The following is a 62,599-nucleotide window of genomic DNA, read 5'->3' on the forward strand; positions in this document are numbered from 1 at the left end:
GGAACCACACGGAGCCCCACGGAGCCCCACGGAACCACACGGAGCCAGCCTCGGCACTGTGTTGAGCCTCAGGCTATCACCCTGCAGCGTCCGTGGGGCACCTCTTCTGTGCTTCTTGGTGTTTGCCACTGGTCCACCCCACCTGGCCCCAAGAACGGCATCTCCCCTGACACTGGGCTGGGAGTAGGGGTGGCCAGTGTGCAGGACGGGGTGGGCAGCCATTCCTGGCTGTTGCTGAGTCTGAGCCCCTGGGGTTCAGCTGGGAATGCCATGGTGGAGGGGCTCCTGGAACACTTGGAGGGAATGTGGCCGGAGGCCTGCCCAGACCTGGCGCTCGCACGTAACTGCCACACAGCAGTGAGCCACCTGTCTCACAATGACCGGGTATTTGGCCTGAGAGCCTCGGTGGGGACCCTGGCCTCAGGCCGAGGCATTAACGCTACCAGCTCGCTGGAACAGAGTAAGCTCAGTCCTCCCATCCTTCCCAAGATGCCTCCCTGGTGACCATGGCTGGGTCCAAGTTTAGAAATCCTGGCTTCTCCGAGACCCCCTTCTCTGCCCACCTGGCCCTGTAATGCTGGCCTTTCAGGGTCCTTGTGCACATTCATGGACCCTCCTAAACAGCCATTTGCCACCCAGGGAGGGTCCTGCCCTGGGGCACACCCAGCGCATTTTCGGAGCTGAGCTCAGCTGGAGGCCACTGGCCACCCCTGGGACCAGAAGGCTCCATGGGCCCTTTCCTGACAAAGGCCCATCAGGTGCCGACACACAGCCTTTTACCTGCACCCCCACTTGCTGCCCAAGCAGTGGCCAGCCGCTGACTGTGGCCACACACAGGTCTCTGCCTGGGAGCCCCCCCCCAGCCCTGTGCACCCTTTGGTGCTGGGGTGGCTGCCCTCTGCTTCTTGGCCAGGGCAGCCGCATGGTCCCAAGTCGTGGACCCTGTCTCCGTCCTCACCAGCTGGTCTTGGGCGGAATGCATATCTCCCACAAATAGGGACAGTGCTGGGCAGGGCCCCCAGGTGAGCAGTGAGCTGGGGGCCGAGGCTTCCCCTTCCTTCCCCATGCCCCTCCCCAGCCTGCAGGGCCTGGTGCATCTGCCTCCAGACCAGACCCCAGGGAGTCCGGGCCCGCTGGGCTGGCCGGGGCAAAGCCTACGACCTAGGAACCCAGCCACAGCCTTAACTTGCGTTCTCAATCTGCTCCTGCTCATCTGCTCAGGCACCTGCCACCTCTCACCTGGGCAGGCCCAGCAGCTGCTCCCAGGCCTCCCACCTCCCTACCTGGCGGTCAGAACCCTCCGAATGCGTCCCACCTGCTGCAGCCAGAATAGATCCCAGCCACAGCCCGCCTCCCAGCTGTCCCCCCATGGGCTGTCCCCTGTCCTGGGGTGGCCGAGTGCCCACCTCTCCGGCCTGGGCACTGGCTGGTCCCCTCTCAGGGCTCTGTCTCCGAGCCTTTGAACTGGCTCCATGCGGCCCCCCAGGCGTTCTCAAACAGCCTGCGTCCTGCCCCTCCCCGGCAGAGCAGGGGGGCCCTCGGCCTGCCAACGGCACAGGATGGATGGGGCCAGCGAGGCCGGGGACGCTCTTCCCCATGCAGGGGTGTGGTGGCTCGGTGCCCTCGCAGGCCTGAAGGAGGTCAGGCTGCTCCCCAGCACGAGGCTTCCCGGGGCGCCAGTGGGGGTTTCCTCCCAGCTACCCAACTTCCTGTTTTCTCAAGAAAACTTAGCAGCAGAGGCTCTGAAAAGCTCATTAAAATGCCTCCCAGGCGTCCCGGACGTCCTGGGGTCTTTACAACACTTGTCGGCTTGAGCACAGACAAAGAGAGGCAGCCGACAAGGTTCCTGTCCTCCCAGAGCTCGCTGAAGGAAAAGGCCCTGCGGCGCACTTCCCCCCACGCAGGGCAGGGGGCCCGGGGGTCTGCACGGACGGCACCCACCCGAGGCCTGGCGGTGGGGGTCCAGGCCCTCCTCCCCGCTCCCACTCTGCTGCACACCTACCCTCGCGTGCACAGACGCGCACTAGGTGCAAATCTCCTGACTCGGCCCCGTGGGCTCAGGTCCCAGGGGCCTGGCCGGAGACGACCCCTCCCCAGCACTGTGGAGGTGAGGCCCGGTGTCCAGCGGGCAGCTGGGCTTGGGGAGGTGCTCCTGATGGAGCTTTGTCGTGCCTGCAGCTCCAAAATACCCTGGGAGTAGCCAGCACTCCGCACCAGGAGCCACGGGAGCACGCTAGGACAGGCCCCAAGGCCCTCCGCGCCCGCTGTACCCCGCCGAGGCCCCGACATGGAGCAGCCACGCCCCAGCCTGCACCACCTCCCCCTCAGCCAGACGGCACTCAGGGCCCCCAGGCGCCCCCTCCCTGGCCCAGTCAGCAGACGGTACCCAGGTCCCAGACCCCTCTCCGATCTTAACCCTGGATGCAGCTGCCCTGACCCGGCCATTTCTTCACCCAGACCTTTCCAGACGTCAGGATGGACCCAGTGGCCATCTGTGGTTGTGGACATTGCCCTCCGAAAATGGGACACCCCCGCCCCCAGCCAGGTGCAACCTCCGTGGGCTCCTTTTCCTTCATCTAGAAGCCCTGTGAGAGGCCAGCCCTGGACACGGGAGGAAGCGCCTGGGTCGAACAGGCGTCCCACGTGAGCCGCTCCCGTGGCCAGGCCAATGCCAGCACTCTGCCACCTCCTGGCCCCGTGGGGGTGGGAGGAAGAGGAGCAAACGCTGAGGGTGGGGCAGTGGCGGTTGCTGTTTGCAAGGGCACAAGCCCCAAAGCACGTGGCCTCTGCTGTTCTGCCGCCAGCCAGAGACATGCTGGGTCTTGCCTGCCACGGAAGTGTCTCCCTGACAGCTGGGGGGCTCACACACCGGCCCACGGCAGGCCTGGGGCACGGGTGACCCACCTGGCAGCGGCTGAAGATGCCTGCGTGGGCGCCATGTACGTGAAAGGCTTGAGCGCGGCCTCGGCCTGCTGCAGCCTTGAGGGAGCGGTCTGCCTAGAGGCAGCGCCCAGCCCCGACCTGGGCCCGGAGCTGCACGGAAGTGTGGTCCCCGAGCGGCAGGCACAGAACCCAGAACCTCTCCAGGCCCGGCTCCCCTCCCCCAGCCCAGGGGCCAAGAGTCTCCTCTCAGCCCACCCAGGCTGGGACAGCAGTGTCGGGTCAGCCCCCACTCCCATCAGCCCCACGGTGAGACCCCAAGAGGGGGTGGCCCAAGGGCCAGGCTGCGGCTCCCTTGGAAAGATGAGGCTCAGAGGTGAGCCGTCTTCGGGGCCCTCCCCTGTGGTACGGCAGCCCTGATGGCAAGATGATCCTTCCCTCCTGCCTGGCAACCTGTGCGACAGGTGAGGGGCACACTGGCGCCGGTGACTAGGGCTGTTCCTGTCCCCCCACCTGCCCCCATCTCCCCCAGGCCCCGCCCTGTCCCCCAGAGCTGCCTCTGTCTGGGACCTGAGCAGCCAGCAAGTCCTGCAGCCTGAGTCCCAGGGCATTGCCTTGTTGTATAGATTTGGTCTTAGAATCCTACAAACATTTTACATAATTGCCAACAAAATTAAAATTTAAAAAGCAATCTCTAAAAATCCAAAGAAGATGAGACAAATGAACTGCATGGAAAGAAGTATTCCAAGTGACACGAAAGCCAGTACATTGACCGTGCATCTCCAGGGTGCTCCACAACGGACCGAAAATGAAAAAACCCTGCAGCAATCCTATTGTTGGCGATAAGACTGGCATCGTTACTCGGAAACGTTCATGTGTGACCTGTGACAAAAACAGATGCATTATGCTGGTGTTGGGTCAGGTTCAGTTGGGAGAGGGGAGGTGTGAATTAAAACTAAGGAAATTGCACCACGGCTTCAGGCCTGAATAGAAAGCTTCACTATGGATTTCTTATACATATATATTGAAAACTATTTCATCCCTCCGGCTACCATAAAGGCCTAGAAAGAAGAACCAACCCTACAGCCAGGATCATCCTGTGCCCAGACTGGTTTCCACACAGGTGGAAAGGGGGTCAGCACCTTTCTTGAGAAATAGCTGATTCCAGGTCTGAAGCAGAAAACGCACACAACGAAGCTGGAATGTCTCGTCGTGTCAGAAAACAAAGAAGTTATCAAAATTCACAAGTGTTCTAGCAAAAGGACTCAGGATGCAACGAAAGCTCTCCCATGCTGCAGGGGGCAAAGTACCTACGGATGAGGCGCCCGCTCCAGGACGCAGAAATGCCAAACATGGCTCTATCGATGTGTTCGGCACATTTCTAAACAATCACTAGTTATCTCTGGAGAATGTGACAAACCACTCAAAAATGTAAGAGTTAAAACTATAAAAATCTTAAAAGAAAACATGGTCACGGCATTGGATCTGGCAATGATTTCTTGGATATGACACCCAAAGCACAGACAACAAAATAAAAAATAGAAAAATTGGGCTTCCTGAGAACTAAAAACTCTTGTACATCAGAGGGCGCCATCAAGAGAGTGAGAAGACTGAGAATATTTGCAAATCGTGTGTCTGCTCAGGGATTAATATCCAGAACATATAAAGAACTCCTACAACTCAACAACAAAAAAGCAAATAACCCAATTAAACATCGGCAAGGGGCTTAAATAGACATTTCTCCAAAGAAGACATACAGATGGCCAACAAGCACACGAAAAGGTGCTCAACATCACTCAACATTAGAGAAATGCAAATCAAAACCACAATGAGATACAAATTCACACCCATTAGGATGGCTTTTTTGTTTGTTTGTTTTTAAGGAAAATAAGTGTTGGTAAGGATGTAGAGAAATTGGAGCCCTCAGGCATTGCTGGTTGTAATAAAATGGTATATTTACTGTGGAAAACAGTATGGTAGTTTCTCAAAAAGCTAAACATAGAATTACCATATGATCTGGCAATTCCACTTCTAGGTATATATCTGAAAGAACTGAAAGCAGAAAATCGAACAGATACCTGTATACCAAGGTGCATAGTGGCATTATTCACAATAGCCAAAATGTGGAAAGAACCCAAGTGTTCCAAGTGTTCATCAACAGATGACTGGGTAAACACCTCCCCCAAATACACACACACACACACACACACACACACACTAGAATTTATTCAGCTTTAAAAAGGAAGGAAATTCTGACACATGCTACAACTCAGATGAACTCTGAAGACATCATGCTGAGTGCAACAATCTAGACACAAAAAGACAAATAGTATGTGATTCGTGTATATGAGGTATCTAGAGAAATCAAATTCATAGAGACAGAAAGTAGAATGGCGGGTGCCATGGGCTGCGGGGAAGGGGATGGAGAATGATGGTTTAATGGGGACAAAGCCTTTGTTTGCGATGATGAAAAATTTTTGGAACTGGATAGTGGGTACACAACACTGTGAGTGCCCTTAATGTTACTAAATTGCACACTTAAATATGGTTAAAATGATCTATGTTTTGTATATTTTACTACAAAAAGTAAGAAAAAAGCAATAAAGCAAGTGGTTACTTTGTAGTGATAACAAATATACATCTATGTGATGAATAAAAAATAAAATAAACAAACACAACTGAAGTAAATGTGAGGAAAGAACCAAATGAATGGGCAGTCAAGAGAAAATACAGACTAGTTACACAGAAATGACACAGGCCTGATGGCAAACGTCTCAACAGCAACGATGGACGCCAAAAAAATCAATGCGTTATTTTCAAAGCTTTGTCAAACTACAATTATAAACCCAGCTACATCCTCTTTCAGAAGAGAAAAGACATAGAGATTTTTCAGAGAAAAATAGACCTAATGAAAGAATGTAGCAAAAGACGTTCTTTAGCGAGAAAGAGATTGCTTTTTCTTGGAGCAAGGTCTGTTGTGCATATGCACATCCACACATCATAAACTCTAAAAACCATCAAATACATAAAACAAATATGATAATGTCTAATTTGTAGATTTAAGAAAAACACATTGTGTTAAATACTGGAAAATACTAGTAGGTAAGTTGGGAAAGGAATAAGAAAGCTGACTTGTTCTAAGATCCCCATATTAACTTTAACTTCAGACAATGTTAACTCAAATATAAATGTTAAAATTTCTAGGGTGATCTCTAAAAGAATGGAAACAGAACTTATAACTTTCAAGTTAATAGAGAGAAAAACAGAAAAAGGATAAAAAAACTAAAAGAATGTTAAGGAAAAAAGGGAAAAAATAACAGAAAAAGTAGGACCAACAGAAAGCACAAGTCAGGGTAATACAACTGAACCCAAAGTATGTCAGCAGTTACATCAAGTGTAAACAGACTAAACTAATAATTTGAAAAGCAAAGATTGTCAGACTAGACTTTTTTTTACATTCAGCTAGAAGCAATTTATAAGAGTAAAGGAAGGTTCAAAGTAAAAAGGAGAGAAATGATATACAAATACTACCCAAAGAATGCTGGAGAATGATATCAATATTAGTTAAAATAGACTTTATGGCAAAGACCATTATTAGAGTCAAAGAGGTTTACCTCATAATTGTAAAATATTTCACTCAACAGGAAGATACAAGAATTCTAAAAAATATATGCATATGCACCTAATAACACAATTTAAAAACATAGAAAGCAAATTCTGACACAACTACAAGATGAACCCACCATCCTAGGAAACTTCAGTACAGAGAATTAAGCAGAAAAATAATCAAACAAGATACAAATGATTTGAGCAACACATTAATTAAGCTTGATCTATTGAGAGTGTGTGTGTGTGAGTGAGAGAGAGAGAGAGATGGAAATGAGCATAATTGGAGGAGAATATGTATCCTTTTAAAACCCACGTGGGACATTCATAAAAAGATCCTCTACTTGGCTACAAAGCAAGTCTTCACAAATATCTAAATTGGCAGTGCATAGACTATGCTCCTTGACTACTATATAGTTAGGTTAGAAACCCATTTTTTTTTTTAAGATTTTATTAATTTATTTGACAGAGAGAGACACAGCGAGAGAAGGAACACAAGCAGGGGAAGTGGGAGAGGGAGAAGCAGGCTTCCCGCCGAGCAGGGAGCCCGATGTGGGGCTCGATCCCAGGACCCTGGGATCACGACCTGAGCCGAAGGCAGACGCTTAATGACTGAGCCACCCAGGCGCCCTAGAAACCCATTTTTAAAAAGGTAACTAAAAAGCTCCAAAACTCCAAGCTTTCTGAAAGTGAAAAACAGCCTTCTAAGGAACTCTTAAGTCAAATAAGTAATTATAATGCATACTCAAAAATTATTAGAACTATAAAATAATAAAAGTACTACATGTCAAAACTGAGGGAATGCAGTGAAAACAGTACTTCAAGGAAAAATTTATGATCTTGAATGTTTACATCATAAAATTTAAAAGGCTAAAAATTAAGGAGCTAAGCACTCCACTTGGAAATAACCCTAAGAAAGCAAAAGGAAGGAAACGATAAAGATAAGAATAGAAATTAATGAGATAGAAAACAAAAATGCAATAGGATCAACAAACCAAATACTAGTAATTTGAAAAGACTTATTAAATTGACAAATCTCAGCAAGATCAAGAAAAAAGAAGGAGCACAAGTATGCACCAGTGAGACTGGAAGTGTGAAAAAAGCTACAGACATGGCGGGACTTACACAAGGAGTACCGACAACTGTATGTATCTGGAATGTTGGGCGGGATGGACCAGAAAAAGACAGAAATTACCAAAAGTGACTCAGGAAGATGCGGACAACTAAATAATCCTATAATTATTAAAGGAAAAAGAATCATCACTAGACATTCCCTCCCCTAAAACATCAGGCCAGGAAGCCTTGCAGAAAGTCAGCCAACATTTGAGGAGAAGATAGTTCAACTATTACTCAAAGTTGCAGAAAGAGGAAAAGCTCCTCAACTTGTTTATGTTGAAGCCAGAAAAGGAGGTGATGAGAAAGAACAGTCTGACGTCAGACATGCTCCTCAAGAGCCATCCAAACATCCCAAATAAGAACTTCAAACCAAAGTCAGCAATGTTGGAAAAGGGTTACATGCTCGGCCAAGACGGGTTCAACCCAGAAGTGCAAGGTTGGTCCCAAATGAAAAATGCCCACCGCCACGTTGACACATTAAAGGGAACAAGCCTCCATGGTTATCTCAGTAGCTGCGGAGATTGGTGGTGGGAGGGCTTCCTCGGCCGGCCTGGCTCTGCAGCGGCCGCCCTGCTTCAGCCCAAGGCAACGAGGCGAGGACAGCACCCCCACCGCTCCTGGGCAACACCGTCTTGGAGGTCTGAGTGAACGCGACAGGAAGAGGGGAAAACCAGAAACTGGGAGGTTTGGAAAGGAAGGAAGAAAAGTGTCGCTGTTGGTGGGTGGTGCGTCCCCAAGGAGAGCCCCAAGGAGCTGACAGCCGTTGGGCAGAACTGAGGACACTTATGTCAGGTTTCTGGGTGTGAGGCCAACTCTTAGGCCAAGTTCCTGGGTGAGCTCTGACCAACGAGGCACAGGGGCCTGAAGCACACAGGAGAAGAGGCAGACAAACAGTCACGGGCAGAAGACTGGATAGTATACACAGGCCGCCTCCTCCCACCCGATTCACGGTCAGCGCAGCTCCGAGCGAAGCCCCACTGACCGGCTGCTTCTACAGGACTGGCCGAAGCCTCGTCCCTCTGGATGCCAAGATGAAGAATAAAGCCAGAGGCACTAAGAGAGGGGAGACGTGTGTTGAGGGTCCCCAAACCATCCCCAGTTTCACTGACTCCCCAGAAGGACTCCGCATAGAGTCATGCTCACGGCAAAGGTTCATCACGGGGAAAGGATACGGAACAAAATCAGTGCGTGGAAAAGGCATGTGGACAAGAGGCGGGGGCACGAGGGGCCCCCACGGGAGCTGTGCTGCTGTCCTGCTCCGCCCTCTGCAAGCACACGCGGCAGGGAGCGCCATCTCTCCGGGAAAGCCACGGGCACCGGGCACCGGGGGTCCACACTGGGGCTGGGCACACAGGTACCCCCCGGCACGCACCGGGACTGCCGACTCCCAGACAGAAACCCTGCGTGCACGGTTTAGGCGTGTGAGCCACCGTCAGCAGCCAGGGACTGGCCTCGCAGGCAGGCCTGGCTAAGGACCGCTTCCGGCTTGCTCAGGAACTTCCTCACAGAGCGAGGCACAGAACTGAAGGCACTGGCAGCTAGTGAACACAGGAGAAGATGCTCGACTTTGGTTAAAATACATGGCGTATGATTTCACACCGGCAGGCCCAGCGAGACGGACAGCTCGGCACCAGTGGTGAACGTGACCTGGCTGTCTTTCAGACACCCACGGCAGGAGAGCCTGGGTCTCGCTCTGTGGCTGCTCTTGGGGCAGATACAGAAGCTCTCCAGTCCCTTATGTGACTGTGAGCGGGAAATGTGGCGCCCACACCCATTCCTTCCTTCGCCACTTTGCCCAGCACCGTGAAAGCAGCCAGCTGACCCCACATCCTTGTTACTCAGACCAAAATGTCCGGAGGTAGCAGACGCACGTTCACCCAGAATCTCTCCTCCTACAGGTTCTCGACCACGGGCATCCCAGGGCAGGCCACAGACTACTGGTGACCCCTCTCCCACATGAGACAGTGCTTTTCTATCTCATCGGATTAGAGGTCCCAGACCCCATTCAGAGAGCTCATCCTGAAGACTGTCCTTGGGAACCACTCTGGCCCCAACGTTTTCAGCTAGGGTCGCCCGGGAGGCCTCACCCATCGGAGGTGTAAGTGAGGAACTGGCTAGGCGCATCTGAAGTCCGCTGGGCAGCCCGTCGGGGGCAGACCCTGAGCCGTGGGATGGCTACGGGCATGGACTTTCTCCGCGAATTCTGGCTGCTGCCGAGGGACTGAGGGCTCGGGCTTGGTGGAGACTGGCAAGGCCCTCACTAGCTTTTGTAAACTCATACTCTGCCCTCTGTGTAGCCACAGCCAGCCTCCTCCAGGCCATGCTTTTGAAATCAAACACTTGGTTTTAGCATCTTGCACCGTCCCACCACACTGAGAATTCCCTCCTCGCCTGACGAGGCCTCTCCCCTAAGCCGACCCCGGTCCTCTCCTACTTGAGGCCCCGGGATGTGCCTCTAGCACAGAGTGAGGAGGCCTCCTTCGTCCCAGGCAGCCTGCCCGGCAAGCGATGGACACAGCACCACTGTGCTCTCTGAGCACCCGCCTCCCTGCGGGGAACACACCCCTGGCGTCCCTGGCCCTCAGCAGCAGAGCGTCCTTTCTTTTCAAGAACACGTCTGTCAGTGTATTAACATGCACGAGATGAAAGCTATAGAAGGCGGAACCTTCTTCTGTAAAACCTGCTTTTTTTTGGAGGCAGAGCTGTGCACACGTGGCGGGGGCAGGGCAGAGGGAGAGAGAATCCTAAGCAGGTTCCACGCTCAGTGCCAAGCCAGACATGGGGCTGGACCTTCCAACCCTGAGATCATGACCTGAGGCAAAATCAAGTTAGACACATAACCGACCTGCTTTTGTACAAAACACACAATTCATCGACTCAGGAGTCTCGATGGGGAAACACATGATTTGGAAAGGTCCGTAGAGGAGGACACCAAACAGCCAAAGGGTCGCAGGAGCTCCCACTGCTGGACGTGCTCTCTCTGGAAGGTGCCCGAGGACCCTGCCCCGAGAGGACACGCCTGCTCCACCATCCAGAGTGTCTACACCAGCAAACGAGTGAAGCGGTGTGAAGCCTCCCACTCTGGAGACATGTACCAAAAACACAGAATTCCTTAAAAGCTTGGATCAAAAGGCCTACTAGAACCAAGTTAAAGGGACTCTGGAAACTATGGCTGACATCGGTCCATGACATGGGTCCATGAAACCAGAGGGAGGGTCCGGTCTGGCTCACCCCTCCACCGGTGTGCAGCACGGAGAATAAGCACCCACAAATGCTGCTTCCTGAGCCCCCAGGAACTGTGAGGTTCGTGTGTTTTTAGTCCCGTGTGGTTCGGCTTCACTTTCCAGACCCTGCTTCTGTCTCGTACCTTCAAGGCCTTCCACTCGCAGCCCTCCAAGGCCGGGCAGGCTTCTCTCGGGATGCCCCCAACCCCCCCGAGCCTTCTGCGTCTGCAGCCATCGGCTACGAGCCTAAACACAGCTCTGCGGTGGGCTGGTCCCGCTGGCTCCATGCGCTCCCTGCTCAGGGCTCACGCCAAAATCTGGGTGCGGGCAGCTTCGCTCTGGGGACGGCCAGGCTCACGAGGTGCTGGCAGGATCCAGCCCCCTGCTCGACGTGGGGTCTCAGGCAGCACCCACACACCGCTCCTTCCTGTGCTCTGGATCTGTTTCTGCTCGACAGGCTCATGTGGAGACACTGGGCCCACCTGAGAGTCACTTAAAATAATCTCTGTATTTTAAGGTCACTTGATTAGTAAATTACATCTTTAAATCCCATTTGCCCTGCAATGTAACAAGTCACAGGTGCAACATAGGGGGGTAAGGAGCAGGGGAGCCAGACCCTGCCTCTCGTTTGCTGGGGACCCCATGCACTCCCCAGTGGGAAGGCACCTCCTCCCTGGCTCCTGAATCCCCTGACCCAAGAGGCCTGGTCTGGAGGCCCCGAGAAGCCAGGCTGGCCACCTTGGTCTCAGCCCCCACAGGCTAAAAACAGCCTTGGTTGGGAAGCAGGTGTTTTGTACAGGGACAGTGGCCAGGGCCAACCTTGGCACAACCACCTCCTCCCCGGACGCCAGGACCCGGCCTCCGGGAGAGGCGGCCCGCGAGGGGCCAGAGATGGGGGAGAGAGCCAACATCCTGTCATGGATGCCAGGGGCCGGCACAGGAGGCCCTTCCCTCCCAGCTCCGGCCCTCCCTCCTGCAGCCTCAGCACCCGGGGAGACAGGGGCGGGGGGGGGGGGGACAGCACAGGGCAGGTCCCCGCGATTCTTCTGGCTTCAGCTTCCTCCGTGGTGGGGGTGGCATGAAGAATACCACCCACGTGTGCTGGAGGGTCGGGGAGCCTGGGCCAGACAAACCCCACTGCCCCGCGGTCTCGGGCCGAGGCCAGCCATCTGGTGAGCCAGGGGACCCTTTCTCAGAAGAATGTCTGCAAATGCATAAAAGAAACCACATATTAACAACAAAAATGACATGGCAGCCAGTCTGTCCCACTCACAGCAGTGTCCCTGGAAGCCGCCCAGGTGACCGTCCTTCGCGGTGGGGGGCGGGGGGACACTGCTCTGGTCCACCTGCAAACAGAACGCTATCGGGTCTTAAAAAGGAGTGGAGCACGAACACAGACTCCAACGACCGTGAACCCAGAAAACGGCGCTGAGTGAAGGAGGCCAGCCATCCAGAACAGAGCCCCCACAATGGCCGGGGGCCGGGCGGGGGGGCAACAGCGATGGAAGCGTCACACGACGTGGGAGCGCACGAGAAGCCCGTGAATGGTGCGCCTGGATGGGTGAGCTGTGTGTGGTTCCGCCTGCACACGCCTGTGGAGGAGCTTTCCATCCACGTTCAAACCCCTGCATTCTGAGACCCCCCCTCTCAGATTCTCTCCGTGGCCCCCGGCGGCTGGTGTCCCCACAGGCAGGGCCCTGCCGTGGCCGTGAGCGGGGCCTCCTTCCATGCAGTGTCTCCACAGGACAAGGGGGTGAGGGTGGGGGCAGGCCCACCCCCAAAGGAGCCGAGAGGGTTCCCGCCCACAGACCCCGGGGCAGGGCAGCCATAAACATCTCTGTCCTTGGACCCAGGGAGACAGAAGGGCCCCGAGCCCCGGGAGGGTGGGCACAAAGCCCCGCCACGCTCTCCTCAACGGCCCTGCGGTGTCCTCGCCGGCGCCCAGCCCTTGCAGCCTGTGGTCGCACAGCACGCGGAAGGCCCTGGCCGGGACCTCGGGGGGTGTCCTCCTTCTCCACCACAGGCACCTGCAACCCGGCTTGGCTCAGCAGCCCGCAGCCCCCTCGCCCCCACCCTGGTCTTGATGGGGAGTGAGAGCCCTGAGGGCCGAACTTTAAAGAGAATCAGGAGCAGTATGTGGTCAGTGTAGAAAACAACAGAAAAACAGACCAACAAGATGATACCCCATGGCTCACACTGGGCCCCAGCAGGGCCTCCACATGTCTCCTTGGGGTGGGGGTGGGGGTGGGCTCAGGCTCATGGTTCATGCCAGGCACTGCCCTGGACCTCGGTGGGAGCACGTCAGGCCTGCTGGCAGGAGAGGGCTGGGGACTTCTCCTCCTCAGGACCCTAACCTGTGGCCCTGCTTCCTTCTCTCCAGGGGGAGGGACCCGGGCCCTCTTGGAAGCTGCTGGCCTCCCCCAGCCCAGGCCTCCTCCCCTGTAAGGTCCTCGTTCTAAGGACAGTGATCCTCCTCCCTGGGAAGTCAGGTGCAGGGACCCTGAGGGGCTTTGCTCACCTGCCAAGCCAAGACTGAGGCCTCCTGCAGGCTGGGTGGCTCCTGGGCCCCTGGTCTCTCGCTGCACCCTGGCCTCAGGCTCCTGGCCAGGTCCTCAGACGGGTAGAAGCTGGAGGCTCTCTGCACAGAGCCTGGTACACCTCCAGCAGGCGGTAGGCGTCGGCAGCTGGGGGGGCATGGGTCAGCCTCAGCCTCCAGGGTGGGGGGCACGGGGGCGAGGGGGTGCAAACCTGCATAAACCGGCTGCCCCCGCTCAGCGGCCGCCGGTCCCAGTTAGAGAGCTGCTGTGCCTTGTCCAGGGCCTTGCCCAGCACCTGCTGCACCGGGAGGCTGAGGCCCCGCAGCCCCTGGCCTCACCCCTGCCTAGAGCTGGCTTGTCCAACACCCGCAGCTGCCAAGACAGAGCCCCTCGGGGGTGAGGGGCCTGCCCTGGGGAAGGCACCTGCACACAGAAGGAAGGGCACAGATGGTCTAGGCAGGCATGTGCAGGGGGACTCAGGGCCACGGTGGCCTGCCCACGGGGGTCAGCTCTGGGGCTAACATCTCAGCCCCCAAAGGTGTGGCTGAGAACTCAGAGGGGCCCAAAGCAGGGTTGGTTCTGGGGAAAGTGTGGGGACATGTGGTGACACCCCCTCCCTGGGGGGCCCTGGTGACCTGAGTAACCCAAAGGTGCTCCAAGGCCATGAGCACATCCTGACCCATAGACACCAGCCAGCCTGTGGTGAAGGCCCCCGGCTGGCAGGGGGCATCACTGTGCAGGCGGCTCAGCAGACAAGCGAGTGGCCCCGGCCCTGTCCCCGTCCCCTCGAGCTAACCTGCCTGTGCACCTGCAGCTGGTCTAGACCGCCCCGCAGCTGCTTCTCCACGTGAGCCAGGGCGGGGCAGGAAGCCCCCAGGCTCCGACGTCCCCGCCATCCCATAACCTGCAGGGAGGGCCATCAGCGTGACAGGCACCTGAGGCAGGGGCCCTGGCCTCGCCCCAGCACCCTCCCCCGGGTGGGCAGGGGCTGTGCTCACCCAACTTAGTGACGGAGGGGTCCGAGAGCAGCTGGGACACCTGCCCTCCTGGTGGCCGTGAGAGCACAGGCAGGTCCAGCAGGAACACACGGCCCTCCGCTGCCAGCTGCATGATGGATGCCCGGGGCCGGCCCCCTGTGCCAAATGAGGGTCGCCACTCCAGGTCCACACCAACCACCTGGCCGGGCTGTAGAGAGCCGGGATGAGCAGGGGAGGCCCATCCAGGGGCTGCAGGCCTGTGGCCGAGGGCATGGCCTCCCTGACCCCCCGGAGGGTGAAGCCGAGGGCAGGCAGTTTCTGTTGGGGGCCCTGACCGGTCCTGTGGGCTCCTATGGGGCCGGGGCTGCGCCTGGCCCCTGCCTGCCCCTCGTTCCACACAGAAGGGCTCAAGGGACTCCTTCTGGCCTCCTCGGGCCCGGAGCCCAGCCACAGCACAAGTGTGGAGCTGCCGCAGGTGGGGGCCGGTGCCAAATGTCTGTGGGCAGGTGCCCGATGCTTGCACTTTAGGCCTGGAGTCTTCAAAATGGGCTGGTATAGTTGCCCTGCTCCGCCGGGGTTTCTGGGGCACGGTGGGATGGAGAGCCAAGCCCGCTGGGTCCTGGTGTGGACAGAGCCCCTGGAGCCAGCCACCCACCTGCAGGAGCTCCTCCTCGGGCCAGGTGCCAGGAGGCCGGGAAGAGGATGTCCTCCCCGGCGATGGGCAGCTGGTAGTAATCATCCCTCCGGTCTTGGAAAGGCACCTCAGCCGTCCTAGGATGGAGCTGTGGCACCCCCACACCCTGGGTCCCTGGCGCCCTCCCCCAGCCCAGCACTTTCCGGCCTGGCCGGGCCCGCGCAGACCTCCGAGAGGCAGGGGAGCTCTGAGGGCGCTTGGTGGGCTGGCGTCTGCAGGGGCCTTGCTGCTCGCTCCCCCTTGCCCGAACTGCTGACATACGCGACTCATGGGGCTGCTTGCCAAGGGACGGGGGCCCGAGCGCCTGTCCCCCTCGCCAGCCTCCCGAGCCTGGGCGCCGCCGCTCCTGGAGTTTGAGCTGGCGGAGCTGTGCGTGGCTGGCAGCCGCTCCTCGGGCAGCGAGAGGTCCAGGGCGCCTCGTTGTCAGGAGAGGCCAGCAGCTGCCGCAGCCCCGCCTGCAGCCACTCGCGCTGGCCCACAGGCCCTGCGGGGCACACGGGATGGGCTGTGCGGCCCGGCTCTGCCCCGAGGGGGTGCGGACAGTCCCCCGGGCCCGCACCTCCCCCCCAGACCTCGCAAGCCCCAGAATGGGAGGCTGTTCCCTGAAGGAAGGCCACAGATGCTCCCACGACTGAGGCTCTGTGCCGACCGCGCTGTCGAGCGAGGGCCCCCCACGTGGTCCGGTTGGAGGGCCGCTGTCCTGTGTCCACAGCCCAGCCCAGCGGCCCTGCCCCCCAGACCCGAGACCAGCCCTGTCCTTCTAGAACATTGCCTGACCCTGCTCCTTCTCCACCCTTGCGTGCTGGGGCCTGCTCCTGACCCTCGGGCTGCCCCTCAGGTCTCCTCGCCCCTGCCCTCGCGGCCGGCCAACATTCTCAGGGGAAGGTGGGGCCATGGGACACTCCTGAACCCACAGTCCAGAGAGTGGACACAGGCGAGCAGCTCTCGGAGTGGCAATGAACGTGGGGGGCCTCACGAGGCTGTCTCCCACACCGGGGCCCAGCACAGGAGTGGGGGGGACCCACGGGGCCCGCAGGTGTCCCGCCCGTCAGCTCAGCCTCAGGACACCCACAGCAAGGCCCAGCCACCTGCACCACCAGGGTCCCACAGGAGGGTTTCGGTCCTGGCTGAGTCCTTGAGTCCATGAGGTCGTAGCCTGCTGTAACTCGGGTGGGCCGGGAGTCTGAGCCTCTTGCCCTCCTGATCTCTGGCCCCCGAGGCCTCTGTGCGCTCTGAGGAGCCCCTGCTGGCTGACAGGCAGGGCCCCCTCCCAGACGACTCTGTCCCCCCAGTAGCCTCAGGCCATCCGCTTCCCGCAGGCCGCGGGTTCCCACGTGGACGACAATATGTGGAAGCCCCTCCACATTCTTCAGGATGTCCGCTGCCCTTCCGGCTGCCTCGGCCTTGGCACCCAGGGGGGACCAGCCTTCCGGGCCTTCCCTGGGGGTCCACGTTCCTCTCCGGTGACTCACCACCCACCTCACACACCCATCACTCCAGGGGTGGCTCGGCGCTGCCCCCCGCTGGATGCCACTCAAGACACCAGAAGGCAGACTATTCATCAGGGAGGGAAGGGCCCCCCACTCCACGAACTGGCCCACAGCTCCATGCCCGTTGCACCTGGGACCCCACACACCCCCACCTTCTTCCCAGGCTGCTTCACCCAGGGCTGGGGACAGCTCTGTGCCCATGATGAGGAGCCACACCTCCAGCTCAGGCCTGAGGGACAGAAGCTACTAGATGGTCCTGTCCAGGCTGCCGTCCTGATGGGCTCTGCAGCCCCCAGGCCCAGGAGTGGCCTTGAGTTCAACCCCCTCTATGCCCCTGCATCACCCCAAGGGGCAGCTGCCTCCTTCTAGGGGCCTGGGCTCACCCCCCACCTGGCCTCAGGGGGCACAGAGCCATGGGCGAGGACCGTGCTCAGAGATGGTCTAGAATATTCCCTTGGTGAACACTGTGGAACCTCCAGCACACCGCACCTCCTCCATCGCCTGGGGGCTCTGTACACTAAGGGCTGAAGGAGGGTCCAGGCCCCCCAGCCGCTCTGGCCCTGCCTCACCCGGGTGGGGCCCTCACACAAAGCCTACCCTCAGCATCTGCCTCTTGTACCTTCTGAGCGGGGTGGCAGACCTGAGGCTCTGTGGCTGGTTCCTCGTCAAGGTGTGGCATTTATGCCGGGAGAAGCCCTTTCTCTACACCATCTGCTCCCCAACCTGCCAGGGACACCAGAGGAACCAACCCAGCTCGTGGGCCAACGTGAAAGCTGTCTGGGCCACGGCACGCACCCGTGAGCTACGCACCACGTGCCCAGTCCATATGTGTGCACGCACTCTCCCAGGGCCACTCGTCCCCCTAGGTCCTCAGCCGGGTCTCCAGGGAACGCCACAGCACGCAGGGTCCCGCAGACTCACCTGCACGTGGCCAGTCCGGTTCTCCCGAGACAGGCTTCTCTGCAAGAGCGAGCACCAAGGGACCTTTCCTAGCGACAACTCTAGAAGCTGGAGAGACAGCCTCACCCGGAGCGACCCTCCCGCCACGGCCCGGGCTCGGGGCTCTAAGCAGGGCACACGCACCTCCACACCACGCACCACTTACAGCACAGACGGCGCAGGGCGGCCAGGCACTGCTGAGTGACAGCAGAGCCCGGGTGGGGCAGGGGCTCCACCCCACACTCTCCCCAGCCTCAAGCCTCTCTTGGGCCTGCCGGAGCCCCTCCCTCTGCACCGGGACAAGGGACACCAGCCCCGTCTCCCCAGGCTCCATTCCACATTCTCCAGGGCGGGACCCTCCGGACGGTGCGTTTGCTTCCTGTCCGTCTCCCACTGGAATGCGAATCCTTCAGGAAGAGGCCAACTTGCTCACATGTTGACAGACTGATGCTTACTCGTCGGCCTCGCTCCCGGGAAGGGCACCCACCCGCCCACCTGTCCAGCCATCTGGTTGCTGCCCCTCCCTCCCGGGGCCAGCTGTCCTTGAAGCCTGGCGGTGCGGCTGGGACAGTGAGGGGTCCGGTCTTCTAAGGACCTGGCCAGGACCCTGCGCTCTCCACACGCGCTTGTTGCAGGGCCGCTGTCCACCCACAGCGGAGGTCAGTGCTGCCCAGAGGTTGGCCAGAGACTCTCCCTCCTCCTTCCTGCCCGGGACCTGAGGGCTCCAGACCCCAGGAGGCCGCTCAGGAATCTGGGACAACCCTGCAGGCGAGGGGGACAAAGCCTGAGGAAGGGAGGGACGACCCGGCGAGCCACGTGGGGAAGAAGGAGCTCAGAGTGGCCAGCGTGTTCTTGGAGCACCGTTCCCACGCAGAGCTGCAGACAGAAACCTGCTTCTTGGCCGTTTCTACACTTTGCCAGTGGGATACTTTGTCCAAAAGCCTCACCCCCACAGGTGGAGCTCAGCCCTGGTCAGACCCGAGCGCAAATCCTTAAAGGAAAAGGCCCGGGTAGAGCAGGCCCGACCTCCTGACACACACTGAACATCTGGAAATGCCGCACAACCCAGTGTCCTGCAGACTCATCTGTGCTACGAGGCCTTGGGGGGCTCCACCTGGGACCCAGGCCTGGGGGGGCTTGTGGGGAGCTCAGGGTGGACAGGCAAGCAGATCTCCCCGGCCCTCCTTCTGGGCCTAATGTCAGTCCGTGGAGGCCCACAGCGGAGATGGTGGATGCACAGCGAGGACTGCAGACGGGCAAAGGGACAGTGCTGTGACCCTGAGGCCTCCTGGCCAAGACACACCCCTGGAGCCAGCTGGGGTGGCTGCAGGTGGGGCCTGGCAGCACATGGCCATGCAGAACCGGAGACCCAGCTGGGTGGCTGTCCTCCCCACTCCCAAACGGGGCCAATGAGCTAGGCACCCCTAGAAAACACCTGCCCCTCCCCTCCTGTCCCACAGCCCGTCAGACTCCACATGCTGTCTGGGGGATGACCCCATTGTTCAAGGGGTGTCTGGACACCAGATCTGCTCCTGCCTCACACTCAGCCGAGACCTGTGGGGCGGGGTGGACCCGCACGGGGGACACACCCTGAACTGGGGGTGCTGGGCTAAGGCTGGCCCAACACCCCCAAAGACTCTTCTGGCCCCAAGCCCTGGGCCCAGCACGGCCATGACCTGACCCTGAAGTGGGGACCCTGGGGGTCAACAAATGGCACGGCAGGGCTGCTGGAAGGAAAGACGGCCCCACCCAGAGCCCGCATCCTCAGACCTCCACACAGCCTGCCCCTCCCGGTCCGGAGTCCTGGGTGGGGAGAGCCTCACAGCGGCCGCCATGGACTCGGCGCATGATTCTGTGCTGAGAGCCCCCGGGAGCCTCACCTGCAGGCAGCTGAACTGTGTGCCCGCCCCACGTTCCCACCGGGTGATGCCAGCAGGGCTCCCCACCCAGCACCCACGGACGACGGCGTGCAGGTGACCTCAGAGGCCCTGTGCCAACGATGCGGGTCCCCACGGGGGGCCACTCCTTAGTGTCAACCCAGTGCTCTAGTTCTCCAAATGCAGGGGCAGGTGACCCACCTTATACGCCCCTGTCCCTCAGACTCTGGCACCCCAGAGGTCTTTGCTGCTGGGACCCTCCTTGGAGCTTCTGCCCCTAACACTCCACTCTTGGTTTTACTCTGCAGCTGGTGGAGGCTCCTTCCTATAGCTGCTTCCCCGGGGCCTCAGGGGTCCCACCAGTCGGCCGGTCCTCTTCGGCCAGGCTCAGGGGCTTCAGGTGGAGCCCCAGCCAACCGCCAGCACAGCCAGCAGCTCCTTGCTCCTCGCTGACCCTGACCTGCCCAGACACCGGCCTGCAGGCGTCCACATACCTTCTTGCTTTTCCCATCTATGCTCCTAGTGCTGCCTGAGGGGCTGTTTAAAGTCATGAATCAAAGCCTCTTGGTGATGTGCTTCTGTCTTTGCAAAAGCCCAAAATACTGCCCTCTTTTCTGGAGGCAGGCACCTTCATCCAAAGGCCAGAGAATCTGCGTAATTACTCAAGGGTGCCAGACACAAACATGATGACAATTAAGCCTCCGAGTGACACAGAGAAACAGATGCTGACCAGAGACGGTGCGGAAATGTGGATACAAACCATAAAACAACCGTGGGCAAGACATTCAAAGAAAGAGAAGACAAAAGCAGAAATACGTTCAAGCATCAAGAAGCCGCCCAAAGTGAGACAGCAGATCTGAAAAAGACCGCATGACAACTTCTGGAGCTGAAGATACAACAATCAAAAAACATAAATGATGGATGTGTTTTGTAGTTTGTTGGACACAGACGAGGAGAGGCTTAGTGAAGCGGGAAAGAGCAGAAGTCACCCGAACACACAACGAAGGGGACACTGGAGGCGGGGGGAGAAGATCAACACACAGTCAGGGGCCCAGAGAACAGCGGAAGAAAGCAGGAGATGTGATGTGTGAGATCATGACTTAGAATTTTCCAGAACCGACTGAAGACAGCAATCCAGATTCAAAAAGCCCAACACATACCAAGGAAGATAAATACAAAGAAATCTATAACTAATCTCCTCACAGTGAGACCACAGAACATCAAAGACAAAGAGATTATCCTAAAAAACAGCCAAAGGAAAAAAAAGATTGCTTTCAGAGACAAGAAGGTAGATTTCTTCATAATACGTTTCAACCCAAAGGACTGACATTATACAAGGCATGATCTCCGATCACGATGAGATTGAGCCCACACCAGAAAAATAACTAAAAATGGCAAACAGCTTGGAAATTAAGAAATACATTTCTAATTAACCCATGGGTAAAGAAAAACTTATAATAGAAATTAGAAAATACCTTGAGCTGCACAATAATAGAAATAATATATATTGAAACTTGGGGAATATTTTAAGAAGAAAGAAGGCTTAAAATTTAGTTTGGTGGGCTGGGGAGGGCAAACAACAGAGAGGACCAAAACGCCAAAAGCAGGTAACAAAAGCAAAAATCAACAAGTGGCATTCCTTCAAACTACAAATTAGTTTCTGCACAACAAAGAAACAATCAACAAAATGAAAAGGTGACCTATGGAGTGGGAGAAAACATTTGCAAACCACATATCTGATAAAGGGTGAATATTCAAAATATGTAAGGAACTCATATAACTCAATAGCAAAAAGAATCCCAAATAACCTAATTTAAAAATGGGCAGAGGAACTGAAAAGACATTTTCCAAAGAAGACATCCAAATGGCCAGCAGGTATCTGAAATGGTCCAAGACATCACTAATGATCAGGGAGATGCAAATCAGAATGGCTATCATTCGACAAAAGACAGGAACTGAGAGGAGAGCGGAGCGGGGAGTGGGCAGGGGAAGGGGGAGGGGAGAAGCACCGCCCAGGCCCCTACTCCCAGGGGTCACTGCAGGTGGGCAGAGGGGCTTGCAGACCTCAGTCCGCTGCTCAGTGCCCAGGGTCCGTGGTGGTGGGCAGGTGACGCAGGAAGGGGGTCGGGGGATCCTGGCCACCCCGGGGCACCCAGGGTGTGGGGGCCCCGCTCACCTGGTCCAGGCCCTGCTGCTCCAGCAGGCTCAGGACCTGCCGACTTAGCACTCTGGGATTCAGCCTCTCCAGCCTCAAGGAGGTCACCTGTGGGTGCTGTCTGCAGGGAGAGAGACACGTCTTTTTAACTTAATACACGTAAGACTTATTTTCGTCAAAGTCACAGGCACAGAGTTGAAAACTCAGGTAATTCTACGAGGCCTGTGGAAAGAGCGGCACGTCACCGTGTCCCAGCACGCTCCAGACCCTCACACATCAATTCTGTCACGGCCAGTATTGGCCTCTGTGTTTCCAAGGAACATACTTGTGCGTGACCTCTTGGTTGTTCAGTCTTAGGTGTCTGGTATGGACATCTCGCCGTGGACGGCGCGCCGCGTTCCGACCTAAGTCAGGACACACCGTGTTCACGCTCTCACGACCAGGCCAGTGCAGACCACACCCCTTCTCTTCAGGGTTAGTGCTTCTCTGGTTTCATCGCCTCCTTAGTTTCCAGACTGAGGACCCGACCAGCCTCGCCCTGAGCCAGTGAGGAGGTGAGCGGGCCTCCTCGCAGCCCCCCGGCTGCCGGCTGCTCACAGCACACCTGCAGAAGTAGGTTTGTGCTCTGCCTCATGCTGGCTTGAGGGTTCGGCTGAGCTGAGGCTTTGGGGTTGAAGTAGCTGTCCCTCAGCCCGGGGCAGGCGATGGTCCCAGAATCCCGTCTGATCCCCGTGCTGCCCTGGGTCTGCAGCATGGGTCTCATGCACTCTGGCCGCCCGCAGACCTGCTACACCCGACCCAGCCACCTCGGGAATGAGCTCTGTCTGCTCTTCTTTCTGGGGTTCCCATTGTTCGGATGTTGGGCCTTCCTGACAGGACCTCCAATTTTTCTTTTAATCTTTTCTCTTTGATTTTCATTGTTTATCTGTTTTGTACTTTTTGGAAGACATCTTCAAATTTATCCTCCAAACCTCTACTGAGCTTTTCACTTTGCCATCATATTTTTATTGACAAGAGTCCTGTTCTGTGTTCAAGCTTCCCTGACTGTGGCACAGAGCCTCAGCCTGGTCCTCAGCTGAGCCCGGACGCCACGGCCCAGGGTCCCCAGGGTCTGGCTGACCGCCAAGGAGCCTGGGCCTCGGCTCCTGGGCCCTCCTCGGGCTCTGTGCTGGACCCCACATGCTCCTGGTGGCCGCGGGCTCAGCTTCCCAGGCTGCTGCCTGACCGCCGGCACCCAGAGCCGCTCCCGTCACTGCCTCTCTCGCATTCTCTTCAAATGTCTTCTCCATTTTATTTTATTTTATTATTTTTTTTAAAGATTTTATTTATTCATTTGAGACACAGAGATACAGGTACAGAGAGAGAGCATGAGCAGGGAGAGAGGCAGAGGGAGAGGGAGAAGCAGGCTCCTCGCTGAGCCAGGAGCCCGACGTGGGGCTCGATCCCAGGACCCCGGGATCATGACCTGAGCCGAAGGCAGACGCTTAACCGACTGAGCCACTCAGGCGCCCCTGTCTTCTCCATTTTAAAGCAGAGACAATAGTGGGTCTGCCAGAAGCACTTTTTAGAACCCAGTGTTTATCGAGGTGTCACTGACAGGCGGCGAGGAGTGGGGATCGTGGGTGCACTTGCACTTGGTGGACCCGCCACCCACAGCTCAACACGGATGCGCAGCCCTCGAGCTGCCCCTGCCCCCTTGGCCACGCTTCGGACCAGCAGAGACCACGTGCCAGGTTTTGAACGTCCTACCGTTGGAATCATGGAGTCCGGACGCTTGGGTCTGGGCCATCTCACGCAGCGCGGGCTCTGGGACATTCCTCTACGTTATGTGTGTAACGTGTGTGGTCCAGCTGTGGCTGTGGACTGGCCTCTGGGTCCGTCCAGTGCTTGGGGACTAGGAATAAAGCTGCTGTGAACACACCAGTCTCTTCACAGACCACGCACCCATGTGTCCTGGGTTTGCTCCAACGGTGGACTGGCTGAGGCAGTCCTAGCCCATGTTTTGCTGGGGCCAGCAGCGCCGAACAGCTTCCTCGAGTGGCCGGGCCGCGTTAGCTGTCCCCAGCTGGGCACGGGGATTCCTCCCTCACTAACGTCTGGTATGCCAGACTTTTCCGTGTTAGCCGTTATGAAGGAAGCCACTGCGTCTTTTGCAAATATTTTCTCCCACTCTAACCTGGTCTTCTCAATTTTTTTAAAGATTTATTTATTTATTTATTTGTCAGAGAGAGAGAGAGAGTGAGCGCACAAGCAGGGGGAGCAGCAGACAGAAGGAGAGCCGACTCCCCGCTGAGCACGGAGCCCGATGCAGGGCTGGATCTCAGGACCCCGAGATCACGACCTGAGCCGAAGGCAGACGCGTAACCGACTGAGCCACCCAGGCGCCCCTTGTCTTCTCATTTTAAAAATACTCTAAGTAATCTCCACACCCAACATGGGGCTCGAACCCAAGACCCCAAGATCAATAGCCTCATGCTACTGACTGAGCCAGTCAGGTGTTGCTCTATGTCCCTCTCCAAATATACAGTAACGGTGATGACAGCCAACGCTAGGTGTGCTGGGCTGGGCGCCCCGCGCGCTCTGTCTGCTTCGTAGCATGTTAAATCACACAACCCTTTGAGACAGGGAAAATTAGCCCCATGTGAGGGCTGAGGAAACAAACCCAGGAAGTGCAAGTGACTTGCTCATAGCTCCAGGGCGGGTGGATCCAGGGAGGTCGGCCCCAGAGCCCAGGGTCTGCATCTCAAGGGGGGTGGTCTCAGGCCTGGGTGCCTCATGGCGCCGGATCAGGCCCCCAGTGCCTGCAGATGGACGGGAGGGTCGTGTAGTAAATTGTTCACGCAACCTGGAGAATTATTTTTGTTCGTTTAAGAGACTTAACTGTGTCTCGTCTGGTTCATGCCGGGTGCAGCCTCTGGGCTCCAGAAGCAGGTCCCTCTCTGGCTGACCGAGCCGCGGCGTGTGCAGGCCACGCACGTGGCTCTCCTGAGCGCCTGCCGCCCCCTGCCCCACCCTGCGCCCCCATGGGGCTCACCTGGCCACGACTCTGACGTCAGAGCTGGGCTGGCACCAGGAGTCCAGGAGGGCCAGCAGCCTCCTCTGGAGGTCCGGGAAGCCGGCTACATAATGCTCCACGAGGGTCACCTTGTCCTGGAGGAGCAGTGGGGTGCTCCCATCTACGGGGAGCACATCCTCAGGTCACAGCCTTGCAGGCGCCCGGCCGAGACCCCAGACTCACCCCCAACCCAGAGGAGGCGTGGCCAGAGCATCCGGACTGAGAGGACCAGAGGCCCCTCCATGTGACCTGGCTCCCTCAGGGAGTGCAGAGGCCCAGCCAAGTGTCTGACTACATCCGTGAAACACCCCAGACTGGCTCCCAGGGCCCGGTGCACTCATCCCAGCCCATGCCCTGTGCTTGCACACTTACACACACGCACACAAACACATGCAGGCCCCACTACTCCCTGGGCCTGGTCCCGGGGCTCTACAAAGGACTGGAGGCCCCCAGAGGCAAGGGGCATCCTGGGGAAGATCAGCTGTCCCCTTGTCTTCACTGAGCTGCGGGGAGGCAGGAGGGAGACCAAGTATGGACAGCAGCCCCGATGGCCCAAGTGCCTCCTCACTGGCGCAGGGGACATGCCCATGCACGGTGCCCACAAGAGCCCTGAGCTGCCCACGCCCACCTGGAAGCTCGAAGGAGGCCCCTGGCCGTGGCTCTGGGCCTTGGGACACTCAGGCCCTTTCCACCGCAAGAGTTCAGGCCTCAACAAAGCCCCCTGCCAGTGGTCCCAACGGTAGACCCCCTCCTCACCTCCTGTCCTCTCCATGTGACCACATTGGGTCAGGCTGCTTGGAGCCCAGACTGAACAGGGACCCATCTGCCAGGTTGGGACCTCAGGAGGTGGACCTCACGGGGAGCCCCATTCCTCAGAGACCCTCTGGCCACTGCCTTCCGAGCATGTTGCACCTAAGTCCAGGGACTGCCCTCCTGGGCCCCACCCCCTCGGGCCCTCCTTGCAGGGTCGGGTGCTCACACGTGACCCCTGCCCTCCAGCACCCCCAGCCCCACTCAGTGAGGAGTAAAGCCAGGGCTCAGTGGTAGGAGAACCCCCCTCCCCAAATCATGTTTCTAGAGACCCAGGCTTTATCCAAGTCAGAACCTGAATGATTTTTGTGAAAAGATACTTACCTTTCCTTTCTTTTTTTTTTTTTAAGATTTTATTTATTTATTTGACAGAGAGAGACGGCGAGAGAGGGAACACAAGCAGGGGGAGTGGGAGAGGGAAAGGCAGACTCCCCGCTGAGCAGGGAGCCCGATGCGGGGCTCGATCCCAGGACCCTGGGACCATGACCTGAGCCAAAGCAGACGCTTGACGACCGAGCCCCCCAGGCGCCCGACACTTACCTTTTCAACATCAAGTTCGAGCTGCAGCTTCAGCTTCAAGCCCAGCATAACAGCCTGCTGATCACAAATGCAGCAGGTTACACCGGGCCTGGTGGGGAGCAGGCAGCCCATGGGGGCGCTCCCACCCTTCTACACCTCCCAGTCACTGAGGGCACAGGTCCAACGGCCTGGAACCCAAAGCCTCCGGGCAGACAAGCCAGGCTCCACAGGAGGCGGGGCAGGGGGGAATGCCCCGGGCAGGTGGGTCCTGCCAGGCTGGGGTGTGGCCTGGATGGGGCATCAGGGTGGGTGCCGGGCCCAGGTGGCTCTGGTCAGGGGTTGCCCATGAGTGGACAGAGGACCAAGAGGGAGGGGCAGACAAGAGGCAGGAGCTCTGTCACCTACCCCCAGACACTGGCACACTGTGCTTTCCCCACACCTGCTCTCACCTGCCGCATACCGCCCAGAAGTGTGCCCTCCGCCTGCAAGTGCCGGGCATGGCCAGTCATGGTGCTCACAGCCAGGGGCCAGGGCTGTGCACCCTGGGGGCCTGAGGGACCGTGGCCCTGAGGTGCAGGGGCCTCTGAGCACTTTCCACAAGGCATACTCTGTGTGCACCCCAAAACGACTAATGAGTGCATAGCTGTCTGTCCAAAAGGGTGGGCTGGCCCCAGGGGGAGTGGTGGGGTCTGTGTGTTGGGGGATGCACAGCCCTGCCCCTTTGGTCCACAGAGAAAGAGGCTCTGAACCCAGCTGCGTCCTGGTGAGGCAGGGAGCACAGCGGTCCCAGGAATGGGGAAGTGGGCACCTCCGAGAGCCCTGACCCCCCCCCCCCCCCCCCCGCGGCCCTTGCTCACGGCCGCAGGGACCCTCCTGCGACTCAGCATGGAGAGCGCCCGGGGCCCTGAGTGCCCGCACGTAGCGCAGGCCCGGCTACTATTAATAATTTCCATACATCGCACTCCCATTATGAGCAAAAATAACCGGGGGAGCAGCCGGGCGCCCCGCCCCACGCAGCTCACACAAAGGACCAAAATAGCGGCCTGGGAAAGGCTCGCTCAGGCCTCCGGCCCGGATCGCGCGGGGCGGGGGCACGGGGCCAGGGGCCTTTCCCTGCGCTGCGCTGACCCGGCGCCTCCACAGCCTGGCCGAGGTCCAGGAGCTTGGCTGCTGCCAGGCCCCGCGGGGGCCCAGGCGAGGGTGCAGAGGGGCAGGGCCTGGGGAGGGGCCAGGGGCTGGAGGGGGGAGGGCCTTATTGTTTCTGGATGGGAGACCCCCTGAGAAGCCCCGGGAGCACCAGGCCCCCATCCAGGAAGGGAAACTGGGGTGGTCGGACCCTACTGCCTCTGTCCTGCATCTGCCATGTCCGGTTAGCTTCCTGGCTCCTCCAGGGTCAACACCCGGAGCTGGGCTTGGTCAGGCCAGGCCACCATCGGGAAGGGGCTGTGGGAGGGATACCTGGGGGCTCGGGACCCTCCCACCCTTCAGACCAGGCCGTGGGCCAGTGACCCGGGGAGAGATGAAGCGGGGGGAGCCGTAAGGCAAGGGGGGCAGGAGGAGGGGGCACAGAGGCCCCGGGGGGCTGGGCCTCCCCCTCCCCCCATCACCTCTGCGGGCTATCAGTCTCTACCAGCCGCTACCTCTGCCCCCTAAGGACAAGACTTCATGTGTGCTCTAGGCCCCAGCCCTCAGTGGGCTGTGGGGGGATCTTGGCCCCCCACCCACCCAGCAAGCCCTCTGAATCCTGGGGTGTGGGGCAGCCGGCAATGGTGGCCTGGGTGGAAGGGGGCGTGGCGGGCACTGCCCCTCACAGCCGCAGGAGGGGCTCTGCCACAGAGGGCGACCTGCACCTGTCACCAGCCTCCCTGAGGGTCCCGTCCCTTTGCCCACGGGGACTGCCTCTGCCTTAAGGAGCCAGTGAGGCCAGGGTAGTCCTCGGTGCCAATCCCAGCCCTCAGGGCTCTGGTCGGTCAGTGGTGCCCACTGGCTGAGGGGGTGGGGGCCGGGGTGGGGGCCGGGGTGGAGGTGCCGGCTGCGCTCGGGGCCAGCCCTACCTACCCCAGGCGGGCAGCTCGGGCCTCAGCACACCCCACCTGGCCACACAATGACTGTCGTAACGGGGGTCAGCGTGCTTGGCATGGCCCTTCTCTTCTCCCTGGTCCCTCCAGAGCAACCAGCTTTCCATGCAGCCAGCACTCAGGGTAACCTCTCTCAGCCCTGCGGCCTGCATGCATGGCCAGCGTGCCCAGAGCTGGATGACCACAGGCACCCCAGGGACAGCTCGGAGGTGCCTTCATTCGGCACCTGTGGCCCAGGGGTGCGGTGGGCAGGAAGGGGGCAGCCAGGGAGGGTGCCCTGGGGGGGATGGCTGACAGCAGAACCCTTGGCCTGGCTTCCATCTTGCGGGGGAGCCCCATGTAGTTCTACCCCTGTCATCAGGCCTGGCTTAGGATCCGTCTCTGGTCATTTTTCTGCCTGAGCTTCTGCTGAGGTGACAGCAGACCAAGCTGCCCACTGCCTGGTCACATGAGGGACCCAGCAGGTGTAGGAAGATCACCTGCCGACTCAGGCACCTGTGATGAGCAGGGAAGGTGGGAGGGGCTCAGACCCCACAAAAGGAAATTGCCGAGGAATGGGCCTCCCTGGCACCTCCCTGGCCTTCCTGGCCTCTGCATGGAGGCCACTGAGAAGGGAGGCACTGGGCTGCCCAGCAGCTGGGTCAGAGCGAGGCTGGGGACCCCTCTGGCCAGACAGGTGCCAGAGCTACTGCCTTTGGGGAGCGGCTGGGGTGGTCACCATGGGAAGAGCATCCACGGACCCCCAAGCTGCTCACTCCGCTGGGCAGGAGCGCCGGGCAGGTGCCCAGGCAGCCAAGCCCAGACTCAGCAGCCTCAGACCCAGGACAGGCCTGCCTCCCACCTCCACAGCTCAGCTCGGGCCTGGAGCCAAGGGGCCTTCCCCCCCACCCCCCCGAAGCAAAGCTATCTTTTTACCTTGATAAGCTGTTTAAAAAATGTAAATAAAATAACTCAGTAGACAAAAGCGGGCATTCATCCTGCCCGGAGCCAGCCGCCGCCCTCGACATGAAATATCGGCGCACATTAAGTCGTGAGTCCCTGCTAATCCGAGCGGACAGCCCTGAATGCGGTCCCTTTCGCCGGGCGCGGCGGTGGGCACTGGAGCGTGCATCGCCTGCCGGGCCGCCCCGCTTGGGGACAATGGCTTTTCTTCGCAGAAGGGGCCTGTGCGGGACAAGAGCCCCCTTTGTGTTGGGATTCCTGCCTTGGAGCGCGAGGGAGGTGCATTCAGCCGGCCCTAGACACTCTTTGAAAGGCTCGGGTGTAACAGAAGACGCGGAAACACTAGCCCGCCTTCTGCCTCCCGCATTCTTGCAAGCCCAGCCGCTCATTCAGCCTGCGGAGAATGGCCCTGCGCCACAGGAGCGGAGCCCCGGCCACATTGTCGCTGGCCTGGTCACCTTGGTTTCTCAGCACCTTCACCAGCCTCGAGACAAGAGCCTGGGCCGGGGCATGACAGCCACCAATACAGGGCCCACACCGCCAAAGACCGAGGACTGGCGGCCCAGGTGAGGCCCACCTTGCAGTGAGCCTCCAGGCTGGGACTGGCCCCCCGGGGAAGAAGGCCCCCCGTGGGGTGGGCCCGGGATCCTGCCCCGGTGCCCACCAAGCCCTGAGCCACCACAGGTGTGGGGAGCAGGGTTCGTGAGCCCCGCTGTCCCTCAGTTAGGCTCGACTTTGGGCCCGATGAGGCCGTGGGTGGAGGTGAGCCAGGAGCGAGCCTCTGGATACCCCTGGAACGCTGGACCTGTGACTCGGTGAGAGCGCGCCCCTGAGCTGGGCGCCCCAGGACCTCTCCACCGCCTGCCTCCCCACGTGGTGACCGTCACATCTCAGGGCCCAGAGATGCCGCGGGGACCCCTGTGCCTGCAGCAACCGCCCAGAGCCACCCCACACGGAGCCGCCCCTCCCTACTCACCGAGACCCCTGTGCCCTCTTCTGCCTCACGCAGAGCCAAGCCACTCCCGGTGCTCCTGGCCCGCTTCCATCTTCTCTCGGAAAATTCTGGACTTGAGTGAGAGCCGCTGCTACTCACAACAGGGACTCAAGAAACCCACCGAGCCCTCCAGAGCCCCACAAGCTCTGACCCAAAGACTTGTAGCTACTAAACCCACATTTCCACATTTGCCCTTTCTGACCCAGGCCTTCCCAGGACAAGGGAGCCAAATGACCTGCCCCCGGCATGGCCCCAGGTCCAAAAGCATTGCACGCACTGGAGAACTCTGCTGTCATGACCAGTAAGCTGTGCCCCACGCTGAACCTCTGCAAACAAACATGGGCATCATTTCCGAGGGGCTGGTCCTGGGAACAAGTAGGATGGGGGTCCGGCCCAGCCTATACAGCAAGATGTGTGACCCTCACAGGGGCACCCCTGCTGGCCGGACCTGACCCAAGTGAGGCACCAAACAGCCGGAGCTGGTCACCCCGGTGAGGCCCCTTCACTCCAGGGCAGGGCCTCACGATGGGTCCAGAGAGGTGGCAGGCATAGCACTCAGGGCTATGGAGGGGCTATTCCTGCAGGCCAGACCCTGCTGTTGGAACAGGAGCCAAGTGGCCAGTCCCCAGGCCTGGTGTGGGTGTGGCTGCAGGGCCCCCACCAGGACACAAGGGGATGGTGCTGTCCCCAGCCAGCAGCAGCTAGAAGCAGCTGGGCCCAGAGGGAACTGGGCTGCTCGTCCCCAGGCCATGCCAACACAGAGGCCGAGTGACCTTGCGAGTGAGTGGGCCTGGGCAGAGGCGGAAGGAGGGAGAAGGGGGCCTCCAACCCCATAGGGTCATGTGGGAGCTCCCTGAAAAAGCTCCCCTGGCCTGGGAGGCTCTGGGCTGGGAGGGCTTGGAGGTCCGGCCGTCTGATCCAGGCCCAAGGGGTGGCAACTGTGGGCAGAGGGACCCCCACACCCCTGACCCTCTCAGCCCCCCACAAGTGTTTCTGGGAACTGACGAATGAGTCTGGACAGCAGCATCTCAGGTGAGTGGCTTGGCCACAGGGCTTCCAGGCCAGAGCCAGGGTGTCCTTGGGCCGCTGACCCCTCCTGAGGACCCAGTGGGCACCTCAAGAGGAAGGACCCCAGGCCCTGGGGTGGGGGCTGCTCGCACGACTCTTTTTCAGCGTGGTGAGTATGAGAGTCTCCTAGGACCCCAACACCTGGCACAGCCCTGAGCTGGGCCCTTGGGGTGGCTGGTCCTGAAACCCTCTGCACCAGACCTGAAGCCCCCCACCCCTGGGGAGCCCCCCACAGTGGAGGGACAGAGAGGACACTGCCAGGGTGGACCCTGTGAGCTCCCTCAGCCAAGCCCTTGCTTGACCCCACATGCAGACCCGGCCCACGGCCCAAGATTCAGAAGGTGTGTCCCCGAGCCCCTCCCTCCCAGCCCTGACCCACGACCCACGTGGGGGTCACACTCACTTCTTTGAACTTGCCCTCCTGGTGAAGCTGGTGGATGTGAGTCAGCAGGGGCTCTGGTCGGCATCCTGCAGCTGGAGGATGCTGACCAGCGGCTCCACGAGACTAGGGGGGCTCTCAGCGAGGACCCTGACCGCACGGGCCTACAGCTGCTTCAGCCTCGAACTGCACTGGGAGCCCAGAGAGCCAGCCTCGGCTGGGGAGCGGGGCGCGGGGGCTGCAGCTGGGGTCACGGTGCTGGGGCAGACCTGGCCGAGGAGTCCTGTGCCCATGGTGGACATGCCAGGCGGGCAAGGCCTAGAGGGCGGAGGCACGGGTGAGGGAGATGCGTGGTTGTGGGGAGGCCGCGGGTCAGGCCCACAGACCGAGGCGCCAGCCCCCGCCCAGCAAGGGTGAGGGAGGCAGCAGGCTCCAGAGGCCGGCTTGGGCAGGCGTGGAGCCCACGGTGCTGGGGGGACATGGCCGGTGGGGCTGGGCCCAAACCCCCGCTGGGCCTCCCCCGGGGCCGTGGAGACAGAACCGCACTGTCATTCTGTGGTGCTCGAATCCTCCAGCAAAGCCTCCCGCACCCGCGCGGTCCAGAGTGCGGTCTGCTCAGAGAGAGAGCTGGGGCTAGGCAGCGCCGTGCCCCCTCCTCGGGGCTCTGGTCTGGTCCGACCCGCCGTGCCCCGCGTCCCGGGTGGCAGCCGCTGTCCACAGTCGTGGTCCCGTGAAGATGGGGGGCTCGTCCCCGAGGCTGACCAAGGGCGGGAGCCCTCAGAGAGATTCCAGTCCTCGTGCCTCGCCCCACAACCTGTGTGGTGCCTGGGACACACGCAGTCCTTCAGACACAGTGACGTGGTCGCGGGGCCCAGCGAGGAACGGGAAACAGAAAAAAGGGGGAAAACCGCCTCTGATTGACTTTTCTACCTCTTGCACTACAGAGGATTTGGAAACGGGTGGGAGCTAAAAGGAGAAAGACCCCTACCTGGAGGGAGTGGGTGTCGTCCGAGGGCCACCCCCTGGTGCGTGGCCGGCCCTGGCTGCGCTCTGCCTGACTCTGCTGTTCCCCGAAACACCCTGCAGTTATGGACCCACTTGGAGCCCCAGACGCTTCTCCCTCGGGGCGGAGCTGCAGGGTCTGGGCTGTGCGCTCGGGAAACAGACACCCTGATGCCCGAGGCCACCCTGTGGGGAGCGAGGCGGTGAGGCTCCAGCTGCCCCCGCAGACCTACAGGCGGGCGCACCCCGAGCACAGCCTCCGACACTGTGGGGCTGCCACCCCCGGGGCAGGCGGGCAGAGGCCACACTCGTGTCTCGGGGGCCACGGGGCCGCTGTCCCATCTCCACCAGCTGCCCCGCGCCTCCCAGGAACGTGTGAAAAGACACCTGAGGCCGAACCACCACCACCTTCTTGCTCGTGGAAGGAAAGACCTAGAAGGAGGCCGCTCTCGTCTGGTCCCGACGTACAGTTCCCGTTCAGGGCTCCGAAGAGCAGCACTGAGAGGCTCACCGAGCAGTGCGGGGAGCCCGCGTGGCTGGGACCTGCGGCTCCTACGTACCGGCCAGCCAGCCCTTCTCCTTGGAAGGTGAGCTCAGGTAAACACCTGTCTCCTTTCTCCCCTGGGCAGTCCCCACCTGCCCAGCCCCCGGCCACCAGCTGGGCAGAGGGTGTGCACCCAGCCATGGCCCAGGGCAGCGGGCTGGAAGGAGGAATCCCGCCCAAGAGAGACCCTCCAGTCCTGGGCTGAGTGCCCACTGACCAGCGGCCACAGAGGACGAAGGCTTTTCCAAAAGAGCCACCATCCGTCCTGTGACGGGGTGATGGGCGGCCAGCTCTGGCTGCACTGCTGGACGGAAGGATGCCCAGGAGGGCCCCAGGAGGCCACACGGACCCCTTCCCAGCAGGATGGCCCCGGGAGCCCCCAGATCCACCCCATGGTCAACTGTGGGGCCAGCTCCTTCCGTTGGGGTCGTCCAGCTGCCCTTCATGTGGGAACCTTCTGTGGTGACCAGCAGAAGGGGAGCGAGGGCGCATGTCCCTCCGAGATGGCCACTGCCCATTGCTGGTGCTGGCTCTGTCCCCTGCCATGAGAAGGCTCAGCAGAGCAGCTGAAGGGACTAATAGTGCAGCTGGAGGGCTGTCAGCTTCCGGGGGCCCCCAGGAAGCTGGACGGTCGTGTGGGGGGCTTGCCTGACCTTCCCAACGCAGCCGAGCCTCCCCCGCTCCGCCGCTGGGAGCCTCTCAGCCCGTGGCTTGGAGTGGGGCTTGAAGCAGAGATGGCCCTGCACCATCCCCGGGACCGCCGTGGAGGCGACGCTCACCTGGCCCGGGTGCCAAGGTAGGTGCAGCCCTGAAGGAGCCAAGGCCCCACGGGGCTCCGCGGGCCTCGCGGACGGCTGCGTCACCACTGAGGGCCAGGCAGGTCCTTGCTGCACTCTGGCATCTTCCCCGGAGAGAGGAGGCCTTCCAGCAGCCCCCGGGGACCTCCCCAGGGTTCTGCTGACCAGACCTGGGTCACACGCTCCCCCTGCCAGTGACTAAGCAACAGCGGAGGGGAAGTCAGCAGGGAGGTGCAGACCCCCTCTGCTGTTGGCCCCATGGCCCTTCCCACGTCTCTGCCCTGAGAGCAGCCTGGGGACGGCCTGGGCCAGAACTCTCTCCTTGGAAAGCGCTGCTCAGGTCTGGAGCTCGGAGAGTCACCCGCGTCCTGTCTGCGTGCCCTCTCCCACACAATGCCTCTGCTGAGCTCAGCAGCCCCCAGCAGCCCCCAGGCCGGGGGCCCCGCCCACAGAGCCGTAGGCAGGAAGCAGGGTGCAGAATCGGGACACGGGCCTCGGTCCTCGCATCACCGTGTGGACGATGCTTCCCCAGGACACGCAGAGCAAGCATCTACTTAGTCCGAACCTAATTTTAAAACCACTGTGCTTGAGCAAGTTGGCATGCTCACCAAACGTGAAATGCACTTTCCCCTCAAGTATCTGTGGGAACTCAGGAGACCTGGCAAGTCTCCCTTTACAAACACCCGGGAAAGGAGAGGGTCTGTGGGAAAGGAGGCCTGCGAGGGCCCAGGGCTGCCGTCGGCACCCAAACAACTGGGCTGGGACATCACGTGCATCCGCATCTGCTGGGGTCCCGGAGACACCGTCGGGGGAGGAGAAGCACCATCGTGCTGTGACCACTTGGCAGGCACGCGGGGGCCGCCACCAGCGGAAAAGAGCTTCACTAACAGGCGCTCCGGTGAGGACCACAGAACACATGGGGACGATGCACCTTGAGTGATGACCACCACAGGACAGGGAAAGTGTTGGGACAGGAGGACACTGGTCTGGGAATGCAAACAGACAATAAACACACCCAAAATGGTGGGGGAAGGAAAATTCAAGGAAGAACACAGGGGCCCCGAGGGGTAGCGTCCGCGAGCCCCTCCTGCCCTTCCGGCCCCTGCTGCCGCCAGGGTGGACCTCACACACTATCCAGCACCCACTGGCCACTTGCTGCCCCTTGTCCTGGAGGCTTAAGTCCGGGCCCCACGGCCCCCTCTCCGGTGCCTCTCCGCTCCTCAGCTTTTGGTGGTCCCGGGGTCTACGCTGACAATCCCTTGAACCCTGGCTCTGGAACCCTGGCTACCACCCCCTCCCTCCCTCCTGCCCTCTGCCCACTGCTCGAGCCCCCCTCTGCCATCCAGCTGGGGTCCGTGTCTGGTCATCCCCCGGCTCACACTCCAGAGGTGGGCCTGCTGCCCCAGAGCTCGCCCCACCCCGGACTTCATGGACTCAGTGCTGCCGAAGTCACCCCACGCGGGCTTGGGCCAGAGCCCCCACGGACCTGTCCTCAGCAGGGCGGGGGCCTGCCCAAGAGAGCCAGTGTTTCAAGCGAGCTCCAGGGGTTTGCCCCCTTGGGCCCCGCCTTGGGGAACACCGTCCTTCCCGTTTGCTCGCCCTCCTGTGCCTACCATCTCTCCTACTGTTCCCTCCCAGGGGGCTCTGAGGACACCCCAAACCCACTGCCCGTCTCTGCCCACCAGCCCGCCTCCCCTGCCTGCAGCCTCTGTCCTGGCCACTCACATGCCCCACCGCCTTGTGGTTCCTGTGGGGACCCTCCGCCCGCGGCCGCCGGCCCCTGGGCCATCACCGGGGCCCGAGCTCAGATACTGAGCGGCACGGTGCCCGCCCACCCACCCCGGACCGGTTCTGGCAAGTGAACCCAGGGGAGACAGCACGAGTCCCTCAGGCAGAAGCTTGGCTCCAGGCGGAGAACACAGCTGCCCAGGGCACTCACAAGACGCACACAGACCCGCCTCCCAGCAGGCCTCTCTAGCGCCAAAAATGAGAACACACGGACGTGCTCCTCCATAGACAGAAACAAGTCACGAAAGAGCTCAAAACAACCCTGCGTGTGCTTGGAAATTAAGAACACGTCGGTCTAAGGAGACGCCTTAATGAGGATCGAGAAGACGGGCGACAGAGCCCTACCTGTGGAGACCTGTGACGGAGGGACCGTAGCGGGGGATACACACCTGTTGGCGAGCACCTGGGAAAGAAGAGAGACCGTGGCGGGGCCAGCACCAGCCACGGGACAGCGCTGAGCCAAGGGACTGTCCTCGACCCCCACACCTGAGAGTCTCGAGAACCGCGGGGGACCTCAGGCCGGCAGCCACGATGACACGAGTGAGGTGGAAGCTTCCTAGGGCAAGAAACCAGAAGCGGAAAGCCCCCCAGAAACGGTACCCCCTACCCGGGCTCAAGCCCAACCAGGCAGGACGGTCTGCGTTCTTCCAGACCCTCCAGGAACGAGGAATTCCGGTCTTCAACCAACGGTTCCAGAGAAAGGTAACAGAAGGAACGCTTTCAACCCAGTTTATGACGTTAGTTCACCTCGACGCCAGGAACAGAGACGAAAGCTCACAAACACCGCACTATGACCAGGTGAGGTGCATCCCACACACGCAGGGCGGCCTGAGCTGGAGAATCTGTGAAGTCAGTTCACCAAATAACATGGTCAGCCTGCCTCCGTATTAACTCAAAGCCACGGGAGACAAAAATTAAAAAGAGCTTTTGGCTTTTGCCGAAACTTTGGCTTTCTCCAGCTGATGGCCAGAACTGCTCAGAGCCTCAGCGCGGGCAGTCGAGAGGAGGGTGACAGCCACCGCAGCTCAGGTGTGCGTGGAGCCCAGGCCTGTCGCCCACACACACGGGTGGTGACGCCAGAAGTCGGGCTGACCCGTTAGCCAGGCGCTGGTCACCCCACGCCACAAAGCCAGCCGTGGGCCTGGCAGGAGCGCCCTCAGCCTCCGTAGCTCACGGACACCCCTCCTCCACAAGCCTGCAGCCCCTTCCGGGAGTGCACCTGCGCTGGACGCCTGCCCCGGTGAGCTTAGTCCGGGTCTGGGCACTCTGCCCACCCTCAGCTGGGAGCGGGAGGCAAGACACGAGACACGGGCCTTATCCCTCCAGCCACGCATGGGCCCTGCAGCCTTCCCTGCGGTGACCAGGGCCACCTCATCCTTCTGCTGCTTCCGGGAGCAAAGTGCGGGGCAGGGGCGCCCACGGGTCCAGCAGTGCCTTCACCACCCGCACGGGCAAAGCCGCCCTCCAGGCCCAGGCCGCACGCATCTCCCGGTGGCCAGACAGGCTGTCCCTGGGGCGGGAGGCCATGAGCAAGGCTAGTGAGAACTGGTGAGTACCCGGCCCCACACAGCACACAGGCGGTCATGGCCCACTGGGTCCCCTGGGCTGTGCGGAAGCTGGGTGGTGGCCACAGGCCCTTGCCTCCTGCTCTCAGCCTCGGGGGCCTGTGTCTACCAGTGTCCAGTGGGGGTCAGTCCAGGGCTCCAGCCCCCATGCGTCTGCCAGAACTTTCAGACAGGGTGGCCCACTGAGGCCAGAGGAGGACCCACGCCCACATGCTCACTCACCTGCCGCAGCTCCCGCGTGGACCACAGCGTCTGCAGGGCCTGCAGGAACAGGAGCGGGTCCTGGCCTGGGGGGACAAGACGGGGCTATGAAGAGCCCACCAACCCCACCTTGACCAACGCCTGGGGCCTCCCCACAGATGCCACCGGTGTCCATGGACTCTTGTGCCCTCTCTGGCCAGGGCTCCCCCTGCCCCTTCCCTGGGACCTGTGGCCTGGCCATCCGCAGTGCTCACTGGGACGGGCTTCTGTCCACAGCTTGGCGGAAGCCCAGGCCTCAAGTTCCAGTGGTGGTGAGCGGCCTGTCTCAGAGTCGCCACACTGTGTGAGCGGGAAAGGGGCAGTGGACGCCAGGGCCAAGCCTGCAGCCCTGACCATCACGCCCTCCGTGTATGTCCCAGCCCACCCCACCCACGGCCCACCAGGTCTGGCCTCCAGCCCCTGGCGAGGCCCCAGAGTGGTCCCGGCTTCTGCCTCCCCACCCCCGCTCTCCTGGCCCCTGCCGCACCCCACACAGCTGGCCGCTCCCCAACGCGCCCCCCCCCAGCCCTGGTCCTCTCTTGCTTGCCCAAGTCCCCAGCCCCACTGCAGGACTGCGGGTCAGGACGGGGACCCACTGGGACACCAGGCCCAGGGGAAGTTGGGGTCACCCTCATGCTGGAAAAGGAACTGTGCCCTCAGACCAGGTTTAAGGTCAATGCCGGGGAGGGTGGGCTGGCCTGGGAAGGTGTCTGCGGCCTGCTCTCCACTTTGGGAAAGAAAGCGGCCTCTGAGTCACCCACAGCCACCAGCGCCCCCTGGCTGCCTCGGGAGGGCCCGCCCCACCCCTGCGGCCACTTGCCCCCGGCCCGCAGGGCAGGACCACCCTGCTCGGCCCTTCCGGGGTCCCCCCTGCCTCACTGCACCGCCCCCAGGGCTGTAGAAACCCCTCTTCACTAAGCAAGTCCTGCTGCAAATGCCCGGCCGCTGTCCGACCCTAGGCCTCCACAGCCCCACGAGGACATTACAGAGCCCAGCATGGATGCCAGGTGACATCAGGGGCCATGGGGCTCAGAGCCTGTGTCCAGCCCCAGCCCAGGGAGGTGGGAGAAGCCCTGCATTTACTCAGGACCCTGGCCATGCCCCCCACATGGTGGTGGTCAGAGGCAGGACCTGAGCCCACACGTTGGGGGAGGGGAGGTCACCAACAGATGCCCTAGGTCAAATCGGGGCTCACCCAGGGGACTTCACCTGCAAATCTACCCAAGAATTGAGGGGACAACAGCAACCCCCTGGGCTCCCGTGGAAGACCAGACTCAGAGGGAAAGGTAGGGGACACCTGGACCAAAGCCTGGAGGGCCGGCCGGGACCACTCTGGGGCCTCGCCAGGGGCTGGAGGCCAGACCTGGTGGGCCGTGGGTGGGGTGGGCTGGGACGTACACGGAGGGCGTGATGGTCAGGGCTGCAGGCTTGGCCCTGGCGTCCACAGACTTAGGGACCCAGACAGACAGCAGTGGGTAGACGGACGCACCGCACGGGAGGGGGAGTGACACGCTGGGTGCATTCCAGAAGCAAGGCTCGTTGACGGGCTGGGTGTCTACCACTGCGCTCCATTAGAGGAATAAAGGGGAAATCATATGCGCCTCTCAGTACATGCAGAACGAGCATTTCATAAACACAATTTCTATTCATGATTTAAGAAACAACCCAGGAAACTGGGAATAGACGCAACTTCATCGCCCAGAAAAAAAGATGTTTGTAAGAAACATTCTCGGCAAACACAGGACTTAATGCTGAAGACTGACAGCACCTCGGGGCGCGGGGCCAGCAGGACAGCCCTGACGCGCACGGTCAGCTTTGGGTGCCGGTGTGTCAGGAGGGGACCGTGACGCATGCACGCTGCAGGGGCGCGGGTGGTCGGACACGGGAAATCCTGTGCCTCTGGATTCTGCTGTCAACCTAAAACTGCTCTAGAAAATACAAGTCTTTAAAAATTAAAACAGGGGCACCTGGGTGGCTCAGTGGGTTAAGCGTCTGCCTTCGGCTCAGGTCATGATCCCAGGGTCCTGGGATCGAGCCCCGCGTCGGGCTCCCTGCCCATCGGGGAGTCTGCCTCTCCCTCTCCCTCCGTCTCTCCCTCTGCTTGTGCTCTCTCTCTCTCTCACTGTCAAATAAATAAAATCTTAAAAAAAAATTAAAACAAGAAAATAAAAACATTACTGCTCACTGAAAACACAATTTTGTGGAAAGTCATGAAGAATCTAAAGAGAAGGTATTAGGGGCACCTGGATGGTTCAGTCGATTTCAGCTCAGGTCATGGTCTTGGGGTCGCGAGAATGAACCCTGAGTCGAGCTCCATGCTCAGCACGGAGCCTACTTGAGATTCTGTCTCTCTCCCTGCCCCCCCCAATAAATAAATAATAAATAAATAAATAAAGAGAAGGTATTAGGATTACTTAGCAGGCTTGTTGTAGCTTGGACACTCAACACAAGGCCAATACTAAAAACCAATTATTTCCATATAAACACAAGGCCAATACTAAAAACCAATTATTTCCATATAAACAAGTAACAAACAGAAATGAACATTAAAAACAATTAAAACAGCACAAAGAAATTCAAATATCTTTGGATAAATCTAACAAGAGAAATTCATGCAAAAAAACCCATAAAATATTGAGAAAAAAATTAAAAGACCTAATGAAGGAAGGGCCATCCCATACAATAAAAAAGAAGAGTTGTCATCTGTCCCACAATCAGTAGATGCCATACTGTTCCAACCAGCAGCGGGGCTGGGAGGGCATGCATATGTGTCCACCTGTCTTAACAATCTGCCCAAAATCACAGTGGAGCAAGACTACCCCACCCCGCGCCAAGCACCACCCTAGCTAAGGCTGAGGGGCACTGGCCTGGAGAGGGCAGCCACGGACCCATGTAAAGACCCGGAGCCGGAGCTGGGCACGCGCGGGACCCTGATGCGTGACCAGGGCGGCCCCGGAGCCCAGGAACTCTGTGTCCCTATTGAGGATGCTGGAGCATCACTGGCCTCACACCCACACCCCTCACCGCCCCCCACCCCCGGAAGATCTAAACATGGAAGACAGATAAATAGAGCCTCTGGGAGAATATTTTGATGACCTTGGGGCAGAGAGGTCTCCCAAAAAATACAACTACGGACAAGATTCCCACTAATAAAAAGGATCCTGCAGGAACCTGGCAGGGCAGGTCCTGGCCCCGCCTCACCTAGAGCCATCCAGCTGTCTAAGGGGACAGCCCTGCTCCCAGCTGCTTCCTTCGCGGCCAAGACCTGGGCCCCACCCGACAGTTCTGCCCTGGCGTGCTCCTGACCCGGCCCCCACAGCTGGGCGCCCCACATGGCAGAGGGCCGGCCATCTGTGCCTCCTGGGCAGTGACCACATCGGCCTTGTTCGAGGCTGTGGTCCGGGCCTTGATGGGTGCTCCACAGTGAGCTGGGGACGGTGCCAGGGCCAGCTTGCACACACACGGTCACCAGCCCAGTGGCCTCGGGCAGAGCCCTAGAAGCCCAAGGTGCAGCAGGAGGGGACCGAGGCAGGTCTGAGTGGGGTGGGGCATGGCAAGGACATGGCCCGGTGGGCAGTGAGGTGTGGGTGGGGTGTGGGCGGTGGGGCAGGGAGGTCCCCTAGGCTGAGGGGGGCTCTCAGCTGACACCCATCCAAGGACACAGAAAGGAGGGCGTTGGGAGATGTTTGTCTGAAGGAACAGATAAGCAAACTAAGTGTCGCTTTGCAGAGCCCAGGGCAGGGACCTGGCGGGCCTGGGTCCCTGCTGCCCCGACTTAGGGATTCAGGCAGGAGGCTGGGCCTAGGAGGGCAGGTGGGAGCCTGGTGCCGAGGGGTCTCTGTCCACAGGATGGACATCAGCCATGCCCGCCGCCTGGCACGGCCCCCACGTCCCCACCCCAGGCCTGGGGCTGGGCCAGGCCCAAGTTCACAGCTAACCCACCCTGACGACGTGGACCTGTAGGCAGAGGGCCAGACAGCAGGACGGGGGCCTGAGACAGATGGCCTCTGGCCTGTGCCTGGCCCCTGACCCATCCCCGGACCACGCAGGTGGGAGACTCTGTGCAGGGAGGACACTGAGAAGCAACTCACTTCAGGAGTGAAACCTCCACACCCACAGCCGGGGCTGCTCCTCTCTGTCCAGCATGCGGGCCTCACGGGCTGTCCCCGCCAACAGCCCTCCCGCACACGCACCGGGGGCCTCAGCTCCAGCCGCACCAGGAGGCACCGGGGTGGCTCACCCCGGGCCCCGTCCCCCCGTCCTCCTGCCTCCCTGGTGCCCACTGGACACCGAGAGCTGCTAGCTGCCCAGCAGTGCCCCTGAGGTCGCTCACAGGAGGAAGAGAAATGCAGGGCCAGGGAGGGGCAGGGCAGATAGACAGCACTTCATCCAAAACACCACCGAGCTAACTCAGTGCCTTCACTTTAAGAAACAGATGCGTTCTAGAAAACAGCTCAGCGGCCACGTGAACACGACGGCCTGCTATTTCCTGTCACGAAGCCGGGTGAGACAGAAATAAAACGAGCACTTTCTGTGGGGGGCGTAGGAGCAGAGAAATCTCAGAAACTGTGGCCGGGCGTGGCTGAGCTGGGCGGTGCTCACCGGGCCTCCCCTCCCCACCGTGGTCTCCGTGAAGCCCCCTCTCCTGAGCCACCCGGCCGTCCTCCAGAGACCCAGGTCAGGACCCGCAGAGGCTCCCGCGGTTGGTCTGGGATCCCACTCGGCACCAGCGGGAGGCAGTGCTGGACACACTGAACTCCGGCTGCCTCGGCCAGACCGCCCGCTCTGCAGGTCATCCCAGTGCCCACCTCCGCCCCCGGGGCGGCTGTCCTGACCCTGCCCATCCTCGGGTAGCTGCAGAGCGCAGGCGTCCGGCCTGGCTGTCGGCCTGAGCAAGGGCCGCAGCACCAGCCCCGTCGAATCCGCAGACCCGGCTGCAGTGTCCCGAAGGCCACCAGTCTCCTGCCCTGCCCTCCACACCGCCTGGCGCAGGAACCCGTCCCCTCTGCGGTGATGTCCATGTGAGCTGTGGCAGTCGGTGACGTCCTGCCTCCCAGGACGGGGGCACGCGGTTCCTCGGCAAAGGTGGGGGCCGTCACTCTCTCCAGCCCACCTGTCTGCCCCACTTGGTCCCTGGTCCCAGCTTCTACCCTCGTTTGGGGGAGCTGGGACAGGACGGGGGGCTCAGCCCTTCCCGAGGGGGACATGTGAGGACCGGTGACAGGCGAAGAGAAAGGGCATTCCTCAAAGCCCCCATATCCAAACCCTCCTGCTCGGAAACCCCTCAGAGGCCCCCCAACAGCACCCAAACCCAACAGGCAGGGTAAGGTCTCCCGTGGGGGCTGCCCCCCTCTGGGAAGTGGGATGAGAAGGCCTTGTTGTCCTGCTTCCACCAACAAATCATGAGCTTCCAAGACAGGAGCCCCCCTGCCCCGTCCTCAGCAAGGCGCCCCGAAGCATCAGGCCAGCATCCGGCCGGCTGTGGGGAGTCATGACGAGCCGGGGCGTCCGCACAGAGGCGAGCTCCCGCTGTTGGCAACATCAGCACACACCTGAGGATCCAGGTGAAGCACCTGGAGGATTCCTCCAGCAACCGGGATCCACTTAGGTGAATGCACCCCATTAACACACAGAAGCCACCAGATTTCAAGGGCAAGTTAGACAATCTGCTGGAAGAAAGGATCCTACTAACAACAGGAATTTAAAAAAATGAAACACTTAGGTGTTAAAAAAAATGTGGAATAAACAACGTGGAAGATCTACTTTTTTCATCTAAGAACAAAAGAACAAACAGGAAGGCAAACCCTGTCCTTGAGGGTCGTTCCGGTTTTTACCCCAAACACGCACTGTCGTTGGTTAGGGTCACGGTCCTGCAGGTCAGGGGCGGGGCACGGCTGGCACCTGGGCTCAGGGAAGGGTCACCGCGACCCATCAGAAGTAGCCACCAAGGCCAGGCTGCGCTCGAGGGCGGGAAGCAGAGCCCTTGATGGGAGGGTGTCGGGGACTGCAGGCGTTCTTACACCGTCGATGAGCTGTCTGGCACCCCCAGGGCCAACCGCCGGGGTAACGCAATTCAGTAAGAATACAGGATTTCTGTGGACCCAAACAAGCCCATTCTGATGCCGAAAGAAAGAGAGAGAGAGAAAAGAAGACAAAAACCGAAATGAAAAGCAACGAGGGTTGTTAGTCCCGCCAGAGAGTGAATCACCATAAAACCATGGTCACTAGGACAGCGTGCTGTTGGTTCACGAGTGGACAAAGGCCAGAGCAGAAAGCTGGCGACAAACACAAAGACACGGGAACCCAGCATGTGATCGCTGGGGGGACATGGACCGTTCACGGAGTGTTGTCGGGACACCCGAATGTCTTCTAGAAATAGAGGCGAGTCGGGCCCCTCCTATCTCACAGCAGAATAAATGCCATCTGGATCCAAGACTAAACGTGCTCACAGCTGACCCCTCACAGCTCTCTGTTCCGGGCAGGTTTGTGTTCAGCACTCACAAATGGAGGGGAGCACTGGCTTACGACCATTTTTCTCAGACAAGGAAACACAGGGAGGTTAAGTAACAGCGAGGAAAGTGTGTGTGTGCCACCTGGGTTCATGGCCTCTCATGTCACAGCCCAGGGATGGCTCCCCAGCCCCAGGGGCCCAGGGAGACCCTCACCCCAACACTTGATGCAGGGAGGGGCCGGCCTTGCAGTGTTGACTGCATGCCCTGGGGGGCCCCCGTGTTTCGGGGGTCCGAGGGAGGGAAAGGGGCTTCCTGGAGCTTCGGCACTTGTCCCTCCCTCTGTGCTGAGAAGGAACTTCCAAACCCCCAAGGACGGGGAGTCCAGCGCTGCCTGAAAACCCCAACCACCCAACTTCTGATTCAGCTCCATTTGCTCCTACAAAGGCCACGTTTTCTTGGGGAAACAATCTTTGAGCCCAGTTGATGTTTCAGTTGGAGAATGTTTTCTTGGCCCCAGGGAAGCGGAGGTCGGGAGGAAAAGGCCGCTGTCCTCACTGGCCCATCCTTCCCCTCATGAAGCCTCAACACCAGCCGCAGACCCAGCCGGAGGAACCACGTGGATGCCCGAGGGCCTCAGGGGTATCACCCTCCCAGGGACAGATGATGCCCACTGCAGAGAGCTGCCCTGGCCTGAGGCCGCCCACGGAGGCCTTCCTAAGGCTGGCCGCATCCGCTGACCTGGACACCAGCGCAGGCCCGGAGACCCAGGCTGTGTCTGATCGGGAGGTGGGGGCTGTGTCTGATCCGGGGGGCTGTGTCTGATGGGGGTGCTGTGTCTGATGGGGGGGCTGTGTCTGATTTGGGGGGGCTGTGTCTTATCCAGGGGGTGCTGTGTATGATCCGGGTGTGTATGTCTGCTTTGGGGGGCTGTGTCTGATCCGGGGGGCTGTGTGTGTTCTCAGGGTGGCCTGCCCCTCTGCTAGCTCCAGCAGGCCATGGGTGAGGCCCTGCATACCCTCAGGCCGAGGCCCAGGTGTGATGGGCAGGTGTGACATCATCGTGAGCCCCACCCTACATGCAGCCCCCTGGGGATGGGCAGACAGAGGCCTGCGTAAGGCCCTGAGAGAGGAGGGGCCTGAAGATTCCCTGTGCACCTATGAGCCCTGTGGGCACCAGCTGCACCCCCAGGACCTGGGTCCCTGCCCTCCAGACCCTAGATCCTCACTCCTGTCTCTGGTTGCTGGTTGGCTCAATGGCCAGAGCTGACCCCAAAGTGATGACCCAGGAGGCCCCTGGGGGGGGACGTGTGGAGACCATGGCCATCCAGGACAAAAGAGGCATGCTGCGATTTGGGAACCAGTTCTTAGGGTCGAAATGAGAAGACAGCTCTTTGCTGACCACATCCCCCACCACCAAAGCGAAAATGCCCCCCTACCCCACCAAGGGGGTCTCTGTGCCCAAACAGGCCCCTCATCTCTGGTCAGGACCCCGGGCCTGGGCACAGGGCAGGGGTGCCGCGGGGGCCTTTGGGCTCCCACATTTGCAGTCTGGCCCAGGCCCCTGCTTTTCAGACACACCCCACTTCCCTCCTTGCTGCTTCTTGGCAAGATGAATAAAATGCGTGTGTCAAGCCCAGAGACTCAGAGAAACAACCGTCCTTCCGCCCATCGCCACACACGCCTGCTTCCCCCACCACTATGTGGGGCTCGGTCCTCCCCTGTGGTGTTGGCCCAGCCACAGAGTCCTCCGGCAGCCGTCGAGCCAGTGGCCAGCAGGCAGCCCGCCTTGGGACGATGAGACCACATAGCTTGCCCCTCGGGAGCTGGAGGCTCCCTTCCCAGGGCACACGGAAGCGCCTACCCCCTGCCCTCAGGCCAGGAAGGCTGCGCTTGCGTCCACTCGAGGCGGGCCCACGCGGCCCAGCCCCACACGAGCCTGGAGCACTGGGATGCCTTCCACCGGGGCTGCCTCCCTGTGCACACACACGCCGCCCATCCGCAGACAGCCCCACGGACATACACTCTGTACACACAGCCAGCACACACACCCCACTCTTCATGCACCCCCCATACCTGGCCCTGCCAGACGCAGCCCATCGGGGGCACAGACTCACCTGCAGAATGGCCCTCGCTCCCAGCAGTGGGGTCACCAGCCGCGTCACCCCCAGCAGGGTCCGTCCTCAAGGTGAGGCCAGGGAAGACAACAGGCAGCTCGAGGCGTGAGGACCTGGTGGAGAGTGATAGACTATTCTCCCCACACTGACCGCAGCCCACCAAGGGCCCACCTCCGTCCCGGTGCAGGGACCCAGGCGGCCTCGGCTGCCCCTGCCGGCGGGGAAGCTTAGAGCTGGCTTCAGGGGCGGGCTTGCAGTGAGGACCCACGAGCTAACCCACCCAAGCACGCCCACCTCTAGATAATCCAGTCTGGCAGCAAGCGGTCATGCCCCGTGGTCAGCAGGGTGTCTGTGAATGTTTATTGTCTACAACACACTTCTCTACACTGATGGAGACTATTCTGTCTCTCCTCCTTTATTCTGCGTACTTGAGGCCTTGTAAAGACTTTGTTCCCATAGGCAGCCTTCCTCTGCATCGCAGTGAGACATGCAGAGCCTCCTGAGTACCCCAAACCTCACACAGATACGGAAGGACGAGCCTCTCGGCGTCCTTCCCTGAAACTCCCCCTCAGAGGCAACCACTCTCAGGAACTCTTTCAGCTGTCCCTTTAGATATGTACATTCATATTTCTTTTTCTTTTTCTAGATTGTATTTACTTATTTATTTATTTGACAGAGAGAGAGAGAGGGAACACGAGCTGGGGGAGGGGCAGAGGGAGAAGCAGGCTTCCCACCAAGCAGGGAGCCCGATGCGGGGCTCGATCCCAGGACCCCGGGATCCTGACCTGGGCCGAAGGGGATGCTTCACCGACTGAGCCCCCCAGGCGCGCTACATTCATATTTCTAAATAATATGTTGATGTGGTTCCTCCTTCAGTTTCCAGTCTTACATGTGACTGACCAACTTCAAGCCAGAATTCACCATCACACCCCAGCGGCGCCCACACATCCCCCAACCTCCTCAAACAGTTCTGTGAGTCTCCCTTAGCTCACTCTTTATCGAAGACGTGAGCACGACTGTGTAAACACTACGCACGGCCGAGCCATGTGTGGACTGCGGTTACTTTTCCGTTCATGCTCGGTTTGCGCCAGCCTTCTGCTCTGGCCCTGCAGGAGGACCGGTGTCGCGCGGGCCCTCTCGCTGCAAACAGCATCAACTGGACAATGTATCTGTGGACGACAGGCAACACACAACCATGCCTGCTGACCGCAGGACAGTGCCCAAGGGGGCCCCCAGGACGGCTGGCTCCCAAGACCACGGATCTGGAGTCCAGAGAGCACAGCGCTCCACCAGGTACAGGACGCAGCAGTGCATCTGTGGGACAGGGCACCGCAAGAGGTGCGACCTGAGCAGCCGGAAGTGCCCACGCACAGTGCAGGAGCCCCAGGCTCCCAGGGACAGGCGCCTCAGGCCTGAGATGGTAACAGAGACGGTAGCAGTCAGGCTGTGCCGGACATACCAGACCCCAGCCCAGCCGACACCAGCCGAGACTCCAGGAAGGCCAGGCTTAGGACGATGCCCAGAGTGAGCCCCCTCTCGACCTGCCCTGCCAACATCTAAAACCAAGCCCCAGTAGAATCAACATTGGTCGACCGTAGGTCGAGTTGTAGGTTGAGTCCCACCAAGACAAAGATCCACCCTAACAAAATGTCAAGCCATGCTCACCTGTTCAAGGTAATCAGCTAGAAATTAACTGCCTACTAGAACAGAAATCAACATTCTTCATAGGAAGATAACAGAATCCAGAATCCAGAGCTGCTACAATGTATCGTTCACAGTGTTCAGTACATAATATAAAAATCACAAGATCTACCAAGAAACAGGAAAAAATGACTCCATAATCAAGGAGAAAAAATTAAAAACAAACAAACAAACCCAGATAATAGAAACCAACTCCAAGTGGCTCAAATGTTGGATTTATCAAAGACAAACACAGCTATTATAAGTGTGTGTGAAGGGACGCCTGGGTGGCTCAGTCAGTGAAGCACCCACCTGCGGCTCAGGTCATGATCCCAGGGTCCTGGGATCCAGTCCCGTGTTGGGCTCCCTGCTCAGCAGGGAGCCTGCTTCTCCCTCTCCCTCTGCTGCTCCCCCTGCTTGTGTGCTCTCCCTCTCTCTCTGTCAAAGAAATAAATAAGACCTTTAAAAACAAAAAAGGGCGCCTGGGTGGCTCAGTTGGTTAAGCGACTGCCTTTGGCTCAGGTCATGATCCTGGAGTCCCGGGATCGAGTCCCACATCGGGCTCCCTGCTCAGCGGGGAGTCTGCTTCTCCCTCTGACCCTCCTCCCTCTCATGCTCTCTGTCTCTCATTCTCGCTCTCGCAAATAAATAAAAAAAAAAATTAAAAAAAAAAAAAAAAAAAAAAAAAAAAAAAAAAAAAAAAAAAAAAAACAAAAAAGTGTGAAGAACAAATGGAAAACATGTCCAAAAAATTAAAGGAAAACATGGTCTTAATGAGTAAACAGACAAGGGAAATGGAAATTATTTGAAACTCTATAAGAGAACTAAATGGTAGTTCTCCAATAAAAAGTATAATAACTGAAATGAAAAGTTCACTGATTGGGCTTGACAGTGGATTGGAGATGGCAGATGAATCAGTGAATTTGAAGACAGATCAGTAGAAATGATCCTACCTAGGGATGGGGGAGGGGAGTAGATTATAGAACAAAGTACATCACTTCTTCCCTGCTGGCTGTTCTTTACCACCATCACCGATGGGACTCTGACAGCGCTGCTGTACCTCCCTCCGCATGTTTCAACAAGCCTGGAAGTCGATCAGCTGTTTTTAAAGACTCTGTCCCCTGTCTCCGTCTGGACAGCCGCTCTCAACCCAGTGGTCCAGCTTTCACCCTGGGACTCCCGTTCTCTCTTCTCTTGGTGCATCCTGCATTCCTTGACTTCCAAGTCCTCACCTTTCTGTTTTCCTCCTGTTTCCAGAGGAGCACATTCTCCAGAATCTTCCTGACAAGAACTGCAAAGGAAGAACATTTAATAAGCCTTTGGTTGTCTGGAAGTGTCTTCCCTGGGCACTAGCTCTTGGCTGGAAGTTTGGCTGTGTGTGGGCCGTAGGTGAGAAGCCATCCCTCAGGTATGTGATGTTGATGGTCCTCCATTGTCTTCTAACCCCTTGTGTTGGTGCCCAGAGGTCTGAAGCCACCTGACTCCCAACGTCATGTAGGATGATTGTCTTTTCCTTCTGAAGGGCCTTCCCTTAACAGCATCCAGCATATCAGGAGGATGGATGGGGTGGGGTCCACCAGGTGCTCTCATGTTCTTCAGTTCTGGGACATGTCTTTTATTTTTCCTTGATAACGTCCTGGCCTCCCTGTTCTCCACCCTGTGGTGTAAGTACTCTCTCTTTTTTTTAAGATTTTATTTATTTATTTGAGAAAGAGCAACAGAGATAGCGAGAGCGAGCACAAGGGGGGAGGAGAGGGAGAAGCAGACTCCCTGCTGAGCAGGGAGCCCGATGTGGGGCTCAATCCAGGACCCTGAGATCATGACCTGAGCCGAAGGCAGACGCTTCACCGACTGAGCCACCCAGGCACACCATGGTGTAAGTACTCCGATTTTGGGCTTCCTGGAAAAACCTCTAATTTTCTTTTTTTTTTTTTAATTTTTTTTTTTTAAGATTTTATTTATTTATTTGAGATAGAGAGAGTGCGAGAGAGTGCACGAGAAGGGGTAGGGTCAGAGGGAGAAGCAGACTCCCCACTGAGCAGGGAGTCCGATGCAGGACTCGATCCCGGGACTCCAGGATCAGACCTGAGCCGAGGGCAGTCGCTTAACCAACTGAGCCACCCAGGCGTCCCGAAAAACCTCTAATTTTCTGATCTTTCCCCTTCTCCACCTTCAGGGGAGATTTCCTGAACTTTATTTTGCAAAATGATCTTGAATTATTCATTTCTGCTATCAACATTTTATTAATCAAGAGTTCTTTCTCCTGCCACCCCAGAGGACCTCATGACTCAGTCTTTGTTTTCCTACACATTCTTCTGCATCAACGCTCTCTTTCCTGCTCACCCAGTGTCTTTCCTCTCAGAAGCTTTGCTCAAGTGTCTGGGGACTGCTGCTCATATTTAAGAGTGAGGCACTGAACAGCTGCTTGGGAACTGCGCAGGGGGCAGTCCTGGGAACCGCGGGCCTCACTGTGGGTACCTGGGGCCCGGAAGGCCTCTCCTCTTGGCCCGTCTGTCAGGAAGAAACGCCCCCATCCTCACCCGCAGGTGGGCACTGGGCTGCCATGGCCCAGGTCCCGGAGGGTCGGAGTCTGGCCCCTGCCCCTGAAAACATCCCAAGACCCTGTTTCCAGTCTGGCGCCTCCTGGGGTGTTGTGGCTGGGGGCCGGCCCTCTGCCTCGGGCTCTAGCTTTCTCAGGTGGTTAGACAGCAACACTCAGCAGGGCCTTCCATCTCCATGGGGCTTTTCACCTCTTCCCTTCTCTTTGCCTTTATTAAAAAGGCAAAACTGTCTTTTTAAAATGCATCTGCTGTCATTTTAATGGGCCTCAAGTGAGGCCTCGGCGGCTCTGGGCTTGCGCGGTGCATCCTTGTAATAAGCACACCTCATGTGGAGCACACACTCTGCTCACCGTAATCACTCATCTCCTAAGGACTGCTGCACCTAAGTCCATAAATGATGTCGGCCTGCACTGTCCTTTTCTTGGAAATCACTCCCCACCTGCCCCGGAGGTGTGTACACCTCCACCCACTGCAGCTCAGGTGAATGGACGCCCCTGTGCTTCTCAGCAGGAAAGGAAGACATGGGACTGTGGGACGGGGTGGTCCCCACAGTGCACTTACAACCCCACCCTGTCCAGAGATCGGCCCCCTGGAGGTGAGGTAGGAGTTTCCTAGGGTGGCCAAGGCAAAGCACCACAGAAGGAGGCTTAAACAACAGAAATTCAATGTCTCAGAGTTCTGGAGACTGGAAGTCAAATATCAAGGTGTTGGCAGGGTCGGTTCTTCCTGAGGCCTCTCTCCTTCCTGTGCAGACGGCCGTCTTCTGTGTCTGTGTCCCACTCTCCTCTTCTCAGTAGGGACACCAACCTAATGACCTCATTTCACCTTAATGACCTCTGGAAAGACCCCATCTCCAAATACATTCTGAGGTGCTGGGGGCTTTTCACCCAAAATTCAACATGTGAATTTTTAGGGAGACACAATTCAACCATGACAGGGGGGCTGGACACTCACCTGGTGCTCTGGTTCTGTGGGGAAGGGTCAGGGTGCCTTCACAGACAGGAAAACGGGCTCAGCTGGGACCAAACCCCAGTTTTCTCCCAGCTCTTCCCTTACACCACTGTTCACTTCTATTTGCTTTTAATTGATTTTTTACTATTTACAAAGGCAATTATGCCTATAGTAGAATATCTGGAAAATGAAATACATTTGCAAATTTGGAAAAATTAATGCAAAAGAAAGACACCCTGTCCCTCTGGCTGTCTGTCCCTCTGCAGAGACATCTGGTCAGGGTCAGCCCTGGGACTTCGTGGAGCGCCTCTCCCCTCCCAGTGCCGGCCGGAGGGACAGGCGCCCCTGGGCAGGTCAATGCTCCCGGTCCAGTGCGCTCCTGACAACAGACTCCTGTCTGCTAACTCAAGCCACGGAAGGCTACTTGGCAGAAAGGAGATGCTTTAGGCACAGCTCCCGCTTTTTTTTTTTTTTTTAAAGATTTTATTTATTTATTTGAGAGAGAGAGAATGAGAGACAGAGGGAGAAGCAGACTCCCTGCCGAGCAGGGAGCCCGATGTGGGACTCGATTCTGTGACCCCAGGATCATGACCTGAGCCGAAGGCAGTCGCTTAACCAACTGAGCCACCCAGGCGCCCAGGCACAGCTCCTGCTTTAACACAGCAAAGTTATAATTTCTCTTCATTGCGGGTCTCCTCCGGGATCTCGTTCTGAAATCACAAGTGTTTTCTTACATCACATTAAAGTAGCTCAAGTCCCTGATAAATACCATACGTGGCCACAGCTGAGAACCAGAGTGCGCCAGCTGGCGCGACCAAAGCATCCCCGGGGCGCCCGGCCCACCCCGGTACCTGTCCCACCCTGACCGTGGCCCCCACCAGTGCCAGACCCCGCCCCCTCCCGCCCCCACGCGGGACCTGCTGCCCAGAAGCCTCCTTCCCACTGCCCCTCCCACCGGAAGCAAGTTGGCCCCTGGGGGGCCCGAGGGCGTGCCACTCCAAGCAGCAGGGGTCTCTAAGACGAGGAGACAGAGACTGGTCCCCACAGCACACCCTCTTTGGGGGTCTCTGGCACCCTGGCACTGGGAGCCTGGGGACAGGCCCCACGGGGCACACGGGCAGGTGCTCCCTGAGGCCCATGACCAGGGATCTCGGGGGGAGGGGCAGGAGGTGGAGGGGGGTACTCTCCTTGTCTGCTGGTCCCACACGTAGCAGGGGTGCCACTCACATCCCTCATGGTTGCCCTCCCCTGACGCCCGCCGAGTCACAGTCTCAATCCTGTCCACCTGTTTGTCTGTTTACTGCTGGCCCTTCCCTGGGGGTCCTCACCGAACTGGGTACTGAGGGGGAGGTCAGTGCCACAGGTCCCCTGGTGGGCCGTGCCAAGGAGACCTCTGAGGCCCCTTTGGCTTCAGGTCGGAGGATGACTCTTGGGCCCACCAGAGGGTCCCCAACAGGGGATGCTGGGCACACTCCAGGTCCCATGGGCCCCTCTCTGAGGATCCACCAGGAGCCCCGCCCGTTCCTTCCTCTGGTCATTCCCTCACCCCAACAGACATGCCTCACCCAGACCCCAGTCCCTTGTAGGGCCAACTTATAGCTGCCTGCAAGCCTCAGCAAGGCCGAGGTCCTGGCCTGGCATGCTCCAAGGTGTCAACATCACTGTTTAACGCTTCTGGAGCCCTTGACACTTCACAGTGTGTGCAGCAGATGCCCGAACGGCATCTCAGGCAGGTCCATCCACAGCACCCCCATGGGCAGTGAGCCCCTGGCTGGGGCGGGGAAAGGCCGGTGCATGCTGGGGCCTGCATTCCCTGGACGGAAGGCTGTGGCGGGGGAGAGTAAAAAGCATGATGGGGGGGGGGGGGCGGGAGCTCTCCCCGGGGTGCAGCATTCTGGCTCAGCACACTTTTATGTCTCCCCTCCAAAAACACAGGGCCAAGCATCCAGCTCCAGCAGGACTGACTGAGAGCCACTTGGTTGGTTTCCATAAGCCCCACATGGTGACTCCTCCTCCTGGCCTCCATCTCGGGTCCCACTGCAGGCCGGTTCCCTACGCTACCGCCCCAGCTGCAGGCCACTCTGGGGGGCTGCTAAAAGGGTCTCAAGGGGAGGCAGTGGGCTTGCAGACATGCCCTGTCCACAGCCCTCCTTCAAGCAGAGCCAGACCCCCAGGCCACCCCCATCTCATTGGCCGTCCCCACACTTGTGTGGGCCTGTGGGCTCTTCTTTAAAAAGGTGGAGCCTCACTCTGATCAGAATTATAATAAAGACCAGCATCAGTGCAGGGCAAAGGTCCCTCTGACCCCTTCAAGTCAGTCACCCCAGGAGGAACGCTGCCCTGCGGTCCAATCACCTCTGGCGGTCAGGCCCTGTCCACGCTGCCATGACCCTGATGACCTCCTCTGCATGGCAGCCACCCGCTCTGCTGGTCAGCCTAGGAAGGGGACAGAGGACCAAGTGGCTCTTTTGTGGGAGAGGGGCTTTTCTAATCTCAGGGGAGAAACCCCCACAGTTCCAAGACCTGCTCCAGGCTACCTTCCCCTTTCCTCTGAGGAGTGTGGCAGCCAGAGGTGGGTGGCGGGCTGTGTCCTCAGGCGAGCCCCAGGGCAGGTAGACAGACCCAGACCCTCCTCCTTGGGAAAGGGTGAGGCCACGGAAAACCCAGCTCAGCTCTCGTTACACAACCTTTGTTCTGCTCCCGAGCCTGGAATCGGAACTCCACAACGGGCAGCAGCGCAGTGAAGCCCATGTGCTTCTGAGAATGAAAACAGTGCCAAAGACCAAGGTCAAGTTCACCCCAGGCAGACTGCTTTAATTGACCTCATTTTAAAGTGAAAAAAATCCGCTTGGAGTCCAAATTGTCTTGAGCTGAAAATGTGGACCAGGGTTTGCAAGCCACACCAAGACCAGCAGGCCTTCCCAGGGACCGCCTTCCAGAGCCCACGCGGGTGAGCGCCTCCGGCGGTTTTGCAACTTCCATTTAAAACGAACCGTCAACATGTGCAACTCATTTAGGCACCACGATTTTTTCTTGCTGGGAACCGTGCCACGCATCAGAACATCTGCCCCGGAGAGCCCACCCGCAGCAGAGGCTCCCGCGCCCCTGGGCCCTGCTCGGCACCTGCGTGGGGGCCCCGGCCCGGTGGCACACTCACCGGCAGGAGGGCGCAGCCCCGGGAGCTGCACCGGGCGCCCGCCTGGGAGCCGCGCAGTCCGGCCAGACGCGGGCTGGAAGCCCCACGTTCCATGGAGCCAGGCGGCCGGCAGGGGGAGCTCTCGGCCCGAGCCTCCGGCGGCGCCGCCCGACCGGACGACGAGCTCGAGGCGCGCGTCCACTCCACCGTACCCCTCGGCAGGAGGAGGGGCGGCTCCGCCCCCGCCCTGCAGCTCAGCCAGAGAAGCTGCGGGCACCCTGCGCCCTCACTTTCCTCCGCGGGACGTCCCTTCGAAGCAGTCCCCGGCAACGCGCTCTGTTCCCCAGACTGCCTGTGCTTTCGCCATGGCTTGCTGGTCCCGAATCGCAATTCCTGTGCCATTCCCCAGTAAACCCATTTTGCTGGTAAAATAACTGGCTGCTTTATTTTCACGCATTTGCTGTAGGCTCGGGATGTTCCAGGGCCCCCAGATGTGCCAGCCCTGTGCCCACCAGGCCTCCCGCTCTGCGCACTGACCGAGCCGCATCCAAGGCCTCCTGAAACCCAGCCCCTCAACCAGGCCTGGGGGGGCGGGGGGGAAAGAGGGCCAGACAGAGCCCCGGCATCAGCACCCCCCAGGCTGGGGCCCCGTGGGGGTACGTGAAGGCATGAGAACCACAGAGCGGGGGCTCACCACACCTGCCCAGCCCTGGCTGTGACCTGGCTGTCCCCTCCGTCCACGGGAGGGGAAGCAGCGCGGGGCGGCTTGCTCTGAGATGGGTGGGGAGGCCCGTCCTTCAGGCCCGGGTCTCCCCACTGCAGGCTGCGCCCGTGGGAGGGACCCTGCCGGAAGCCCAGAGGACCAGCCTCCCGGCTTGGAAGGGGCAGCATGGAGCGGACACTTCAGGGTGTCTCCTGACCTAAAGCTGCCCTTCAAATAACCCAGAAAGGTGGAGATTAAAGGAAAAGGGCAGACACTAAAAGTCCCCAGAAGAAGCTACCTTGCTGGCTGAGGGTCCAGTGCAGCCACGTGGGGCCGGGGCTCAGCCTTCCACCCGTCTGTCCGGCCGTCCCAGGAGAACAGGCCACAGTGGTTAACTGAGGTGACCTTCAGTAGGTCATCAGAGCATTCTCGTTTGGACGCTGGGTCATGCTTCCTCCACCGCTGTGCTATGCTGTTTTCTGCACGTATGGAGGCGCCGGCTGACCCCCCTGCAGGTGGTTCCTGTGCCCTTCACCACGGGGCGGCCGAGGCCCAGGAGGCGCTGACAGTGGACTGTGTGCCAGAGCCCTTCTGAGAGCGTGGCTCCTCCCCGGGCCGCCACAGGCAGCACCCAGCCCTCAGGCCCGTGGATGGCAGCCACGCCACGTGACCGACAGGACGCGCGGCAGGAACACGGCGCAGCAGGTTGGAGGGCAAGGGGTCAGCGCCAGCCTCAGACTGCAGAAGCCGGCGCCCCCATGGGGCGGCCCGTCCCCTCCTGGGCCTGCACTGCCCAGCCCCCCCATCCCACAGTCAGCCACATCCTGGCTTAAGTGCAAAATACACCTGGGATAATAGCATAAAATGTCTCAGGATTGATTTTTTGTATCAGTTACAGGTGGGAATGGTGATATTCAGGGAATACTGGAGTTAGAATATATTATTAAAATTTATTAAAAAAAATTTTTTTTTACAAGTAAGCTCTATGCCCACCTGGGGCTTGAACTCATGACCCTGAGATCGAGAGACACACGCTCCACCAACAGAGCCAGCCAGGAGCACCTCACCTTCTCCTTTTATATTTTTAGTGTTTAGAAAATTTAAAATCACATGTGTGGTTCACCTATTTCTGCTGGGCCCACCGGTGTCGACCGAGAAAGCAGCTGGCCAGACCGAAGGGCAGCCCCAGAGGAGCCTGGCTGCCCCCCAGCAGAGATGCTGCGCCCGGCCCCAACACCACCGGGGGCTCCCTCTGCTGTCCCCAAATTCCAAATGTAGGTGGGGCTGGGGTCACCACCCCAGACACATGGGGTGCGCGCAGCCTGGACCCCTGAAAACAGGGGGCGCTCGTGTCTCTTTGGTTCAGCAAGAACACTAATTCAAAAGCTGTTTCAACTAGTTTTCAAACTGAATTAAATGTCTGGGCACACAACTCCGTGATTTTTTTTAAAGCTTTATTGATATAATACACACACCATAAAATCTACCCTTTTAAAGTGCACAACTCAGTGTTTTTAGTATATTTAGGTACGAGAAAACATCACCACTGCCTAATTCCAGTATATGTTCATCACCCCAAGATGATTTGTACCCATTAGCCGTTGCTCCCCACCCCCCTTTTTTGGCAACCACAAACCCACTTTGCCCCCCGGGGCTCGCCTGTCTAAGCATTCACACACGTGGAACCCTACCATATGTGGCCTGCATCCGGCTTCTCTTACCCAACATGTTGTTTTCACGGTCCGTCCACGCTGTAGCACCTGCTAGCACCTATTCTTTCCGTGGCCGAATAATGTTCCGTGGTACAGAGGGGCCACACTCATCTGGGTTATTTCCACCTTGTGGCCGCCGTGGACAGTCGCACACAGGTGTTTCTGTGGATACATGCCGCCTTTTCTCGGGGGAACGGGCTGAGCTGGGCCGAGCTGAGCCAGGGAGCCGCCACACTGCATCCCGCCACAGCGCACGAAGGTCCCGATTTCTGCACATCCTTGCCAACGCTGACTTGTTGGTGTCTGTCCTTGTTATTCTATCCGGCCTAGTGGGAGTGATTTTTCACTTACTCACTTTTGTTCCTTTCTTTAAAAATTAAGACCACCGGGCGCCTTGGTGGCTCAGTTGGTTAAGTGACTGCCTTCGGCTCAGGTCATGATCCCGGAGTCCTGGGATCGAGTCCCACATCGGGCTCCCCCTTCTCTGTGGGGAGCCTGCTTCTCCCTCTGCCTCTGCCTGCCACTCCCCCTGCTTGTGCTCTCTCTCTCTCTGTCAAATAAATAAATAAAATCTTTAAAAAAAAAAATTAAGACCACCAATCTAAAACACAAGAAAGCAACTTTCCAGAGATACCGTGTGCGGGGGTGGGCCTCTCTGGAGCAGCTGCGGGGGTTTCTGGGCTGGAAGTGGTGGTTTTCTGCACACTCGCCACTGTGCACACTGTCAAGGGTCACTCGGGTTAAGCTAGTTGGCTTCGGCCCTGCGTCACCGCTCAGGTGGGACAGCCCCTCCTGAGTCCCACCTCCAGGACCCTTTCCCACAGGGTCTGGGCTGCAGCAGGGGAGGGGGCGGAGGGCAGAAGTCACTGGCCCCACCGTTCAGCTGGGCTTTCCAGCTCCCTGCCCGCTCTTGTGAGGGCCCCCCGCTTATCCAAAAATGGGGTAGAAATCATGTGAATGATGAATGGCTACTTAAAAACGATATTTTACAAAAACATTTAATGTCGTGGAGAAAAAGGACCTCACAAAGTGGCATAAAGTTGCGTTTAACGAAAGCAGCCCTGCTACAGTGTGGGCCCAGGACACCCCCAGCCCCGTCAGCACTGGGCGGGACGCAGAGCACACACAGGCACTGGGGGGGGGGGCGGGGGGTGCAGACCACCACTTCTACTTTCCATTTTACTTTTTTGTATTTGCTAAACATTATACAAGGAACACACTCCACTTAGTATTCACAAAGAAAAGAAAATCACAAATGATATTTTAAAAGTAAAAAGCGGCGCAATCAGTTAAGTGTGGGACTCATGGTTTCAGCTCAGGTCATGGTCTCCGGGTGGTGGGATCAAGCCCCACGTCGGGCTCTGCACTGAGCACAGAGTCGACGTGAGATTCTCTTTCCCTCTGTCCCTCCCACTTGTGCTCAGGCCCTCTCTCTCTCAAATAAATTTTTAAAATCTTTTTAAAAAATGTTAAAATAGGGGCGCCTGGGTGGCCAGTTGGTTAAGCGACTGCCTTCGGCTCAGGTCATGATCCTGGAGTCCCGGGATCGAGTCCCGCATCGGGCTCCCTGCTCGGCAGGGAGTCTGCTTCATCCTCTGACCCTATCCCCTCTCATGTGCTCTCTCTCTCTCATTCTCTCTCTCAAATAAATAAAATCTTTAAAAAAAAAATGTTAAAATAAGCTATGAGGAAACCTCAGCTTTGGAAAGGAGATGGGGCCACCTGCTCCATGAGCCCCACACGGGAGGCGACACCAGGTACTCTGCTGTACAGCGGTCTCCCCAGGGCTCCAGCTCTGCCCTCGTGACCAAGCCTGACCGCGCTGGCCTCTCATGGGTCACGTTCTGCTGCCAAACGAATGTGGCCCCAAACTCAGTGGCCTACTAGAGCAGAACGATCTTTTATTGTCCTGCGCAGGGTCAGGGGTCAGGAACTGGAAGCGGCTTGACCGCGCGGTCCTGCTCAGGGTTTCTGGGGGTTGCAGCCAGAACGAGGCAGGGGCTGCGTTGTCGCAAGGCTCGGCTGGGGCTGGGGGCCCGAGCAGGGCTGGCAGCGGCCCACCCACTGCCTGCGTGGCTGAAACCCTTCAGCCTGTTGGGTCTCTAACGCTCATCGCCTGCTCCAGTTCCCTATTTCTTCTCAGGTCTGTTCGGATAGATTGGATGGCCAGGAAGTCATCCGATTCCTTGAGGAGGTTTTCCCATTTATGACCACAGTATTGGTGTGGACGTGGCAAATGTGTGGTTCTCCGCTCTTTAACGCTGAACGTCGTTTACGTCTCTCTTGTTTTTCCTTAGCCTTGTCAGAGTTTATTTCATTGGTCTTTTTAAGAACTAGTTTTTGGTCTTACTAATTTTATACTTCCTGATTTAATTACCTAATTCACTACACTTTTCTCTTTATTAACTCCCTCTTCCTCCTTTTGGTTTCTTCCATTTGTTTTTTACCTTTTCGGGCACGATTTCCTTCCTTTTTGGCTAAATCCGGCTTCCTTGGATTTGTGTGTTCCTCGTAGATATTCTGCTTCCTTCTGACCTCCAGGGCTGCTGTGCTGGCCTGGCAGTAAATGACCCGTTATTTCTCTCCGGGATCCCCTTAGCATCCAGGACTCACCCCTGCATGTTTCAAGGTGTTACCCACTTGCTCATTCATTCATTTCATGCAACGTACACTCTTCCCTTTTGCACTGGCTGTTTCATTGGATTCGTCGGACGTAACGTGATGCTGTGGGTCTGCTCTAAGGTTCTAAGCCTGGCCCCCCTTCCCGCTTTCCCCTGCAGACAGCAGCACACACTGTGGAGACAGGCCCTGGCGCTCGGAGCGGCCACGGTGCAGGGCCCCACACAGCTGTGGGACTGTCTTGTATCTGACTTTCCAATCCTGGCCCAGACAGACACCTGCTTGGAAGGGCCGCGTGTAGAAATGCGCTCAGAGACCAGTGGCAACACGTTCCTCTGTTTGAGACTGCAAGGCCAAGTAACAGGGGCTGGCTTAGGTCTGCGAGAGCAGAGTGGGTGGTGCCACTCCGGTGCCCACGGACCAGGACTCCCATCTGCCCGGAGGATGAAGCCCTTGACCACCATGGAGTCCCGCAGGAGTGCGTTACAATTTTCCCAGTTTTACAGTCTCAACTCTGAACCTTAAAGGGATGAATCTTGAGCCGCTTCCTGTCTGCATGGCTGCCTTCCATGTCCTTCTGGTTTTCCTCTTCAAGATTTCCTGGGGTGGCGGAGGGTGAGGTCCTCAGCGCCCATGTCAACGGTCAGGAGCCCATGAACAGGCTGAAGTTGTGGGTCTCAGAAATGTGGCCGATGGTGGGCGCCTCCTCAGTGAACCCTCCACAGAGGGGCTCCGTGACCCTGAATTAGACGCAGCCCCGGTCGGGGCCAGGACTCAGGAAGCTGGTCTCCAACACCAAGCATTTCAATCACACCAAGGCTATTTTTATTTCCTGAGAGAAAAATCTTATTTTTATTTATTTATTTTCTTGGAAAGTTCCCGTTGTTTAGAAAGGGGGAAAAAAAAACCCAACTTCTTTGTGTTGGGCTAAACCCAATTCCTGCCCATTTCTTTGACACCTGTGCTCCAGAATTAACCATGATTATCGCATTCCTTTAAAAATAAGTTCCAGCACTATGCTGACCACTATCTGAGTCATATTCTTACCTTAGGAAATGGTTCCCTTTTCTGGACTCTTCCACCGATGTAGTAACTGTGTAATCCACACAGTCTTAGCGGGCCTCCCCGGAACACTGACGTGGAGGAGGGTGACCGTGGCAGGAGCCTGAGAGGCCTCCCTGAGGACAGCAGGCCACCCATCTGAGAAGGCCAGCTTCAGATCGGCCACTCCAGATGCCTCAACACCTGCTTGGGAATAGATTTTAGCTCAGACAGAAGGAAGTTTTCTACGTTAACATTTAAGCAGTTGAATTTCAGAGCTGGACGAATCTTAGGCTCATTAATCATTTCAACCTTCAGGATATCTGTAAAATAGAAAAACCTGTAATTGAAACCTTCTTTAAAAATTGTTTTAAACATTTGAGATAACTGGAGATACACATGCATTCTGAGAGAAAACAGCTACCCCTATATGCTATATCCAGTCCTCCAGACGTTACCGTAGTCAGCATCACAACCAGGGCCTGACACGGATTCAGTCAAGACCAGGACAGTCTGCCCCACAGGACCCTTCGGTGTTGTCCTTTTAGAGCATAATCTGTTAGTGGCCCCAAACAACCGCTAATCTGCTCTCCATTTATATAATTTTCATTTAAGAAAATTATATAGATGGAGTCAAAGTGTGCGACCTTTTCTCACTCTGCATGCTCCCTGAGACCCGCAAGCTGCTGCATCCCTTGTTCTGTAAACTGTGTTCCACGGGCGGGCGCAGCCTGCTTACCCATTCCACTACCGCAGGACTTCTGGGGGTGTCTAGTTTGGGGCTATGACTAAGAGAGCCGCAGTACACTTGGTATACAGTGACCGGGATGGGGCTGCTTTTATCTTTTTATTATGGAAATTAAAAAGTTGGTATGAGAGCAGATGCTGCAGATGCCCCAGTGGTAATAAACAACGGGAGCCCAGGGGAGGCAGGAGGGGCAGCCAGGGGGCAGAGGGGACCCGGGGGAGGCCATGACCTGGAGGTCAGGCGCTAAGTGGGGAGGATGGGCCATGCCCAGGGCCCCCATGGCTCAGGAGGAGGAGGTTGCTGGTGACCCCGACAAGCCTTTGGGTAAAGTGATGGCAGGAAGGCCACCTAGAGCCGGTTCAGGAGCAAGCAGCATGACGGAAATGTGGAACAGGACAGCCACCTGGAACAAAGTTCAATGGAGTGACCCCATGAGCCAGCGACTCCGCTCCTAGGTGTGTACGCAAGAGAACCGAAAACACGTCCACACAGAACTTGTAACAAATGTTCACAGAAGCATTTTTCGTGATAGCCAAAAAGTGGGAACTGCCCAAATGCCCATGAGTGGAGGAATGGATGAACAAAACAGGGTCCATCCATACAATGGAATGTTACTCAGTCTCAAAACTCTGATATAGGCTACAACAGGAATGAACCTCAAAAAAATGATGCTGAGTGAGAGAAGCCAGACACAAAGTGCACATGCTGTGTGGTTCCATTTATATGCAACGTCCAGAAGAGGCAAATCTGTAGAGACGGGGATCAGTGGTTGGCAGGGGCTGGGACAGGGGTGATGGGGCATGAGAGCAACGGCGATGAAGTGCTCTAGAATTATCGGGGATGGTTGTACAATACTGTGAACAGGACAAAAACAGTGATCTGCACACTTTAAAAGTGAACTTGCTGATACATGAATTACATCTCAATTTCTGAAAAGTACACAGCAAAAGTACTGGACACACTGAGAACTCTTTGAGGCAGTTTTGCTGCAAAGGGGAGTAAAGAAATAGGGGGGTGTGACCTTGGGGAGGGGGTTAAGATGGAAAGACTCACAGTATGTTGATGGGCTGGCCCTAGCGCGGGGAAATGATGACGGGGTGGGAGAGGGGACAGTCTCAGGGAGGGGGCAGATCTGTGGGTGCAGACACTGGGGAGGGGGGGTCCCTTCCAGCTGCTTCCATTTGCTCTGGAAGCAGGTAGCCAGGTCCTGGACTGGGAGGCAGGACAGGGCAGAGTGGGGCTGAGGACAGAGGAGGAGGAAGTCCACCATAGGAGCGAGGGAGCGTTCAGGATGGAAAGAGACTGGGCACTTGGGCCGGGCTCCTCCAACCCAGATGAAGGGAACAGGACTGGAGGTGAGAGTGGTGAGGGGGTGTTCTCAGTGTGTCCGCGGGGCTAGCAGAGGCCCAGCGGTGGGGGGGTCCCGAGCCCCGCCCGCGGGACGGCAGGACGTGGGCAGGTGCTGGTGACACTCGTGGGGACCGTCCGTCCCTTGTCCTTGTCACCCGTCCCCGCTGTGGGCCCCCGGTGGGGGCACGGAGAGCAGGACTAACCCGGCCCCGGCCCGCCCCCGTGGCAAGTAGGCCCCGCCCTGTGCCCCGCCCACC

At 58.5% G+C, this 62,599-nt stretch overlaps 1 protein-coding gene across 1 annotated transcript; it reads right to left on the minus strand.

Annotated features, from left to right (window-relative positions):
- Positions 1-2,057: 2,057 nt before the first annotated feature.
- EXD3 (exonuclease 3'-5' domain containing 3) lies at positions 2,058-37,633 on the minus strand. Its single transcript, XM_044920450.1, is given in 22 exon segments — positions 2,058-2,099; positions 2,905-3,035; positions 3,282-3,333; positions 13,345-13,457; positions 13,460-13,510; positions 13,575-13,598; positions 13,601-13,690; positions 13,693-13,735; positions 14,160-14,247; positions 14,249-14,267; positions 14,362-14,589; positions 14,996-15,122; positions 17,446-17,484; positions 21,517-21,616; positions 24,530-24,671; positions 25,897-25,954; positions 31,365-31,414; positions 31,417-31,658; positions 35,958-36,027; positions 36,921-36,981; positions 37,259-37,323; positions 37,492-37,633. Coding segments are annotated over 22 exon segments (1,977 nt in total).
- Between the last annotated feature and the right edge of the window lie 24,966 nt (positions 37,634-62,599).

Source organism: Neomonachus schauinslandi, chromosome 13, assembly GCF_002201575.2.
Source record: "Neomonachus schauinslandi chromosome 13, ASM220157v2, whole genome shotgun sequence".
Lineage (NCBI taxonomy): Eukaryota > Metazoa > Chordata > Mammalia > Carnivora > Phocidae > Neomonachus > Neomonachus schauinslandi.